Raw genomic sequence first — 72,089 nt, 5'->3', positions numbered from 1 at the left:
CTGCACTCCTGAGTCACGTCCTCTGCTGACAGTGATCTCTGAGACATTTGCCTACTCTTTGGGAGAAGGTGGCTTCTGTAGTTGAGGTAAAAGAGCTCTTCATTGGTGCGTGGAGGGAGATGAGGAAGATACGGGATTTATGCCTGAGGTAGATCCGGTTGGAGGTAAGAGAATTCATGTGCTTAGAAATCATTAATATTGGCCAGGCGCTGTGGCTCACGCCTGTAATCCCAGCATTTTGGGAGGCCAAGGCAGGTGGATCACCTGAGGTCAGGAGTTCAAGACCTGCCTGGCCAACATGGTGAAACCCCATCTCTACTAAAAATACAAAAATTAGCCAGGCGTGGTGGTGGGCACCTGTAGTTCCAGCTACTTGGGAGGCTGAGGCAGGAGAATCTCTTGAACCCGGGAGTTGGAGATTGCAGAGAGCAGAGATTATGCCACTGCACTCCAGCCTGGGTGACAGAGTGAGACTCTGTCTCAAAAAAAAAAAGAAAGAAATTATTAATATTATCATCGGTAAGTGTAATGATCAGCAGGCAGTCATATCATCGCTGCTTCTCCAAGGAACAACTTAAATCTGGAACTAATACTCAAGCACTGCTATCCCTGATAAAGACAGGGTGACCACGCATCTCAGGATCCTTCCTAGGGGTGGAGTTGACCAAATCATGAGGTAGTCCTCTTTTAGTGTTCTTAAAGGACGCCGCAGGCTGGCAAGGGTCTTTAAGAAATCATTTTCTATCTATTTTGAGGATTTCCCACTTCTCATTTTTCATCATGAAGGCATCTGGAACTAAAGAAAACTCAAGTAGTTCATGTTGACAGGAAAAGTCAAAAGAGGCTCCAAGTGCTAGAAGATGCTGGCGACCTTGCTCTGTCCTGGTTCTACCACTGAGTCAACCTCAGACACACTGTTTGGTCTCTGTGCCTCAGTGTCCCACCTGTAGAGCAGAGGCATTGGACAAGGGGCTGCCAGACTCTTCTTCTAGACTCTCGATATTAAGTTAGATGCTTAACCTTGATGCCTTCGTATTTTTAAATAAACATTTGGTAGATGTACAACACACATATAGGAAATTATAAATATTTCCCTAGTGAATTTTCACAAAACTCTTACCACCTAGAAGCCCCATTCCCTGTACGCTTTCTGGAAATACTGACTTTTAGCTCTGTAAGTTAGTTGTGTTTAGCGTAGAGCTTTTTTTTTTTTTTTTTCCCGACAGAGTCTCGCTCTGTCGCCCAGGCTGGAGTGCAGTGGCGCAATCTCAGCTCACTGCAAGCTCTGCCTCCCGGGTTCACGCCATTCTCCTGCCTCAGCCTCCCGAGTAGCTGGGACTACAGGCACCCGCCACCATGCCCGGCTAATTTTTTGTATTTTTAGTAGGGACGGGGTTTCACCGTGTTAGCCAGGATGGTCTCGATCTCCTGACCTCGTGATCTGCCCGCCTCAGCCTCCCAAAATGCTGGGATTACAGGAGTGAGCCACTGCGCCCAGCCTGACGTTGAGCTTCTTATAAGTGGAAGCGCACCATGTGATTTTGCTGTGTGTCAGTCTTGTTTCACCCCACACGATATTTATGACACTCATCGGTGGTGTTGGCAGGTAGCAGAGTTTGCTCATTTTGATCCTTCAGGTATTCCATTGTGTGAATGTGCCGCCGTTTATTTACCATCTGTGGTTGGTTGGTATTTGGGCTGTTTTTTGTTTCTAGGTTTTATTAATAATTATGCTAGGAACATTCTTGTGCATAGTTTTTGCTTTGTTTTGTTTTTGGTGTATTTCTGGTTGCTATATATCTAGGAATGAAATTTCTCTGCCCTAGAGTGAGCATAGGTTCAAGATTAGTACATAGTTTTCTAAAGAGGTTATGTTACTTTATACTCCCACCAGTAGAATATTAGATTCCATGTGCTCCCTGTCCTCAGTAGTAGGTGGTGGTGTTAGCATTTTGTTATTAGGCATTCTGGCGGGTGTGTAATAGCACTTCATGACAGTTTCGATGTGCATTTTTCTGGTGACTGATGATGTTGAGCACAGCCTCTTTTGTAAAGTGTCTGTCCACACCTTTTGTCCATTCCCCTATGATGTTGTCTGGCTAATTTGTGGGAGTTCTTCCACTACTCTGGATCAATGACTGCCTTGTTACTCTTTTAATGGCATATTTGATAGCAACAAAAGTTGTTAATTTTAAGGCAGTCCAATTTATGAATCTTTCTTCTTATGATTAGTGCTTCTTGTGTCCTAAGTAAGGAATATTTGCTTACCTCCCAAAACATGGTAATTTCCCATTAGATCTTGTAGAAATTCTACTGTTTGCCTTTTATGTTTAGCTCCACAATCCAGCTAGTGTTATTATTTTTATGTATAGTAGGAGTCAAGATAGCATTTTTTTGGTATGGATATTCAGTTGACTTTTTATTTAAAAGACTATCTCTTCTCTTTCTGGTCTAGAACAGACTATTCTATTCTATTGACATATTTTGCTATCCTCAAACCAACACTCCCTGTTTTAATAACTGCAGTTTTAGGATGTGTCCAGATATGCTGAGGTGTGAGCCTTCCAACTTTGTCCTTCATTCTCAAGATTGTATTGACTATTTGCCTTTTTCATTTTCATAAATAAATATAATAAATAAATTTTGAATGTTTCTTATGAATTGCTATAAACCTACCTGCTATGATTTTGATTAGAATTGCATTGAATCTACAAATAAATTTGAGAAGAATCATACTCATGGGCATTTATTTAGGCTTTCTTTAAGTTCTCTGAAGATTGATTTGTAGGAGTTCTGTGGAGAGGCCATGCATATTTTTCACTAGATTTATTCCTAATAATTTGAAGTTCTTTGAGGCTATTGTAAATGGTATCCTTTAAAAGGTTTTTTTTTCTAATTTATTATTGCTGACGTAAACAAAGGTAATTGATTTTTTTGTATGTGTTGGCCCTCTGTCTATAAACTAACTTTGCTAAATTTAATTAATAATTCCCACAATATATCTGAATGAACTCTTGTACTTTCCACAGAAGTATGTCATAATAAATAATGGCATTTTAAATTTCTTTTTTTCCAATCTATTCTCTTATCCCATTTCTCAAATTATTGCACTGGTCAGGACTAGACATTTCTATATCATGCCCAAATTCATATTGAAAGCTTTCAACATTTCATATTGAAATATGATGTTGGCTGTGAACTGTTGTGTATTTAACAGGTAAGAAACTTCTTTCTGGGGAGGATTTTACAGGAGGTGGGAACTTGTCTCTGTTTTCTGTGACTACACTTGAGGCCATTATATCTTTGCTTCAACCAGATTTATTTGTAAACATACTAATGGGATTTGCTAATTGGAAGATAACCAGGGACATTTAGGGGTTGTTATGTAATAAGTCCTTTTATAAGAATGCTTTTAGCAGGATAGACCTGGTTTTTATCTTTCTAGCCCCACGAGACTACTGAAAACTCCATGTAGCTTCCTGGCTTCTCAGCTACTCCATTCTGCTCTGTGTCCTGCCTTTCAGATGCCACCTTAGAGTCCACAAATAAACTGAGGAAAAAGTGTCAGGAAGCCCTAGGTGCCTCCCCCTACTCTTGAAATTTGGAATCCTTGAATTCTGGTCATCTGTTTGTTCTCAACAAAAATATTTTGTCCAACTTTTATATTGCTCTCTGGGGAGAGTCCATCAGGAATAACTTAATCTGCTATTGCAAGAAACAGGAGTAAATTCTTCTGAAAATGCAAATTTTAGCATATGTAATACACAATTTCAAAATAATGATTTTAATATTTTATGAATATAACGTGTACACCTATAGTTATTTTTATTATTTTATTTTTAATTAGCAGATCTAATTTTATATTTATCATGTACAGTATGATGCTACAAACTATATGTACATTGTGGATTGACTAAATCTCACTAATTACCATATGTATTACCTTACATAGTTATCATTTCTGTGGTGAGAACACCCAATATCCATTCTTTTTACCAGTGAGTGAGTTTTATACTTTCAGATGTTTTATTGTTACTCATTAGCATCCTTTTCTTTCAGCTTAAATAACTCCCTTGAGCATTTCTTGAAAGATAGGTCTGGTATTGAACTCCCTCAGCTTTTGTCTGGGAAAGTATCTCACCTTACCTCTATTTCCGAAAGACAGTTTTGCTGTGTACAAGATTCTTGGTTGGCAGGTTTTTTGTTTTGTTTTTGTTTTCATTTTTTTTGTTGTTTGTTTTTTTCCTTCAGTACTTTTAATATAGCATCTCACTGTCTTGGCCTGTAAGATTTCTGCTGAGAAATCTGCTGCTAGCCATATTGAAGGGGTGGCCTGCCCCTCCACACCTGTGGGTGCTTCTCGTTAGGTGGGACGAAAGACTTGAGAAAAGGAATAAGACACAGAGACAAAGTGTAGAGAAAGAAAAGCGGGGCCCAGGGGACCGGTGCTGTGCTTACAGAGGACCCACACCGGCACCGGCCTCTGAGTTCCCTTAGTATTTATTGATAATTATCTTTACCATCAAAAAGATAAGGGAGTGACTGGGCAATAGGCCTTGCAACATCAATAAGTTCAAAAGAAAATGCTGTGCCTTTGAGATGCATATGCGAACATCTCCATAAACCTGGCAGTATTGCTCCATCCATCGCCCAGGGATGGGCAGGAGACGAATGTTCTTCTTTTTCTCTAGATTTAAGAGAATGGTGATGACCTTTAACCATAAGCAGCCTTTAGGCACTTGTTTAACAAAGCACATCTGCACCGCCCAAAGTCCTTTTAACCTTAAGTCACCACAGCACATGTCTCTTGCAAGGACAAGGTTGGGGGTAGGGTCACAGATTAACAGCATCTCAAATACAGAACTAAATGGAGTCTCTTATGTCTACTTCCTTCTATATAGACACAGTAACAGGCTGATCTCTCCTTCTTTTCCCCACACCATATTATAACTCCTTTATGTTTTATTTGCTTTTTTACTCTTGCTACTTTCCAGATCTTCTCTTTGTCTTTGGTTTTTGACAGTTTGATTATAATATGTCCTGGGTTTGTCTTGTTTTGATGGAATCTAATTGGAGATCTTTGACCTTCCTGTACCTAGTTATTTATATCTTTCTCCAGGTTTGAAAAGTTTTCTGCTATTATTTCTTTAAATATCCTTTCTACCTTTTTCTCTTTCTCCTTTTTAACTCCTATAACACAAACATTTGCTCTTTTGATGTTGTCCTATAAATTTTGTAAGCTTTCTTCATGCCTTTTCATTCTTCCTATTTTTTCCCCTCTGACTATATATTTTCAAATGACTTGTCTTCCAGTTTGAAGATTCTTTCTTCTGTTTGGTCAATTCCAGTGTTGTTTGGAATTGCATTTTTTGTGTTATTCATTGTATTTTTCACCTCTAGGATTTCTGCTTGATTTTTTAAATTATTTCAATCTGACTGTTAAATTTCTCATTCTGGCCACTTATTATTATCTTCATTTCACTGATTTTTTTCCCCTGTATTTTCTTGAAGTTCACAAAGCTTCCTTAGTAGTTAATTTTAATTCTTTGTTAGGTAGTTCATATATCTTCATTTTTTTAGGCTCAGTCATCGGCACTTTATTTTGTCCCTTTGATGATGTCATGTTTCCCTGATTGCTCTTCATCCTTGTGGTCATGTGTTGATGTTTGTGCATTTCAAGAAGTAGGAGCTTATTTCAGTCTTTGCAGACTTGCTTTCTCTGGAAAAGCCGTTCAACAGTCAAGCTGTTTAGAGATTTTGAGCTGGTTGTCTGGCATGGTTCTGAAGCCTGGGGCAGCTAGGGCCAATGTGGTGTGGGGGTGGATCTGACTTTTGGTGCCACTGTGGCCAGTGTGGTGCCAGGAGACACTGGAAGCCTAAGGCTGCAATGGCTGTCATGGTGCTGGGGCATGCCCCAAATGCAGGCCTATTATAACCAGCATAATGCTAGGGTGAGCTGGAGGTCGAGCCTGCCTCACAGCCCTGAAGCCCTGCACCTGGACAGGTCTGGAAGCTTAGTTTGCTGGTACTAACCTGGAGTCTGGGTTCATGGGGATCTGTCTGGTGCTGAGTTTTAACTATGACAGGCCCAGTGTTGGGGCCTAAGGCAAAGTCCTGTGCTCACTTTCCTCTCGTTCCCCCAAGAAGACATTATCTCACTCCATGCTGCGCTGATTGAGGTTGGGAAAGGCATGGTGTGGATAATGTAAAACTGCCCTTCCTACCCTTTTCAATGCATTCTTTCTTATGACTGTGCTACAACCAGGTATCATGATCTCTCAATTTTTTTTTTTTTTTGCTCTTGAAAAGGTATTTTTGTGCATGGATAGTTGTTCAAATTGATGTTTCTGCAATCACTGGAGAGTGATTGTACTATTCTGCCATTCTGCCATTTGGCTCCACTTCTTTCATATAATTTTTTTTTTTTTTTGATACAGAGCCTCACTCCATCTGGAGTGCAGTGGTGTAATCTTGGCCCACTGCAACCTCTGCCTGCCAGGCTCAGGCAAGTCTCCTGCATCAGCCTCCTGAGTAGCTGAGATTACAGGCGTGTGCCACTATGCCCAGCTAATTTTTGTATTTTTAGTAGAGACGGGGTTTCACCATGTTGGCCAGGCTAGTCTTGAACTCCTGACCTCATGGTACTCCCACCGTGGCCTCTCAAAGTGCTGGGATTACAGGTGTGAGCCACCGTACTGGGCTTCTCATATAATTTTAATAATATACTTTAATATGTACTATTTTAAATGATATTTTAATAAGTTAATACTTTGAGTGAAGTTAAATGTACATAAAATGTGATGATTTAAAATGGAGACATTCAATTTTATGGCTGTTCCTATAAAAAATTATCAATAAATGTTTCGTGAACTCCTACTGCATATCTCGCAGCTTTAGATGCTCAGGACACATCAATGAGCAATACAAAGATCTCTGCTTGTATTTTCAGGTGCAGACACAGAGAATCACACACTAACCCTGTCAGTTTATGGGAAATGCTGGGAGGGCCTGGAGTGGTTCTGATGGGCACAGCCAACTAAGATGGAGAACAGTCCTGTTAGGAAGGGTGGGCAACTTGAGGCCATGAGGCCATGAGGCCATGAGCCAGTTTGCCTGAGGGAAGAGCATGCTGGGCTGTGGGTGGCTGACAGACTGACAGCCTGATGTTCAGGATGTACCAGTGTGGGCAGGCTGGAGACAGGGGAGTGACAGACCTGGGGCAGAGGCAGACAAGCCTGAAGACCACAGGGGCGGTGAAATGTGGGCAGTCTGCTGGTTTCTATTACGGGAAGGATGGGACCTTACTTACATTTTCAAAGGAAAAAAATATTCTATCTGAAAGAAGATATGAACTTTAAAAAATCCGAACATCTGAATGTAACCATATCTCATGTCTTTTGAAAGTCTAGATGAACCAAACAAAATTGAGGCATTTTGATGATGTTTCAACCAAATTGGATCAGTTCAAAAGAATGTAGGCATTCGTGATCAGCCTTTCATGAGAGATGAGTGCTAATGGATTTGGGGGTCATAGGTTTCTGCCTCTGAGAGTGCTTTTTCTTTCTTGTTTTTGCTTTTCGTTACAAAGTTGTAATTATCCTTTGCCCCAATTTTCTGTAATGGACAGATGAAGAAGGATGTAAATGGTCAGAGTGAGAATATAAATGGCAATCAAATTGAGTTCTTCCTGTTGGGCAAAACCAAAGCAATAAATGACTATTTCCTTATACCCTATTTTTGTAAGTTATTATCTCCAAAAAGCATGAATGGGCTTTTAGTTTACTAAAACATCTGAGGGAGGAGAAATGCCTGTTTACATGGTGTGTGCAGGAGGGGCCCACAGAAGACTTGTGCTAGTGAGCAGAGTGCTATCCTATCACAGGGCACCTTGGAGATGTCTGCTGGGAACCAGTGTCACTAGGGAGAACCCAGCCTGCACAGCAATACAGCAGCAAGGACAGACTCCCTGAGGGGCTTGCACCCCTAAACATGCCCTCTCTCCACCCTCCACACTCTGCTGCCATTCCCTTGAATGCAGGGGATTCTAGTCTCTCTTCTTAGTTTTCAGCTGTGGAGTCTTCTGCTGGCAGCCCCTACCTCCTAGTTACCTACCTGGGTCTTTCATCGTGGCTTTGCAAGGACTGGGCCTGCTGTGGTGGGCTGGACCTCACGCGCCACCTTAGACGGTGCCTTCTCAAAGAGTGGCTCTCTTCCATGTCTCTGGGCCCTCCAGGTCTGGTGCACGACAGGTGCTGAAGATAGAAACCAACCATAAACCATTAGTGTGTTTCTATTTCTTCTTCCTCCACTTTGAGAAGGGAAGATCCCCAGTCCTGGCTATTTTCACAATTTTCATGCATGATGGAATTCATTGTTCTCAAATTCACGTTCATATTCATTGTTTTCAAGTATAAATTTTGGAGGAAGCTCTTTCACTCTGAAATTAAAAGTGAATACTGTGTATGGCTGATTGCCACTTGAAATAATACCATCTCTTGCCAGCAAGACTGTGTCTCATTAGCAGACCTACTCACTCTACTTCAAGGGCAGCTGTCAAGAGATCCTGTCAGACCCTGGGCTGTGGATATGATACTCCAGGGGTCTCGCCTGAAAGCTGAGCCAAAAGTGATTAAGCCTCTTGGCAGTACTGGAATGGGTTCCACATTTTTGCTTATTGATGACTTAAATATATGAATGAATATAAGAACCCACACTGGGGATGCTGGTATGTTAAATAGTGTTAACATATGCATCATATTTAAATATGCCCTCAGAATTCTCTGCATCTATTTAAAGGAGATTCCTTTTTTCTCTCCTGTGAACACATGGCACCTGACGCCTAAACCCTGCTTCATTCCCAGAACTGACTGAAGTCCATTCAGCTGAGGTAATTTAAGTACACCCCCAGGGTCACTGATGGAGCAGGTACAAGAGAGTGAAGAATGAAAGTATAATATTTCTGTAACTCTTCATACCTCATTAAATCAAAGAAAGATGTAATTCAGCATTTCTATCTATAAATAGCTTAACATTAACATCACAATGTATTCATTTCCTTTGAATTCTTTTTCTCCTTTTACATCCAGGCTCAGGCCAAATCCCACATATGAGAAATCTCTACACCTGCCACAAAACAAAATACCATCAACAGCTCCTTCTCCAAAAGAGATATGTAATTTGAAATATATATATATATATGTCACAGCTAAAATGGCTGTTCTTGCTTAATAATATTTTTATACAGATAATTTTCTCACTGAGAACTAATAGGTACTATAAATTCAGAGATCCATTATAATTTTATGACAAAGTATATGAGTCTTACGAGATAACTTTTGAAGACTTTGCATGCAAAGCCACCATTGCTTTTTGAATTTTAAGAGAATGTTATAATCAAGTGCAAAATCAAATGTAAGTGAATATGCTTGTGCAAGGTGTTTGAAGGTACCTTACAGCCAGTGTAGTAACAGCCTGTGACACAGGGTTAAGTCATAGGAACTGAGAATGCCATTCTCCTTAATATGTGGCTACATTTAGGATGACTTTGGCTGCAGGTAATAGTAAACTTAACTTTGATGGATTTCAGAAATAAAAAAAATTTATTAACTCACTTAGGGAAAATGCTAAGAAAACACAGGCTTTAGAATTAGTTGATCCATGCATAGCTGGAAAACAGTCTAAAACTCACTCTATTGCTCATCCTGTGTGTCAGTATTCTGCTGTGTTTAGGCTTGGATTGTTTTTCGTGTTGCCCGTCAGTTCAGTTCTCAAAGCTCCTGTGATATAATTAAAAAAAAAAAAAAAAAAATATATATATATATATATATATATATATATATATATTTGGTCTTTGTCCCTGGTTCCTGGCATATAGCTCCTAAAACCCTTATAATCTGGAGAGTGATTACAGTGTTTTTTTGCATGCTAATGAGGCAAATGGTGACTGAGACCCTAGATAGCTGTAGGATGGAGGCTGGCTGCCAGCAACACCAAGGCGTGATTAGAGGGTTGGAGCTTTCAGCCCAGCCCCCAAACCTTGGGAATGGGGAGGGGCGGGAGATTGAGCCAATTACCAATAGCCAGTGATTTAATCAATTATGCCTACCCCGTGAAACCTCCATAAAACCCTTAAACAATGGGATTTGCAGACCTTCTAGTTGGTATGCACATTGGCACACCTGCCAAGGCCAGGGAAGTTCTGTGTACCTTCCTTTCCCAGTGTCTTGAACTATGCATCTCTTCCAACCTGCAGAGGCCAGGGAAGCTCTGTGCACCCCTTCTTCCCCCAGGACCTTACACTATGCATCCCTTCCATTTGGCTGTTCCTGACTTGTATCCTCTATAATTAACTGGCAATGACATATAAAGTGTTTTCCTGATTCTGTGAGTCAGTCTAGCAAATTATCAAACCAGAGGAGGAGCTGTGTGAGCCCCCAGTTTTTAGTAGATTGATTAGAGTCATAGGAGGACCAGGACTTGAGACGGTATCTGAAGTGGGGGTGGTCTTGAGGGACTGAGCCCTTAACCTGTGAGGTCCGCACTAACTCCAGGTAGTTAGTGTTGGAATTGATTGAATTGTTGGACACCTAGTTGTTGTCAGAGAGTTAAATAATTTGTTGGTGTTGGAAAAAGAAACAACCATTTTTGGTGCCAGGAATGTTGTGAGTACACTAGAGTAGAAACACAATAGAGCCCCAATGTCATCTATTTTTTAAGATGTCCTTTAATAGAAGTGTAAATTATAAAACACTAAATGGCTACACTCCAGTTTATAGCTCAGTGAAGTTTTACATATGTCCATTGCGGTAGGCAGAATAATGCCCCAACAAAGAGGTCCACAATTTAATAACAACCACATGAGTCCTTAAAGGCAGGGAACCTAGAGGATTTTTTTCTCTCGCTGTAGGCAGAGAAAGATGGCAGCATGAGAAGGCTGTGATGCTCCAGTTGCTGGTTCTGAGAGGTAGGGAGACCCTGTTGTTGAGTTCTGCCAACAATTCAAACAGGAAGGAAAGCCATCCTCCTTAGGCCCTCCAGAAAGAAATACAGCCTCTTAACACCTTGATTTGAGCCTGGTAGTGTAATGAATTGTGGCAATTCACTATAGTAACAATAGAAGGCTAATACATATTTTTGGAACCAGGAAGTGAGATGTTGCTGTAATAAACATCTCAAAATATGCAAGTGGCTTTGAAATTGGAAATAGGGAGAGATTGGAAGAATTTTGAGATGACAAAAAGTCTCAATTGCCTTGAGCAGACTATTAGTCAAAAAAAAAAAAAAAAAAAAGAGATGATAATGACATTGCCCGTGAGGAAACAGAAGAAAGCGAGGGATACAATAGACAAACCTAGGTCCGGCTTAGAGAATATTTAAATTGCCGTGAACAGATTGTTGGTAGAAATAATAGACATTAAAAACACTGCTGGTGAGGACGCAGAAGAAATTAGGGAATGTGGTATTGGATGTGGAGGAAAAGGGGGCCAATGGCAGAAAGCTTGCAGGTCTTGCAGGCGTGGAAAGCAGAACCTGTAAGTGATTTCCAAGCCAAGTGTTGAAAGTACAGTCTGACTTCTTCTTGCAGAGTGGAAGAGAGAAAAGTTACATTGAGGGAAGAACCATTAAATAAAAAGAAACCAGGACTTGATGGTTTGGAAAACTCTCAGTCCCTCCAGGTTGTAAACGACACTAAAATTCAGAGATTTATTGTCAGAAAAGCATGTTCTAGAGAAAAGGCTGACGGTATGGCTCTACACTTTCTGGAAATATCTTAGGAAGACCAAAAGGGCAGAGTGTTCGGTCACACAAAAGGCTCTTTGACGAGGTAAAGAAAGGGACTCACAAATGTCCCGGAACCAGAGAGCTTCTTCTTCTTTCTAACAATGCCCTTAGGAAGCTCAAGGCATTGTTCCTCAGCCATCTCGGCACAGGAAAAGTAGAGATGGGATTACCTGGAAAGATCTGTGGGCAAGCCTCTTGTCCAATGAGTGAATCCCCATGATGCACATGTGTGATCCACGAGGTTCCTGAGAATTTCGTATCAGCGGGAACAGTGCCAGCTTGTGCTGAAAGGGATGGAAAGAGCAAAAATGAAAGAAGGCTGGTGGACCCCCAAAATTCTACTGGCAGTAAACAGGCTGATAAAATGACTCAGCTCTGCATCTCATTAAAAAAAAAAGAGGGGCGGGTAAGATGATTTAGAGGGTAGAGCTGAGAGCTACAGAGGATTTTTTTCTTGCCTCAAAACCTAATGGAGTTTTCCCTTCTTGATTTCAAAACTGCTTGAGACCAGTCTTTCCTTCTGTTTCTGAATGCAAATGTCTACAACTATCCCACCATTGTATTTTGGAAACAAAACACTTGTTTCTGTAGATTCACAGCCTCACAGATGAAGGGGAATTTTGCTCCAGGATGGATTATTGTCAGAGCCCCACCCTTGCCTGATTTAGATGATATTTTGGGCTTTTAAACTGGTGAGATTTAATGAGATAATGGACTTGGAGTTGCTATGATGAATTGAGATTTTTGGAGACCTTGAGAAGAGGTGAATGCCTTTTGCGTGTGTGAGAGACATACGCCTTTGGAAGGCAGACTGCAGCCTGGCATAGCTTCGTCCCCAAAGATGTCCATGTCCTCGTGCCAGGGCCTGTGAATACATTGTCTTTAACAGCAAAGGAGACTTTGCAGATGTGATTAAAGTAAGGATAATGAATTGGGGAGGACACTCTCCGTTTGGGTGTGGGTCTCATCGGTGTCATCTGGTTCTACTCCTACTGGAGCCCCACTACCTCTCCCCTGTGGTGGTGCCTGCAGGACACTGCCCTAGTGTGGCCTTCATGGCAGGCCGTGATCATTTAGAATACTCATTTCACTGTCTGCAGATAAATTCATTTCTTGGTGTTGTCTCTTAGTCAAGCTGTTAGCCTGAGTGCTGGATGATTTTATGCACCTTCATTGTCCTGAGTATTTTTGGGAAGATGTAAGGATATATTCTAACTTAATGAGCTGAGCCGATGTTACCTTGTAGGACTTGCATCTGGGTGCTGTTTTTAAGCCTAAAATCTCCGTGCTTTATACTCCTGCCCCTGCACCTTCAGTGTCCTCTTCTCACTCCATGGCAATCCCTTTGATGAGAGGGTAACATCTGTAATCACATCTCTGAAGTTGGCCTCAGTCTCACTGGTTGGAATCACAGTTTTTTTCCAGGTTAAAGTTACCACTTCTGTAACAGCTTTAGTGTGAGTCACAAAAGCAGTAACTGTTGCTGCTCTGTGAGGCCCTAAATTCCTGGACTCTCAGTCAACGTAGAGGCAGCTGTAGGGAGGCTCTCATCCTCAAGGAGACTGTACCACTCCCTGCTCTGCTCCAGCCTGAGCTCAATTCTCTCTTCAGACTTTGCAGAGCAGAGAGGTGTATCTGAGACACCACCACATGCCTCATTTTCCCATCCTTGTCCCTAGAGTTAGAAGCTTTGTTGCACATGGTGGGCCTTCTAACATCTCATGCCTGTGAGCTTTGCCCTAATGATTTGCCACAACATTTGCCACAGCTTGCAAATGCCTGTGTCTTTGCTACTTGCCTTTAGACTGCCGAGCTGATGCTGCAGGGTTTAGCTTCTGCCATGTGCAGCCCTCTGCTTTCAGGAGGCACATTCTTTACTGTTTAAGATTCAGGTTCCCCTGCATGTAATGGAGATCCATCTCAACAGTGGCTGAGAGAGAGGAAGAACATTTCTTCTTCAAGCAATTTTCTGGAAGCAGACAGCCAAGTGCTGGATTCACCTTCTTCTTTTTATTTTATTTTATTTTATTTTATTATACTTTAAGTTCTAGGGTACATGTGCACAACGTGCAGGTTTGTTACATATGCCCTGTCTCATTCCTCTGGCTTTCGTTCTGGTCTCTCCACTTCAGGATGTCCCTAGCAGGACAGAAGTAGCACACATCACTTCCCTTCCACTCCGCTGTCCGAACCCCAACACACGCCCACGTTTGGCCACAGGAGAGCTAGAGAAGATTCTATTTCTGGGCCCATGTGCTGAGCTAAGCATTGTGGTTCCATTACACTACAACCGGAGTCAGGAAACTGCAGCCTAATCCCGCTGCTGCCTCTTTCTTTGTATTGAGAAGGCTGTTTTCATGCAGTTTTAAACAATTTTTTTTTAACAAGAGGAAGATGTGACACAGACAGCACTGGGCCCATAAAGTCTAAACTATTTATTTATATTTCTTTATTTTTTGAGACAGAGTCTGGCTTTGTCGCCTAGGCTGGAGTGCAGTGGCGCGATCTTGGCTCACTGCAACCGCTGCCTCTCAGGTTCAAGTGATTCTCCTGCCTCAGCCTCCCGAGTAGCTGGAACTACAGGCGTGTGCCACCACGCCCAGCTATTTTTTTGTATTTTTGGTATAGACAGGGTTTCACCATGTTGGCCAGGCTGGTCTCGATCTCCTGCCCTCAGGTGATCCACCCGCCTCGGGCTCTCAAAGTGCTGGGATTACAGGCATAAGCCACTGCGCCCAGCAAACTATTTATTATCTGGTAGTGATGATCTAGTATCTTATTACAGCAAGAGTTTGCAGACGCCAGCTCTAGAGAGGGCACAGCTGACAGATGCTGGCAGCCTCTGCCAATGCGTGCATTCCACGCACCCAGCTTAACCAGAAGGCCGCATGAACTTTTTTTGAGAACTCAACCCACTCTTTTCAAGAAAGCAAGGAAAAAAGCTGACCTTCTTCAAATAAAAGGCAAACAATGCTCACCCTCTCCTGGCCCCAAAACCTAAGAGAAGGAAGACCCTGCAGGCAGAAGCTCCAGACACCCTGGAGGGAGACCTCCATTGTTCTCTCTTCCCAAGTGAAAAGTAAGGGCCTTTAAAGAAGCTTCAGAACCTCCCTGATCTGTCCTATTTGTACTTTGCTCCCTTGTTGAGAAACGTAGGTTTTTTTGTTTGGTGGTTTTGTTTGTTTGTTTTTGCTTTTCACGGAGTCTCGCTCTTGTTGCCCAGGCTGGAGTGCAGTGGCGCGACCTTGGCCCACTACAACCTCCACCTCCTGGGTTCAAGCTATTCTCCCACCTCAGCCTCCTGGGTAGCTGGGATTACAGGCACCTGCCATCATGCCCAGCTAATTTTTGTAGAGAAGGGGTTTCACCATGTTGGCCAGGCTGATCTTGAACTCCCGATCTCAGGTGATCCACCCACCTTGGCCTCCCAAAGTGCTGGGATTACAGGCATAAGCCACCATGCATGGTCAAGGAAGGTAGGTCTTGGCCTGCAGTCTATGTCCTGCAGTGATGCCAAATGCCCATGTTGGCATGTGGTCCAGTAAGCAATGGACAGGCACTAGTAAAAGTTCCGCTGTTGGTTCCTATATGTGTGGCCCTTCGAGGAATCACCAGCAGTGCTCCTCTGTCTCCCACTGCCTGCTCTGCGGTTGAGCACTTACCTCGGGTGCCTGGCGTTTGAACTGTTCTCCCTTCCCTAATCCCTGATCTTGAGGCTTCAACTCTGCTCTGAATTGGCTGAAAGCAAGAGCATAAGTCACAGCTACTTGCCTCAAACAAGAGAACATATGACTTTTTCACAGAACTCTAGGCAGAGACATCCTGGATTTGAGGGCCACTTCTTTCACTAGTAACTCCTGGATAACACTGAGTTCCCGACTGACTTTATCTGAGCGGCAGTTTTCTGATATGTAAATTGGGGTAAAATTTTAAAAAAAGCGTCTCTCACAGAATTGTGCTTTTTCTTGGGAGGTGGGAGAGAATCAGATATGTATGACTAGGGCCCTAAGGCAGTCAGGGTTCCGGACTCTGATGGAGGTTTCTAGAAGCACAGGGCAGCTGGGAGGGGACTGTGCAGTAATATGGCCAGCACCACTCACATGAAGCCCCTGGGGTCAGGGGCCTGCTGAGGATGAGCTGTGTCCCTTCAAAAAAGAAATGTTGAAGTCCTAACCCCCAGGACCTCACAAAGGGACAGTATTTGGAGATAGGGTCTTAAAAGGGGCGATCTGGTTAAAATGAAGTCATTAGAGTGGCCCTGCATCCAACAGGACTGAGTCCTTATACCAAGGGGAAGTTTGAACACAGAGACCGATGTGAGAAGAGGGGTGATGATTAAGGACACCGGGAGTGCCTCACCTACAAGCCAGGGGCAAAAGGGAGAGGCCCGGGGCCGACTCTCCCTCACATCCTGGGTAGGAACCACCTCTGCCGACACCCTGATCTCAGCCTTCCAGCCTCCAGAATTGTGAGACAATAAAAGTCAGCTGTGTGAATCCCCCAGTCTGCAGTATCTTGTTACAGCAGCCCTGGCAGACAGACACCTGCACATTTAAAACACGACCCATGCTGAGGCAGACAGAGCCTCTAGAAAGCTTCTGGCTACCTCTGCCTGTGATTCCAGCTGCAACATCCCCAGAGATCATCCAAGTCGTGTGGTTCATGATGCTTAGTTACGGCAGCCCCAGGAAATGAACACAGGGTCCCACTGGGACATAGGAGCTGACGGCAGGCCTGCTGGGAAGAGGCAAGCGTTGAAGAGGAGGCATTGGGAGGAGGAGGTTGTGCACACAGAAGGGAGCCGTGTGAGGCTGTGTCCTGGCTTTGGTTATAAACATGCAATTTCCCATATTCTGCACCTGAGATGTCCCTTCTAGACCAAGGCTTTCAGAATTTACTGCGAACAAGAACCTCAAGATTCTATTGCATCCAAAATGTTGACAAGACAGGACTAAGGTGTAGTCACTGTGACAGGATTTCTGGACTAATGAAGGAGGGGACTATCTACTCACCAAGGATGGTGAGAAAAATGTGAACGAGAGGTTGAAGCCGCCCAGGAAGTTGGCTGCGCCCCTCTTGCTCCTCCCTGGGTGCCTATCTCTGACCTGTCCCCAGGTACGTTCTTCACACTGGTTCCCTCTTCTCTGCCTTCTTGGGGGGGTGCCCTTCTATCTCTTGGTCAGATCAGAGCGATGTGGCCTCTCCTGCACTCCTGGGCAGGTTTAGAGTCTGTGAGGATGTGGTTTGTGGGGCATTGATTATGATTTATAAGAGGACGAAAGGAGACCTTGGACTCACACATCGGTGCTCATAACACATGTGTTGTGCATGCACACGTCATTTGTTAGCTATTTATTAAATAAATATTAATTGCACTCCTACTATGCTCCAGGCATTATTCTAGGGAAGGTGGAAACAATAGGGAGAAAAAAGTTCCTGCTTTTTGAAGTGGGGGGCAGAGGTGGATAGACCATTACAAAAACACATGTAGGCATAATATTTTAGGTGCTCATAAGGGCTAAGAAATATAAAACAGGGACCAGGCACGGTGGCTCACGCTTGTTAATCCCAACACTTTGGGAGGCTGAGGCGGGCGGATCACCTGAGGTCAGGAGTTCGAGACCAGCCTGGCCAACATGGTGAAACCCCCTCTCTACTAGAAATACAAAAAATTCGCCAGGCATGGCGGTGCATGCCTGTAGTCCCAGCTACTCGGGATGCCGAGGCAGGAGAATCGCTTGAGCCAGGGAAGTGGAGGTTGCAGTGAGCCAAGATCACGCCACTGCACTCCAGACTGGGCAAGAGAGAGACTCAGTCTAAAAAAAAATGAAAGAAAGAAGGAAGGAAGGAAGGAAGGAAGGGAAGGAAGAGGAAAGAAGAAAGAAAGAAAGAAAGAATGGATGAAAAAACAGGTTAAGGAGATAAAAGGTGATAGAGAGGGAGTGGGGACATCACCGTTAGGATCCTGTGGGTTTCCCATAAATACTAAAAGAAATGTAAACAAGTATTAGATGGCCACTGCTACAACTGAACCAGATTGCCCATACCTGCCTTGCCTTGGGTGCAGGAAAGAGGCACACAGACACAAGGCCGCCAGGTGTGCAGAAGGAAAAGGCCATCTGGCATTTTGGTAACCTCTACTCAGTCATGGAAACCTTGTCACGTGATCTCTGACTGAGCAATTCAAATCCAAGAACCAATACTGAGAAAATGCCCCTGGATATTTGCAAAGACTGATGTGCTAGGGTATTCACAGTCTCTTTATTTACCACAGAAAAATAGAATACACGACCCAGTCTAAGCTTAGAGGCCAGTATGGCAGATACAGCAGATGCTTTCACTGAACAGCACACATTCTTGCATCCCTACTGAGTTTCAGTAACTACTTGATTCATGGAATTAAATACTCCACAATTATGCTGAATAAGTTCATTTAATGACATGGGCAAATGTCCACACAGCATTAAGTTGAAAGGGCTGGTGAAATTATTGTAGTACAGATCTTGCAATAGATACAAATGTGTCTCCATCAATTTTAGAAGAAATAGATCAGTTGCACAGACACAGAGGTCATCTCTTGGATTTTTAAAAAGTGGGTGTGTAGGGAGGCGAAGGTGGGCAGATCATGAGGTCAGGAGATCGAGACCATCCCAGCTAACATGGTGAAACCCTGTCTCTACTAAAAAAACAAAAAAAATTAGCCGGGCATGGTGGCGGGCGCCTGTAGTCCCAGCTACTCGGGAGGCTGAGGCAGGAGAATGGCATGAATGGCATGAACCCAGGAGGCAGAGCTTGCAGTTAGCCAAGATAGTGCCACTGCACTCCAGCCTGGGTGACAGAGCAAGACTCTGTCTCAAAAAAAAAAAATACTGGGTGTGTAGATAGAAGGAGATTTTCTTCTTGTCACTTCCCCCCCCACCATATTTTCTCTAAAGAACACATTACCTTTTTGATGAAAAAAAAATAAAAAATAAAAAAAGATTCTGTGGGTTTAAAGCAGGAGAGTAAGCATTTTATAAATAAATAAAATTTTTGTCATTTCCACTTACAGATCTGTGTAAATTACAAAAGAATACCACACAAATGTAAATCATGTTTGTTTGGGACTAATGCAACTTGAATTTATAGTTGAGGAATGTGATAATTGTCCTTTGAAAATACTGATTATGCTTCAATTTCTATCCAGTTTTCACAAATCATTTTATTACGTGAAGGTAGTAAAGAAGTAGTATTTAACTTTCATTACAGTGAAGTGCAGCTGTTGCTGATTAAAAAACAAAATTTTCTCCTATGATATAATTCTATTTTTAATGTTACTCATTAAAATAATATTGTTCACTTTTCCTCCTGAGTTTTCTGTAGTGTCACGTATAATGTGATGTATTAAAAGTGCAAATTCCATAATTTTCTTGTGGAGGGGTGCAGGATCTCACTCTGTCACCCAGGTTGAAATGCAGTGGCATAATCATGGCTCACTGCAACCTCTGCCTCCTGGGCTCAAGCGATCCTCTTACCTCAGCCTCCCAAAGTGCTGGGATTACAGGCCTCAGCCACCGCACCTGGCTGCAAATTACATATTTCTTAATAAACGGATTTGAATCAGAAAATTCTTTAAAGAAGCGAAATTTAAAACAAAATAAAAACTCTCTGAAGTTCCCAGAATCAACTAACAAAAAGCACACACAAGTATTTAAAGTATTAAAGCCAGTCAGTAACCAGAAATTTAGCTGCACAGTGCCAAGTGTACTAGAATGCATGCTGACTGCTGAGGACAGCAGGTGAAATGCGGCTTCCAGCTCACCCTGCTCATCATGTTCGTGAACTCACACAGGAGCTTCCCAGAGGCTTTAGAGGGACTCAGGCTCAGGATTCGCAGGCTCCTTTCTTTGGGAAGTAAACATGGTATGTACAGGTTGCTTGTCAGAGGTGATATGGTGAATAAGAGTGTACTTTTTTTACAATTTTATTGAAGTACTATTGCTGTATAATAAACTCATGTATGCAAAGTATACCGTTTGGTCAATTGTGACATGTGTATACACCTGTGAATTGTCACCATCGTCAAGACAGCAAACATGTCTGTCAGCCCCCAAAGCTTCCTTGTGTGCTCAGGCAACCAACCACTGGTCTAATTTTGTCACTAGAATTTTATATTAATAAAATGATAAGGTATGCATTCATTTTTTGCTCAGCCTAGTGGTTTTGAGATCTATGTTTATATATATGTATTATATATAAACATATGTCAATGAATCTATATATTTATACAGCTTCATAGATGAAGCTATACATAAACATATAAAAATGCATATATATAAACATAGATGAATCTCAAAATTACTAGGCTGAGCAAAAAATAAATGCATATATATAAATTATATATAAACATATATATAATATATATATATATTTATGTGAAACTTGTTTGTTCTGCCTTCCTTCTCCCCCGATTGCTAAGTCCCTCCCTGCCTCCCACCCCTGTTCTTTCTCTCTCCTCTAAGTAGTATTCTAGTGAATGGATAGATCACAATTTGCTTATTCATTCACTCTTAATGGACATTTGGATTTTTATCTTGTTTCAGACTATTACAAAGAAGGATGCGATGGAATGCATATTTGTGTGCACTATGGTTTGAATGTTTGTCCCCCCCATCAAGTCATGTTAAAACCTAATCTTCATTGTGGCAATGCTTAATACTTTAATTACTTACCTGTGCTTTTTGTTGGTTGATTCTGGCATCCTCAGAGAGTTTAAATTTTGTTAAAATGAAATGCAGAGGGTGAGAAATCTATGCCAGTATGTGAGAGGGGAAGGTGTGGGAGAGAATCAGATTAGATGGGGCCATGAAGGTGGGGCATTAGCAGCTTTATACGAGGAGAAAGAGGGACATGAGTGACATCCTCAGTCCTCTTGTCCTGTGATGCCTCTTGCCACATCATGATGCAGCACAGGGCCCCTCACCAGAAGCTGAGCAGATGGGACCACCCAATCTTGCACTTCCTGTCCTCCAGAACTGTGAGCCAAAATAAACCTCTTACCCTAATAAATTACTCACTTTGTGGTATTCAGTTATAGCAATGCAAAATGGACTAAGACAATGTGGATATGTTTCTGTTTCTCTTGAGTAATACCAAGCAATAGAATGATCAGGCTATGGAAACAGATATAGTATATGTCTAACTTTTTAAGATATTGCTAAACTGTTTTCAAACTATTGTACATTCCCTGCAGCATATATGTGTGTATGAGTGTGCCTACATGTACATGCATGTAAGTGTAGATATATGTGTTATGCACTGAATTGTGGTCCCCCCAAGTTCATATGTTGAAACCCTAGACCCCAGCAGGAAAGCATTTAGGTATTTGGAGCTAGAGCCTTTAAAAAGGTAACTGAGGTTAAATGAGGGTTAAGTGTAGAGTCCTAATTCAATATGACTGGTGTCCTTATAGGAAGAGAGAGAGAGACCAGGGATGTACTCGCACAGAGAAAAGCCCTATGAGGACGCGGCAAGAAGGACTGCAAGGCAATGAAGGAAGACCTAGGAGAAACCAACCCTGAAGACATCTTCGTCCTGGACTTCCAGTATGTTCAAGATCTCAGACTTGAACTCAGTGTTCTCAAGGACATCCTAGCAGGTGTCTATTGCTCGTCTGCTTGAGCAGTAGTATAGGAATTAGCCCTTTAGTTAAATCCCAATATGCTGTGAGCCCTTGCTCATGTCAGAAGTTGGGGCTGGGCCAATACAATGTGAATGCAGTACAATGCAATACAATGTGAATGACACACACTCTTTGGTGAGGGGGATAACCCCATACTCATGCATTTATAATGTGATTGGAAGGAGGAGAATTTCTCCCTTTTGGTCATGTTATTTCCTATAAGGACTGTTAGAAAATACCTATTATGAGGCATTTTCTGTCTAGTGGTCCAGGCATCTTCTGGGATCTTTGCCACCTGCCTATAAGAAGGTGCCCTTCCCACCACCTCTAGTTAGTATCACCTGACCCATGACTGGAGCAGTGAGGAGTGAGTCTGCAGCTAGAATGATTTTCTTCCAGGAGAGGGAGGAGGATGAGAAGTAACCAAGAATTCCAGTTGCTGTGAGAGGGCTCATGTCTGTTTAGTCTAAGGAATATGTTATCCTGTTTGGCTCATGAGGTAATAATACGTCATTGATCATTGATCAGTTTAAATCCTCTCTCTAGAAGAAAGGTGCACCTTGGCTTCTCAGTTGTCATTTTGCACTATGGAGCCAGTACATTCACACAAGTGTTGGCCAGATGAGGCCTCTTCCTAGCAGGCCTGGAGCCATGGCGAGGCTGCAGGGATGACCAGGGTAAACCTGCACAGAGCAATGCAGTGATTCCACTGCAAACCTGAACGATGCACATCACTGTACCTCCTGCTGTCAGGAATTTAACTGCTGTCGGTGACGGATCACTAACTTTTGACCTTTGCTTGCCATGTTCTTGGGGTCATCCCATACCAATCTATATTTCCCAATTGTTTCCATCCTAGTTTTGGTTGGCCTCACAGGCTCAGCTAACTATGGATTAATTGCCACATGTAATAACTCAATACCCCTTCACTCAACATTGACTAAGCATTTTCTATGTAATTGCTAGCCATTGTCCTGATTCCCAGAAAATATCTAGTCTTTACCCTCAAAGTTGAGTGGAAAAAGACAAGATATCCTCTAGCCCCATCCTTATCAGCAAAGCTGATAATATCTACCCCAATGAAGGTCATCTGTCACAGTTAGTGATTGATGTGGGGTAGAATGTCAATGTCTACCCTGATGAAGGTCATCCATCACAGTTACTGATTGATGTGGCACCATCCTTTATTTTGGTGACATCCTTCTTCCAGGCCTAGCTGTCTGGGAATGAGGCATGAGCCTACCATAACATCAGATAGTCTTTGTTCACAGATGAGGAAATAATCCGCATAAGGTCAGAGCACATGTTCAAAAATGGAAAGCTTTTTAAATGTCCAGGAGCAACTTGTTAATACTATATGGCTTTTTGCTTGTTTTAAAGATGATATTTTAACCAAGTGAAAGTAAAAATGCCATGTACTAAAGTATGTGGGATGAGCTAAAGCAGTGCTGAGGGGGACATATATAGCACTAAAAGGCTACATTAGAAAACAGAAAAGATCAATGGTCCAGATTCCAACTTTGAGAAATTAGAAAAAGAAGAGCAAAAAAATTCAAAGCAAGCAAAAGTAAATAAATAATAGATATCAGAGCAAATATCAATAAAATAAAAAATAGATGGTATAAAAATAGAAAGATGGTAAAGGAAATCAATAAAACAAAAATGAAATCTAGTCTCCAAAACAGATCAATAACATTGATAAACCTTTAGCGAGATTGACAAAGATAAAAAGACAGAAGACACAGATCACAAGTATCAGGAATTAATGCAGAGTTAGCTCTACAGATCCTGCAGCAATCCAGATGATAATACAGGAATACCATGAACAACCTTCATTCATAAATTCAACAACTTTAAGGAAGGGAATCAGTTCTTTGAAAGGCAAAAACTACCCAAAACTCAAACAGCATGAAATAGAAATTTGAAAAACCTATAAACTTGTAATTAAAAGGCTCTTAAAAAGGAAATCACCAGGCCCAGACGATTTCACTGGCAAATTCTGTCAAATATTTAATGAATACTGAACACGAGTTGTCCACAGTCTTTTCAAGAAAGTAGGAGAGGAGGGAATACTTTCCAACCACATTACAAGGCCAGTATTTGCATGATACCAGAACTAGATAAAAACAGTACAAGAAAACTACAGACTGATATTTCTATAAATTTAAACACAAAAACACTCAAAAAAGATTAGCAAATAGAATGTAGCAATATAAAGAATTATACTCCATCGTCAAATGGAACTTATTACAGGGATGAAAAGTGAGTTAGTTCAATATTTAAAATTAATCAGTGTAGTCTTCTATACCAATAGCCTAAAGAAGAAAAGTAATATCAATTAATATTGAAATAAAATCAATTGATGCAGAAAAATGCAACACCCAGTCATGATAAAAATCTCTCAGCAAAGTAGTAATGGAAGAGAATGGCCTCAACTTCATAAAGAGACTCTACAAAAAGTCTACACTCAATGTGACAAGACTGAATGGTTTCCTCCTAAGATTAAAAACAAAGCAAGGTGTCTGCTATCATCACTCCTATTCAACATAGTACTGAACGCTCTGGGCAGTGAAATAAGTCAAGAAAAAAACACATCATGCAGATTGGAAAGGAAAAAATTAAACTGTCCCTATTTGCAAATAACATGAGGCTCTGTAGAAAAATCCCAACAATCTACAAAAACAAATGCATAAACAAACGATGAACCTCTTTAAACTAATAAGTAAGCTTAACAAGGTTGTAGGATTTAAGAGCAAAGAAGAGCTTAATTGCATTTTTATATGCTAATATATAGAAACTGAGATTAATATTACCATTTAAAGTTGCTCCAAAGAAAATTATGTACTCAGGTATAAATCTAACAAACTCGTGCAGAATCTGTATGTTGAAACTTGAAAATTGATGGTGAACGAAATCAAACATCACTTAAATGAATGGAGAGACATGTTACCATGGAGATGGAGAAGGGTGGAGGATGGAAGGGAGAGTATGGCTACAAAGGATGAGCACGAGGAAACCCTGTAGGCAAGGCCTAGCTCTGTGACATGACCATTGTGATGGTTACACAACTCTACCCAAGGGATTAAATTCACATAGAGTGAGTTATACACACACGAGTACATACAAGGCTAGTGAAATACAAATAAGAGCTGTGGATTGTATTACTGTCAATGTCTTGGTTTCAATATTGCACTGTAGTTATATGAGATTTGCCCTGGGGAAATGGGGTAAAGGATCCCCAGGCATTTCTGTATTATTTTTGCAACTTCCTCTTAATCTATAATTTCAAAATAAAACGTTAAAAAATATTAACCCTGTGTGTATCAATACAGAGAGGGAAACACAGACAAAATAAATACAATGGAAAGTTCGGAAGCAGGCCTACGGGGTAATGCCAACCAGCAACAGAGCAGTGCTGCCATTGTATGTTGACATTCAAAAAACGACGCTGGAACAGTCGACTCCTCGCTGGGACTCTAAAAGGAAACGGCATCCTGACCTCAAGCCTTGGAGAAAAATTAATCTCACATAGACCCAGTGGATAAAACCAAAATGTTACTTTGATAATCCTTTTTAATCTCTCTTTTCATTAAATACCAGAGTAAAAGTTGTTTGCTTTTCCTCGCTATTCATGTAAACAAGGCAAGAAACACAAACCAAGTTCGAACTTGGTCCTGTGTATCGTCAGGCTTCTTTTACATTGCCTTTCTATTGTGTAGCTAAAATAAATTGGATTAGGCTATATATAGCAGAGCCCCACAATTTCACAAGTTAGACAAGACAGCAGTTTTGTGTTTCATGCATTGGTGCACAGATGCGTCACCCTGGGCTGCTGTGGTGTCTGTCCACTCTTACATGGTTCCATCTAGCTTCCTTATATGCCAGCTTTAATGTGGCTTTCTGCAATGCCCATATTCCAACCACCAGGTAGGACAGAAATGAGCAATATGGGCTCGCCTTCCTTTACTGTATGGATATGACTTATCCCATTGGTTGGAATTTAGTCATGAACTCACCAAACTGCAACGGATTTTGGGAAAGTCAATGCAGTGCTTGGTGGTTTGCACCACTAAAAATACAGAATCCTAATGCTGTGACTGAAGAATTTGGGCAGGGCTAACTGGCAGTCTGTGCCACCCAGCAACAGGAATGCACGGCGCACCCCACTGGTCAGGTTTGCTGAGCTTGTTCCATGTTCAGTAATGGGAAAGGTGCCTGCTGGCAGTAACCACCATGTCAACTTGGAGTGGCAACTCACATCCTTCTGCATTCAGTTGCTTTTGATTAGAAAAGTGGGATTCAAGATTAACGTTAGTTCCCACTTACAGCAGTACCGGCATTTAACCATCCTTAAAAATATAAATATTTAGCATCTCTTCTTTCCCTACCCCCACAATGCGGAATAAAGTCTAGCCGTGTGCCTGGAACTGGTTCCTTCCAGTGGGTTCTTCGTCTCGCGGACTTTAAAGATAAAGCCGCGAACCGTGGCATTGAGTGTTACAGTTCTTAAACATGGTATGTCAAGAGTTTTTTCCTTCAGCTGTTCAGATAGGTCCGGAGTTTCTTTCTTCTGGTGTGTTCGCGGTCTTGCTGATGTCAGAATTGAAGCCACACACCTTCGCCGTTGTTACAGCAGCCCTTAAGGATGGCATGTCCGGAGTTGTTCCTTCTTCCCAGTGAGTTCATTGTCTCACTGATGTCAGGAAAGAAGCCACAGACCTTCGCGGTGAGCGTTACAGCTCTTCAAAGTGGCGAATTCCGAGTTCGTTCCTCTCACTGGATTCCCGGTCTTTCTGACTTCAGGAGTAAAACTACATACCCTCACAGTGTTACAGCTCTTAACAGTAGTGCGCACCCAAAGGGCAAGAAGCAGCAAGACCTACTGCCAAGGGCAAAAAAACAAAGACCCCACCTTCTCAAGGAGTGAGGCAAGCCGGTTGTGCTGCTGCGCGGGTGGCCTGCTTTTATTCCCTTATTTGGTCCCACCCACATCCTGCTGATTGGTCCATTTTACAGAGTGCCAATTGGTCCATTTTTGCAGAGTGTTGATTGGTGCGTTTACAAACTTTTAGCTAGACACAGAGCGCTGATTGGTGTGTTTGCAATCCTTTAGCTAGACATAAAAGTTCTCCAAGTCCCCACCTGACTCAGAAGCCCAGGCGGCTACACCTGTAAGTTGGGGGGGCTGCTAGAGTTTCTCCAAACCCTCCAGGTGATTCTAATTTATGCTAAAATTTGAGATCCACTATAATTACAAAGGAATCATGAAGGGAAGTGTTAGGGGAAAAACAGATTTAGGTTTGTAGGAATTATGTAGTGGAATTCTTAAAAAGTATAGAAATTTAAATGTGATTCTAAAAGAAATAAACAAGATTTTTTGAAGAGACTGGATGTGAGCAATTGAAAAAAATGTTTATCACTGCTTACTGGGTTACCTGTCTTCTCGTGAACCTGTGACATCCAGAGGTGGCAAAGCCATGTCCATACTGTTGTTTTCAGTCTCCATAGCACACAGCACATTGCCTGGCATGCAGTAGTCACACAATAATGTGCTAGATGAGTGGATGAAAGAGGAGAACAGAAAGTACATTTTCGTGTCTTTATCAGTGAGACAATCATCAATGTGTGGCCATGAATTTTAAGCATTAGTAAGTCTAAGAAGGAAAAATATCTGTGCTTAAGCTTTTATTTTATAGCAATGGTGACAGGTTTTATATTTAAACACATATAGTACAAGTAGTTGCCCAAAAGTTTGATTGCTTGTCCTACTGAAAATATATGCATTAATTTTTTTTAATTGCTGCCTGAACTTTAGTGGCTTACACAATGCAAATTTGTTTTCTTAAAGTTATGTGGATTAGAAGTCCAACACTGGCTGCTCCAGGCTAAAACCAAGATGTTGACAGAGCTGCCTTCCCTTCGGGAGATCTAGGGAAGAATCCATTTCCTTGCTCATTCAGGTTGCTAGCAAAATTCAGATTCCTGTGGTTGTAGGGTTTAGATTAAAGTTTGCATGTTGACAGAGCTGGGGCCATTGCCAGCTTTAAAGGTTCCCTGCTTTCCTTGGCTGGTGGCCCCTCCTCATCTTTATAGCCAGCACCAACAGGCTGCCTCCTCTTCCCCGTTACATCTTACTTTGACCACTGCTGAGAAAGACTCTCTCCTAAGGACACACGTGATTAATTGGGCCCACAAAACAATCCAGGATAATATCCCCTCCTCAAATCTTTAATCACATCTGAAAATCCTTTTTGCCGCATAAGGTAACATATTCACAAAGCCCAAAGAGGAAGACATGGACTCCTCTGAAGGACTATTGTGACTACTGCAGTCTGTCCTCTAGCCTCCAAATATTCACACCTGTCCCAGTTGCAAATATACATCCACCCAGTCCCAAGGTTTTCTTAAGTCTTATCCAATTAAAAAATCAACTCAAAATCTAAAAATGTTGTTTGACTATCATCAGCTCAAAAGTCTCAGGTATCATTATCTAAATTGTCTAAATTAAGTATGGGTAAGGATCTGGTATGATCCATCTTAGGAAAAAATTTCTTTTTATCTGTGAACCTGTTAAACTACAGAAATAAGTTATCTGCTCCCCAGATACAGTAGGATAAGGGTTATAGACATTCTCATTTAGAGAGGGAGGAAATGGAAGAAATAAAGAAGTCATTGGTTTCAAATCCAGCCAAGGAAAACTCCATTATGTGTCAAGGCTTGGAAACAACCCCGTGTTCCTCAAGCTCCACCTTTTGAGCCTGTGACTCCACCCTCTAGACTCTGAGATCTCCCCTTTGAGTTAATCTTTCTTAATGAAAAGTAACTTACATGCTCAGCTGAGTAATTTTATCATCCAGTTTCCTGCCTGTGGCATCTGGAGAGTCCAAGTTGTTCTCTCATGTTCAACAGCTTTCTTTTCTTTTCTTTTTTTTTTTTTTTTTTTGAGACGGAGTCTCGCTCTGTCACCCAGGCTGGAGTGCAGTGGCGCGATCTCGGCTCACTGCAAGCTCCATCTCCCGGGTTCACGCCATTCTCCTGCCTCAGCCTCTCCGAGTAGCTGGGACTACAGGCGCCAGCCCCGCGCCCGGCTAATTTTTTTGTATTTTTAGTAGAGACGGGGTTTCACCGTGGTCTCGATCTCCTGACCTCATGATCCGCCCGCCTTGGCCTCCCAAAGTGCTGGGATTACAAGCGTGAGCCACCGCACCCGGCCTCTTTTTTTTCTTTTGTGCTCTCCCCAACCCTTTCAGTCCAAGCTGGCACTGTTTCTGCTGATATAAAATTCTCAGGAACCTTGTGTGTATCCTGTGTATATCATGGTGATTCACTCTATTAGACAAGAAGCGTGTCCACCAATCTTTTCTAGATAATTCCATCTCAATTTTTGGTTTTTGTCGAGATGGCCAAGGGACAATGTTGTTACATTTCCTAGATGCTCTGTAGCTTGATTTAGAGGATCTGTGAGTCTTACCCTTAATGTTTTCAAAGATCCTTTGTGTAACTGAAAACTGACTTTTTGATCTTTCAAAGGTGTTTACCTTAAGCCATTTCTCTAGAGTATGCTTTCGTGCTAGTAAATCTTTTAAATTTAATGCATCTCACTGTCCAGACATGCTGAGAATTTCCTACACCATCAAGTTCTAGTTCCTTTTTGTTTAATAGTTCTTCCTTCAATTTATCTATTTCATCTTGCCTTTTACTATAAGCAGCTAGAAAAAAAACAGAACACATCTTTAACATTTTGCCTGAAAATCTCTCTTCTAAATATTTAATTTTATTGTTTACAGGTTCTTCTTGTCACAAAACTGTGACATAATTCAGCTAGGCTTTTTTCCACTGTGTAAGAAGTATTATCTCTCCTCCAATTTCCAATATATATTCTTTACTTCCTTCTGAGCTCTTAACACCAGCACCTTTAATGTCCATTTTTTCTATCAATGGTCTGTTCATGCAGATTTAGGTATTCTCTAAAGTGATTTAGTTTTTCTCTATAATGCTCCTGACTTTCTTCTTAGCCTTCATTGGCAGTATTTAACATTCATGAATAGTCTGTTTAAGACAACTGAGGCTTTTTCTATTATGCTCCTCAAAATTCTTCTCACCCTGAACAGTATCCAATTTTAAATCCACTTCTGTATAGTTAGGTGTTTGTTATAGATGCATTCCATTTCCAGGTACGATTTCCAGGTACTAATAGCCTGTATGAATCTTCTATTGCTGCCTTGAAAAATAACCACAAACCAAATGGCTTAAAATAATAGAAATTCATTATCTCTCAATTCTGTGGTCAAAAGTCCAATACTTGTCATATCAAGCTAAAATCAGTGTGTTGGCAGGGTTGCATTCCTTTCTGGAGGCTCAAAAGAAAGACGTAATTTTTTATTTTTATTTTTTTCTTGGCAGAATTTAGTTGCCTGAAGTTGTAGGACTGAGATATCTCTTTTCTTGTTAGCTGTGAGTTGATGGTCATTCCCAGTTTCTAAAGGCTTCATGTGATTAGATTAGGCCCATCCAGGACAATCCAGAAAAATTTCCTTCGTATAAAGGCCTATAATCTTAGTCACAAGAGCAAATCCCTTTGCCAGGTAACATATTCACAGGTTCTGGGTATTGGGGCATGGACATCTTTAAGCAGCCATTATTCTGCCAAACACAATGCAGTAGGTAAACAGTAGGCATCACTTCTGGGGTCATGTTAGCAAAAATGGCAGAGTGGGTAGCTCTAAGGCTAGCTAGACCCTTCACAGAAACACCGAAATAATGAGAAAATCTGTGAGGATCTACTTTATCCGAATTCTAGAAACTGGTCAAAGACTTACACCAGCCAAGTTTGTTTTATTTTCTTTTTTTGAGGCAATATAAAAAGAGTAGGAGAGATTTGTGGCATTTTTATTTTCCCTTGTTTTACCTCCCTCCCTAGCTGGTCATTGCTCTTGAAGATGGAAGCCCGTGTTTCGACTGTGGGACTCTAGTCATTGGTTTCAGAGGAAACAGAGAAGAACTTTTCTCAATGAATTATCTTTGTTTTGATCTGTCTTGGTGTTACCTGAAGGAATGATGCAATGTGCTTGTCTTTGTTTCGCTTAACTTGGAACTCTCTAAGAGCAGAAAAGTGGCTATGCTGAGAGCATTCCTCAGGAACATTGAAAGGCAAATGAGCCACCTTCTAGCGACTGGGGGAAATACTACATTTCAGGCAAACAAAAGACATACCAAAATCCTGGGATGAAAAGCTTAAAAGAGAGATTTTTTGGCAGATTACAGCATTGAAAAGCACCTATGTATTCCAGGGTATTTAGAAAGACACAGGCATGCCCAGGGAAGGAAATAAGCTCAGAAAAGACTCAAGAAGACCCTAAACCTCTACTTCTGGCTGACCTTTAAGGCTGGTGTCAGCAGGTAGTGAAGGCTAACACAGAATTGTAAATGGCTGGGCTCAGCACTGAAAGAGTGTCCAATAAAGAGCCATTCTGCTAACACACAATTGTAAATGGCTGGGCTCAGCACTGAAAGAGTGTCCAATAAAGAGCCATTCTGCAAACACTGTGAGAGGTTTCTTGTTTTTGCATTTTGTTTTCTGGCTTTAGGCATTCAAAGAATCTCTGTCAAAAACACTAGCTGACTGCAAGCTAGAGGAACAGAGACATCAGAGACTACAAATGGCAAAGAATACAGTCTTTATGTATTAGTCCATTTTCCCACTGCTATAAAGAACTACCTGAGACTGGGTAATTTATAATGAAAAAGGTTTAATTGACTCAAAGTTCCACATGGCTGAGGAGGCCTCAAGAAACTTACAATCATGGCAGAAGGTGAAGGAGAAGCAAGGCACATCTTATGTGGTGGCAGGAGAGAGACAGAGAGTGAGAGGAGAACACTTTTAAACCAACAGATCTCATGAGAACTCATTCACTATCATGAGAACAACATGGGGGAAATATGCCCCCATGATCAAATCACCTCCCACCAGGTCTGTCCCTCAACATAGGGAGATTATAATTCGAGATGAGATTTGGGTGGGGACACAGAGCCAAATCATATCACTTTATAAAAATAGTTTAGAAAAGTTATCAAACAATTATAACCCAAAACAGGCAATAAAAACAAACCCTGAGGAGGGGGAAGAAACTTATTTCCTGAGTTACCGTATTATAATATTTAAAAAGTCCAGTTTTCAACAAAAAGTATGAAGCATACAAGGAAACAAGAAAGCATGCCCTATTTAGAGGAAACATTAAAAGAAATTGTTGTGAGGAAGCACAGACATTGGACTTACTAGAAATAAACTTTAAATCAACTGTCTTAAATATGCTGAAAGAGCTAAGAAAATCATGGACAAATAGTAAAGGAAATAAGGAGACTAATGTCTCAACAGATAGATAGAAACTATCAATAAAGACAAGTGGTAAAAAAGGAACCAGTCAGAAATTTTGGAGCTCAAAAGCCCAATAACTGAAATGAAAATTCACTACATACATGTAATGGGAGTATCAGAAGAAGAAAGAAAATTGGAAGAAATAATGCTCAAAATTTCCAAATTTGATAAAAGACATGAATTTAAACATCCAAGAAGCTCAACAAACTCCAAGAATGATAAAGAGATCCATAACTGGGTATTTTATAGTTCTGTCAAAAGCAAAAGACAAAGATAATCTTGAATGTCACATGAGAGAAATGACCAGCTACATACAAGGGATCCTCAATAAGATTAACAGAAAAAAACATGGAGGCCAGATGGCAGTGGGGTGGTATTATTTAAAGCATTGAGAGGAAAAATAATGTATCAACTAAGAATGTTCTATCTAGCAAAAGTATACTTCAAAAGTGAACAAGAACTTAATACTATCCCAGAAAATCAAAACCTGAGGGAACTTGTTGCTAGTGGACCTGCCTTATAAGAAATGCTACAAGGAGTACTTGAGGTGTAAATGAAAGGCTGCTAGTTATTAGATGCTTGAGTTACTACACAATAACTCAAATCTGTACAAAGAAATAAGTCTGGTAAAGGTCATTACATAGATAAATATAAAAGCCAACATTATTCTGGATTGTAGCTCCTCTTTGTTTCCTGTATGATTTAAAGGACACATTTATAAAACAATAATTATGAATCTTTGCTAATGGGCACACAATGTATAAAGATGTAATCTGTGACAATGACAACATAAAGGGAGAGGCTGAAGCTGTGTAGGAGCAGATGGGCTGACAGATGCGGAAGGCTTATATTTAATGAGATTTAGTACAAAATTCTGAATCTTTCCAGACTCACGGGGTGATATTTTGATGAAGTAACAGGAGAGAGAGGGTGTTGGCATCTCCTTTAGAAGTTATAGCTTATGACACTGTCAAGGCAAGAATTGCACCTGACAAAGTTATAAAGGCAAGAACTAATGTATTCAGACTATTGCAGTGGGAATTGTTCAACCCCACTGAAACAACAGACAGGAGGGTTTGTAAGTGGAGGACACTACTAGGGGAAGGTTGATCAGTGGGATGAAGCCTGCATACTGAGGGCTGTCTTGGGTAATATGTAATATCTTAATCTCATTCAGAAATGTCTTGGGCAGAGTCCTGTAACAATGAAAGTAGTGGAGTCTGGTCCACTCTGGCCATGGGTCAGGCTGGCAAAGGCTAAGAAGTGGTTGTGGGTGCCACCTGGGGCAGGAGGTGGGGTGGAGAGTGCCCCAGATTCCCATGCTGGGCTGGTGGCCATGCTGAGGAGCCAGGGCTGGCCTGGGCAGAGAATGACTGGGACCTCCTTAGTCTTGAGCTGCCCCTCTGCCACTTTGAAGAACTTTGCAGTGTTTCTCCTTAGAGTCTGCATTTCCATAAGTTTAAGGACTGCCCAGAAAGTCTCCCTGCACCCAGCAATAAGCTGGCAGAGCTGTTCAAGCAGAGAATCAGGCAGGGGAGCAAAAGCGGCTTCTCTGCTCTTTGGAAGCACTGGCAGCACAGCTCTGCCCTGCAGAAGAAGATGAAGAATCTCAGACACATAAACCTTCATTGCCGTGGCAGAGGATGAGTCTGAAAGAGGAAGGTGGAGTGCGGTCACATTTACTCTGGCTGGCCCTAACCCTCCCTCCCTGGAAGCCAGCCATGTAGCTAGGCAATCATCCAGACCCACTCAGATGGGGCTTCCAGCAGTCCCTGGTATCGCCTTGGCCATCCTCTAATGCCAGCTAATGAGGGGCAGCCAGTGGAGCACATGGACTGACCCTCTGAATTAACTCACCACTGGGGGACAGCATCTCTGGATAACCTCATCAAGCATTTGAGAACAGTGGCATGATCGAGATGCTGTGAAAATGGTTTATCATTTATTCAATTAAAAATGGGCTTCCATGCTTCAAACATTTATATTTAGATATAAAATTTAGCTTCCAGAAATACCCTAGTAAAAATGTTATTTCAATGCAAACTTTTTTTTTTTTTTTTGGTAATGCAAGAAACCAAGAAAGATAAAATCAGGTCACAGCTGTCTAGGGCACTAAGGAAACTAATCCAAATAAAATCTACCCTGAGCTTTCATAAAAAACCAAGGGAGGAGGAGGTTTAACTATTACCTACCAATATTACAAACAGCAGTGCATGCATATATTCTCCAAAGACAGGTAGAATGTTCAAATCAGATTGTACATAGTAGCCCAGCTAGAAATTGCCAACTGTCCATCAACAGCAGAATAGATAAATACCCCATGAAACATTCACGCAATGGAATAGTGCTGAGTGGTGAAAATAAATGACTCGCAACAAAGACACACACCAATATGGATGAACCTCCAGGCGCAAGTAGCACCTACGGTGCAATTCTATTTACAGAAAGTAAGAAAACAGGCACAGCTGGCCCTGGATGTTCAAGTCGGTAGAGAGACAGGCAGGCTGGTGTGCGCCTGTGACCTGGAGGGGGAATGGTGCCAGGTGGGCTGTTTGTGAAGCTGTACAAGATGACCTGTGGTTTGTGCACGTCCTGCCTCACTAGGAAGGTATAGACAGCCACCTGGCAGGTAGTACAGTGACAGTTTCTGTGATCTGGGCGCGACAGCCACAAGTTCTGACCTCCTGTCTCTTGTGGTCTCCATTGGTCACACTGAGATGCATGACAGTCCGCTTAGATTTGATTGGAAATAGAAAATAAGGCACAAGCAATGCCGCATGGGGGCAACATTGCAGGATGGTTTTGGCTGTTCTTCCTACATTTAATGCTACACAAATGAAAATGTTCCATGTGGAATAACAACAACCAGCATCGTGTCCAACTGACAGTAATTAGATGGGAGAATGTCTGCCAGGTTCAGAGCAGACAAGTCTTGGTTTCCAAACCTAGAAGTCAAATGAAAAACTTCCAGGCCTCAGTGTGTTGAACTCTAAGAAGAAATATGTTTTCTTTTCTTTTAAAAAAATTGTGGTAAAATACAGAAACATACAATTTACCAGTGTAGCCATTTTTCAGTTCCATGGCATTGAGTACATTCACGATGCTGCACAACCATCACCCCACCTGTTTCCAGAACTTCTCCATCTCCCCCAGCGGAAACCCCGAAGAAAGGCATTTCTATAGCCATGCCTCCTTATTCCCTCTCCCGACACTCTCAGCAGCCTGCCTGAAGGAACTTTAAAGGCAAGTCTTTCTCGAGTGCAGTGGAAAGCATTCATTCATTCATAAGTGCATTCATTCTCCTACTCGGCTGGAGAGGGCATTTATAATAGGTCACTATTTATACAGCTTAGAGGCAACTTCAAGGAAGTGTTGAATAATTGAAGAAAATTCATTCAGCTATTAAATAGCTTTTATGTGTGTTTTAACTTAAGAATTATTTTGCATCCACGATCAAAGCTGATATCTGTGGATGGGAATTTCCAGATAGTTACTCGTGCTTCCATTAAACCTCTGCAGTAGTTTTTAGGAAGGAAAATAATGTTGACAAATTGCAGTAATACAAGTCATACCTTTTATTTTATTTTTAAATCTCAGTCACAAGAAGTAAATAATTAAAAAAAAAGAATAAGAGTTTTCATAAGAAGGGTGCCGTGAAAACCATTCCAGGTAGCTCATGAACTTCTGCAGGTGGCTGGGGCACAGGTAGTGGGTGGGCCATCCTCACAGATTAGCTGTCAAGATGCGATTAAAACATAACCCACTCTTTCAGAATTGTTCATGCTGGCTGGTAGATTTCCCAGTTCTTTAAACCTGGTGAAGGGAGCGCACCCTGAGGCTGGCTGAAAGCTGGGTTGCCAAGGCGACAGGCAGCCTCCATGGCCCTGCTCCTCCATGGAGCCCCTCCCTAAGCCAGCTTAATACAGTGGAATACTCGGTTTCCTGGTGCCAGCATGGGCATCTCTGTCCTCCTGACCAGCTGCATGGAACTGGTGTTTCTCACAGAGCATTTGGCCAGGAAAATGCAGACCATGGTGACAAGGAGTTAGAGTTAGTTTGACAGGAAGTTAGTTCATGTTCTGGCCTTAACGACTCTCTAAAGGGATGTGTCAGCTTTCATATCAGACAGAAGGTAGCTTAGAAGAGCTTGTAGGAGGTTGCTATTTAAGCATTAGGAATGGCCAGCCCGTGGGATTCCTGGAGGTTTGTGTATCTCCCTTGCCTGCACAAAAGGCTGTTGGGTCCACCAGGGGCTGTCTAGTCCTGGCCTGTACTGGAGGAGACAGTGAAAGGGCACCCAGAGGGGAGCAAACAGGTGACACCTGTGCAGAGCTGCCCCAGCTTCTTCTCGGGCTTCTGGAGGTGGTACGGGGTACCTATTTCAGGAAACATGGGCTTTGGGCCTGACATAGAGGGTTCCATCCTCCTACTGTGTGTGATTAGTCCATTCTCATGCTGCTACAAAAAAATACCCAAGACTGGGTAATTTATCAAGGAAAGAGGTTTAATTGACTCATGGTTCCACATGGCTGGGGATGCCTCGGGACACGTACAATCATGGCGGAAGGGGAAGCAAACACGTCTTACGGGGCAGCAGGCGAGAGAGTGAAGGGGGAAGAGCCCCTTATAAAACCATCAGATCTTGTGAGAATTCACTCACTAACATGAGAACAGCATGGGGGAAACTGCCCCCATAATCCAGTCACTTCCCTACCTTGACATGTGTGGATTACAATTCAAGCTGAGATTTGGGTGTGGACACAGAACCAAACCATAGCAGTGGTTAACTGCTTAGAATACAAAAACAAAAGCAAAAACAAACAAACAAAAAACATTGAGCACCCACTTGTCGCTGCAGGCTTTCTGTCTGCATCTTCTCCCTCCAAAATCCCTCAAACCCAGGGAGGTAGGCGCTGTTACTACCTCTACACATGAAGAAACGGAGTCTCAGAGAGATGAGACACTCTCAAGCAGCAAGCCAGCAGCTGCATTCAAGGCTTCCGCTCCGAATCTGCCTTCAGCACCTCTCGCCCCCTTTCTGGCCCTACGATCTACTGGAAGAAGAAATACCCCTTCCCCTCCTTGCTCAGCCCTCTCCTCCCAGTACCCTGGCCTGGATCTGGAGGGAGGAAGTACCAAGGGGCTGATCCTTGGTGCTGAGCTGTCTCTCCTCTCGTTTGGAGAAGTCCCTCCCAGAACATTCTCTGAGGGCTCTGGAGTCCGTTGTCACTCACCTTCCTTCCACCCTCATCTACCTGTTCCACTACAACATTCATTGTGTGTGCTTGCAATGAATGAGGCTTTTAATGAGATAATGTTTCTCCCATAACCCAAGGCTTAGGTGGAGTAAAGTCTTGGCTCCAAGACAAGACAGAAGAGTCTTAAGGGGAAGGGTCATGTCTTATGTTTATCTTGCATCCCCAATTCTCAATGAGTTCATTGGCTTGGACAGGCCTTGAGGAAAAAGTCTGTTTTTCACTCAGCCCCTAAATGTAGCTTAAACCCCTGTGGCCATGACCAGAAGCAGAGGAGGGCACTGAGGACTCTCCTCCCCAGGCTTCCAGGTAGGTGGATCTGGCAGACCTGCGCTGAGGGATGCACGCACAGTCCTCAGCCCCTCCTCAAGAAGGCTGTGGTGAAGATCAAATGTGCAAAGTGCACGAAGTGGAAAATCCTTAATACACGTATAAATAGCTAATAATTAGGTGGAAAATGTTCTTAAGTCTACTCCAAATAGAAAAGAGGGAAGTTTTCTCTTATCTGCAGGGCACAGTGCCTGGTACCCACTAAACACTCAATAAATGTCAGCTTCATTCTTCTTTCTCCCAACCGAAATGTGTGGCAATTATCTAAGGGAGGGGGAACATGATGGGAGGAGGGGTGGGGCCAGGGAAGCAGTGGAAGAGGAGAAAAAGATTCAAGAAGATGAGACGATTGCCTTTTAGAGTCAGGGGAAGCCTTGGGTGACTCATCAATGTTAAAAGGGCCAAAATCCAAATGGGAGGACGTCACCTTGGGATTGTCCGAAGCTCAAGGCACAGTGGATGGAACAAGGCTTGGTGGGTTTCAGCTCTAGAGCAGCGTAACATTCACCAAATTAAGTCACTCAACCTCTGGGGGCTTTTTGTTTTTCTTCATTCTGAAAATAACAGTATCTGCCCTGTGTGCATCATGGAGCTACTCCGAGATGCCTTTTTAACATTTTATGAAATTGGAAGAGATGATAAAAAATTATGATATGATCTGTTGTTGGGAGAGTAAACAGCCGATGGTTTCCACACAACAATTTGGCAAAATACATTAAGGCATTGAAATATGCATCTCCTTTAACCCAGCTAACCACTTCTGAGAACTTCTCCCAGGAAACGATCAGAGGGAGCTAAAGGAATTCTGAGCAAAGATGCTCACAGCCGTATGTCAGTAATAGGGAAAATCTGGAAATAACACATGTCCAACAGAAATCTTACGGTGCTTTAGCCAGTAAGCAACTTTTAAAATGATAAGTGCTTAGTGAAAGAAAAGGACATTCTTCACATAGGGAGTTAAAAAAGCTTTTAGAATCATAGAGTATAATTTAATATTTTCCAAGCATAATCTGAAAGAGGGGCTTCACGATGGCTGACTGGAGCATCTGGCACTTACCTCCTCCACAAAGAAGAACCAAAATAGCGAGTGGAGAACCACACTCTGAATGGATAATCTAAGCGAGAACTCTGGAATTCAACTGAGAAGTAACAGGCAACACAGGAGGCAAGAGAGGAGAGGGAGATGGTGCAGCCTGTTGGCCAGGATAGGCGGGGAACCTGGAGGGACTCCCCAGTGTGGGGAAAGAGTAAGTCAGAGACCCTCAGGGGTCTGCATCCCACCCCAGACCCCTGCAGTCCTAACCAGGGCAGACCCCCTGGGCTCTCGCCGGCCGTGGCACTAATGCAGGGAGCTGCCTGGAGACCACACCATGGTTTGGATCCAGAGAGGGAGCTCACACTGCCTCCCACACACTCTGAGTCCTAAGCAGCTTCCTCACAGCGCCATTTTGAGCAGACAGCCTGGACCACACTGCAGCCAGCCCAGCAGCCCCTCATCTCCACAATGGCAGCCACATTGACATCCCCAGCCTGTAGCCACCACCATTGCTGCCTACTGCAACTGAGAACAAAGCACGTGCCACTTGCAGCCACCCTGCCGCCCCAGTAGTGGGGCTGCTGAACATTTACAAGCGCATTGAGGACAGGCTATCCTGCCCACAGCTGCTGAAGAGCATGCTCCCCAGCTGCCTGCCCACAGCTGCTGCTCCCAAAAGCACCCCATTCCTCCCCCCAGCAACAGGGCTGCAGGGCAGCTGCTTCCACCTCCACCAGAGCACTGCCCTGGAGGCCTGGGGATCACCCAGCCCCCACCTAGCACAGCCAGCCCTGCAAGCACCACCGTGGGGACCTGAGGACGGGCTTGCCCTGAACACCCCCGCCGAGGAAACCAGACCCCTATCTCCCACCACATAGAGAAATCAACTCAAGATGGATTAAGGCCTTTAACATAGGACCTATTAGAACAAAACAGAGGAAACATTTCAGGATCTTGGTCTCGGCCAAGGTTTTATGTCTAAGACCTCAAAAGTACAGTAACAGAAACAAAAATAGACAAATGGGACTCTATGAAACTGAAAAGCTTTTGCACAACAAAGGAAACAACAGAATAAAGAGAAGCCCTGTTGAATGGGAGAAAATATTTGCAAACTATTCATCTGACAAAAAACGAATATCCAGAATATACAGAAAACTCAAACACTCAAACAACTCAATGTAATAAAAACCCAAATAATCCAATTAAAAAGTTAGCATAGGACATGAATAAACATTTCTCAAAAGAAGATGTACAAATGACCAACAGGTATATGAAAAAATGCTCAATGCCAGTAATCATCAGGGAAATGCAAATGAAACCACCATGAGATGAGATGTCATAGTACAGCAGTCAGAATGGCTAGTATTAAAAAGAAAAAAGTTACAAGATACCAGCACAGGTTTGAAGAAAAACTCTTATCCAATGTTTGTGGGAGGATAAATTAGTACAGCTACTATGGAAAACAGTAGGAAGATTTCTCAAAAAACTAAAAATAGATCTACCCTACGATCCAGCAACCCCACTACTGGGTGTTTATCCAAAGGAAAGGACATCAGTATAACATAAAGGATCATTGCATCTCCATGACTATCACAGCACTATTCACAACAGCAAATATATAGGATCCACCGAAGTGTCCAACAATGGGTGAATGAGTAAAAACATGTGGAATACTATTCAGCCATAAAAAGTAATGAAATGCTGTCATTTGCAGGAACATGAATGGAACTGGAAGTCATTATGTTAAGTGATATAGGCCAGGCACAGACAGGCAAATACCACATGTTCTCACTCACGTGTAGGAGCTAAAAAAGTTGATCTCCTGGAGGTAGAAAGTAAAACGACAGATACCAGAAGCTGAGAAGAGTGTGTGAGTGATAAGGATGAGGGCGAGATACAGAGAGGTTGGTTAATGGGTACAAACATAACAGTAAGGTAGAATGAATAAGTTCAAATGTTCAGTAGCCGAGTAGGGCGACTGTAGGTAACAACAGTGGAGTATACGTTTCAAAATAGCTAGAAGGGAGCTCTTAAAGTGTTCCCAACACATGGAAACGATAAATACTTGAGGTGATGGACATCCTGAGCACCCTGACTGGATCATTACACATCCTAGGCATGCAGTCAAATATCACAGGTCCCCAATAAATATGTACGAATATTATGTATCAATAGAAAATAAAAAATACACAAATAAGAATTTGAAGGATATACCTGAAAATATTATAATAGTATTCCCCTAGTTGGAATGTGTGATCATACATATCTTATATTTTTTTTGCAATGAGTTTATGTCTTTATTTGGGTAGAAACATATACAGAAATATGTCTACAATATTGCTGTTAAAGTAGACAGCCCCACCCAGTAAGGAATTCCCTTTCTGCTATTCCAGATGGACAAGTGTGTAGGTACCTTTTAAAATCACCTTCTATGTCAGGGAGCTCCCTTCCTCCCAGGGCAGCACCCTGTTCCCGGAAGCTTCTATCCTGTCACCTGCATTTGTAATCTCCCTGTGTTGCCGCACTTCCATCTCCCTGACATACTGGTGCTGCTCCACTGTGGCTCTGCCTTTCCCCCGGCTTCTGGCAGGCAGGCGGGGGTGGCTCGCCCAGCGTCACACTGCAAGCTGACCTCTCTGACCCTCCCAGTCTGTCTCTGTCAAGCTGAGCTTGGACATTGCTTTGAGCACCTGAAATCCCTTGACTCATTTTATCCTCAGACCTCATCTGTGCAGTTACATTGTCACCAGTGGCTGTCCAGCCACAGACAGCTTAGCCACTTTGACTGCAGTTTTGGGGGGAGTCAGAGGCACATCTAGTCCTTCCCAAAGTCTCTGCACAAAGTAGACATCCTCTGGTGGGCCTGTCCCCCTGGGTCCCCATCCTTATTGGGTGTGCACCCCATTAGCCATCCCTCTTCCACCTTCTATATCTAGTCTTCCTTCATCCCTCCTCTTTTCTGCCAGATGTATGTTCTTCCCAGGCATCCATAATCGAGTCACCACCCTCCATGGCTAATAATCTCTTTTTCCTCTTACCAGCAATTAGATTAAAAGACCAGCTGTCCACACCTGGTCACTCTGATCCGCTGTAATCTGGTTTCAGTCTCCAGTGTCCTACTGAAGCCAGTTAGGTCCTTAGTAAAGGCATATTTCAATAGATATTCCTAGAGAGAACAGGGATGCTTGGTCAACGGTGTGCAAGTCCTGTGTGAGATGTGTCGCTGTTTTAGGCTGTTCCTGCATTGCTGTAAGGAAACACCTGAGACTGGGTAATACAGAAAGGTTTAATTACCCCATGGTTCTGCAGGCTGTACAAGCATGGCGCCGGCGTCTGCTCAGCTTCTGGGGTGGCCTCAGGGAGGTTGGCAGAAGGCGAAGTGGGAGCAGGCACATCACATGGTGAGAGCAGGAGCTACAGAGAGAGTGTGGGCAGGCTTCACACACTTTTAAACAACCAGATCGCCTGTGAACTCTCATCACCAAGCCGATGTGGTGCTAAGCCATTCCTGAGGGCTCCACTCTCATGACCCAATACCTCCCCCACCAACCCCAGGCCCCACCTCTAAGAATAGGAATCACATTTCAACATAAGATTTGGTGGGGACACAGATCCAAGCCCTCTCTCCTTGGAGATCTCCAGTGACATGGCATACTGAGAGTATTAGGACGTCCTGTCAAAAGGAAACCTGCTAAGCTCTGCTTGACTGTTTCTCAGCTGACCTTGCCTACAGAGCACTTTCAGCCCTTGGGACATGCATTGCCGTCATGCAGATGGGACCACCCCTCAGAACCCAGCCTGAAGACGGAGCTTTGACTGCACCAGCCCCACCATGGACCTCTCCTGCTTGAAGTTTTCTTCCTCCTGGGGTTGTCCAGTGAGGTCTCCTTCCTCTCTCAAGACTCAGCTCACATGTCTCACTCTCTGGGAGGCTGAGCAGGTGCCTTCCCTGGGACGTGCACCCTTTCTTCGTGGAGCCCTTTGCTTGAGCTCCTGTGACCACGGATGGAGTTCTCCTTGGCAATGACCCGTGCTTTTGCCCTGACCCTGGCTGCCAGGTAGGGATACACAGAGAACCACCGAGCATCCTGTGCCCCACCAATAATGAATGCAGGTGAAAAGGTAGAATGAAATGGCAGATGACCTTAGACAGTGTGAGGAAGAAAGCCAATGGAGCGAAAGGCGGTGGGGGATTCTACTCCTCTCCATGAGGACCTTCCCAGAGGCTTGTCCCCTTTACCTTCTGTCCCAACGCACGTATCTGGACACATTCCTCTGTGACCGACTTTAGGTGCCTGCCCTGGTCTTGCAGGTGTGACATCAAATACTGGTGTGCCTGGGGACATCTGAGGTAACGGGCAGGGAGCTGCCCATTGTGCCTGGGTTTTCCAAGTCATTGAAACACGGGGTCTTATTGTGTGTGTGTAGTATGACTTCTTGAATTACAAACCCAACTGCGTGTGGAAGGGAGGTCTTAATTCTAATGGGGGTGGGAATATCTTAATGGCTGGGTCTGAGGCTTTTGAACAGATTAGCAAATACAGCTGGGCTCTCAGCCTGCAGACCTTTGAAGCACCAGGAAAAATCACACACCCATCACAATATCAAAGGTGCGGAGGAATCACAGCAAGTCTTGGTATTGCTTTTGAAACTCAAGTTTCCTGCAGTCCTCTGGCAGATGCTGTGGCTGCTCTGCCCAAAAGAGATGTCAGCTCCCTGGAGTGCTGGGTGGCCTGGGTGTCACCTGGGCAACCAGTACTTTCTCAACGGCCTGTGTGAGGAGAGCCCGGAGCCTGTGCTGGTGGTGGGGAAGTGGAGTGGGGGAAGGCTGGAAGCTCAGCCTCCGCAGAGCCTGCATTTTTCATGTGGGCGTTTTCTCTTATAATGCCCTCTTCTTTTTCTCAATGAATATTTATTAAGCATTGACTGGATGCCAAGTACAGTTCTCGGTGCTGGGTACACGGCTGTGAAGAAGAAAAGATGCTGTCCTCATTGGGCTTCTGTTCTGCCACGGGAAAACATGATCCGTAACCAACAAGTGGAGATCGTGTGGGCTATTTATGAGAAACAACATATTTCTAACAAAATGTGTTTATATATATATGTATCACAGGGACGGGGCGAAGGAGACAAAAGTGGCTACATTTCCGGGTGATTTATAATTTGCAAAGACATTTCACTTTGCAGTGTCTCCTGACACTGCGTTTATTTCTCTGATCTGGAAACTGCCGTCCCAGGTGCAGGCATCACCCTTCCTCAGGCATATATGGTGAGCTCTGAGCACCCTGGGGCCTCTGTGGGAGCCTGTCCAGGTCTGTGTTGTTGGGTGCTACAGGGCTCACAGCATTTCAAGGGCAGGACAGGTGCACCTTTCATTCACTGGGACATGAAGTGGGAGGCCCCTTCGTGCTTGGGGAGGCACATGATCAAGTGCTACTGGTCCAGGCACGGGCACACAGAGGACATGGAGGTGGCACGGGGTGTGGAGGAGGCCACTGACCCCAGCTTTTTTGGGGTGCTGCCCAGGTTAGTCAGCGGGAGCTTTGGGGAAGACAAGATACCTAAACTGGCAGCTCATCTTGCTTTAGACCAAAGTGAGTCTGTAGCTGGATGGCCCCGGATAGGTAAACAGGAACAGGGCAGCCCTCACAAGTGCACTCTGCTAGACAGCCCAGCCATCTCTGTGGCACCAGCGTGTGGCCTCTTGCCTACCCGCCTAAAGCCTGCCATCACCTCTCTCTCTCTGTACCACCTCTGTGCACTGTGCACTTCTCCAAAGCCACAAGAAGAGCCTCTTAATGCTGAGAGGAAATAGCCAGGGCCTTTGGAAAATGATTCAGTGCATGCTCTCCACCCACATGGCTCCTGGCGGATCCCCTCCTGCCCTGGCTCCTTGCTGTGCCTCTCTCCACGCCTGTGTGGGAAAAGCACTTAGCACCATTTTATCTTATTGAGTGTGTTTGTGTGTGTGTGCGCCATGCCGTGTGGCCTGTGTGTGTAGTGTATGTAAGTGTGTGTGCAGGGTGTGTGCCTGCAGTGCATGTGCATGTGGGGTATGTGTGTGTGGGGTATGTGTGTGGGGGGTGTTTATATGTGTTCTATAGTGTGAATCTGTGTGTGTGGTGTTGGTATGTGGTATGGTGTGTGTGTGTAGTGTGAGTGTTTGTATGGTGTGTGGTACAGGTGTGGAGTATAGACTATCTTTGGGCTGTGATATGGTGTCTGTGTGTATGTGTGTGTGTGGTGTGGGATGGGGTGTGGGGCATACGTGTGTGTGGTGTGGTATGAGTATGCATTTATGTGTGGTATATGTGGTGTATGCGTGTGTGGTGTATGTGGTGTGTGGTGTGGTGAGTGTGCATTTATGTGTGGTATGTGTGGTGTATGTGTGTGGTGTGTGGTGTGAGTGTGCATTTGTGTGGTATGTGTGGTGTGGTACATGTGTGCATATGTATGTACTGTGCATGTGTTTGTGATGTGTGGTGTGTTGGGGGATGTATGTGTGTTTGGGATGTGCGTCATGGTGTTTCTGGTTGCTGGGATCAGGGAAGCCAAGCGAGAGACATTCTGACATTTCCAAATGGCAGCAGTGACTGGCTTACTAGACTTCTTCCAACATTCAGAAAGATGAAAAGAGAAAAACTACACTCTGAAGGCCATTGTTGGTCAGAAACAATCCCATTCAAACAAATTGGTTTTGAAGCATTTTGCTTTTCTCTCCTATAAAATCCTCTAATTATTTTAAGTGAACATCTATTACTTTGTTTGTATTTCAGTTGGATTGGAAGGCAGAATAAGAATATTCTTTTCAAATGACTGTTTCATAGCCAAGCAAACATGTAGACAGCCTCAAAGCAAGAAAAGGTGAATAAACATAAAATATGAAGCTTAAATGGCTAAAAGAGATTGGGATTAACCAAAGTAGCATGTCAAACAATGGGGAAGTCACAGTCGTCTGAAATCCTCAACCACAGCCCCAGGTCCATGGTGTTTCTCCCCCATGCTCCCCTGCACATGCTGATTTCTGTGGCTTGGGACTCCCTGCGCTCTGTTCCTCTCAGCAGGCCCCACTCTGCCTCCTCCCTGCAGCCTTCAGCTCTATACCCTCCGTGACACTGATGATCCTTGGCCCCATTAAGCGTCTGGTGGACCTGTGAAGGTGGCTTGTCATAATTCCATTATGTTTATGAGAACTATGGTTTAGTGTCAAATATTTCTTATTTTCCTTTATCTCTAAAATTTGAAACAACCAGCAAGGAACAGTGTCTGCAAACAAACACGGCCGGGCAGTCACGGGGAAGCTTCTTGTTGGGAATAACGCTCAAAATCTTAAGGGAATTGAACACTTAAACAAAGGATTCTTAGCAAAGCAATTTTACTTCTGGGCAGAGGAGTGCTTCTCTTTGGCCAGTTGCCATGAGAGCACCCCTGAACAAAGGGGCATGAGAGCCGTTGTTCTTGATGCAAGTCCTGCCTCTGTACTTTTTCCTCATTGGCTGGGGTTGGGCTGTACAATCTAAACTAATCTTGGTTGGCTAAATATTTGAACTTTTCTTCAGATAAGGTTGGCATATAAGGGAGAGAGGGGAGAGGGGAAGGGATGTCTGCAATGAGCTAGAGAGCTAGTCTTCTTTCCAAATAAGGAAAGGAATGTGAGCCGGTACTGATAAGCCTGGTACGGTGGCGTGTCCTGGCATGTAACAAAGGCAGAAAAAAGAACAAGGAAAAGGGGCGGGGTGGTACTATGAATTAAAGAATAAAGGATTGATCAGGCTATTTGAAGAGAAACCTCATCATATCCCACATTCTTAAAGGGGTTGTGGGCTGGCAAGCAGCATGTTTCTTGACCAGCTATGGACAGAAGCAAAAACTCAATTGTCTTAGTTTGTTTTCTTTTGCTATATTAGGCCGCTCTTGCATTGCTATAAAGAAATACTTGAGACTGGGTAATTTCTAAAGAAAAGAGGTTGAATTGGCTCACAGTTCTGTAGGATTACAGGAAGCATGGTGCTGGCATCTGCTTGGCTTCTGATGAGACCCCAGGAAGCTTAGAATCATGGCAGAAGGCAAAGGGAAAGCCGGCGTGTCACATGGCAGGAGCAGGAACAAGTGAGAGAGGGTGGGAGATGCCACACACACTTTTTTTTTTTTGAGACAGGTTTTTTTTCACTCTTGTTGCCCAGGCTGGAGTGCAATGGCGTGATCTTGGCTCACTGCAACCTCTGCCTCCCAAGTTCAAGCGATTCTCCTGCCTCAGCCTCCCGAGTAGCTGGGATTACAGGCATGTGCCACCACGTCCAGATACCACACACTTTTAAACACCTAGATCTCATTAGAACTCACTCACTATCACAAGAACAGCACCAAGAGGATTGTGCTAAACCATTCATGAGAAATCCATGCTCCAACCCAATCACCTCCCCCCAGTCCCCACCTCCAACACTGGGGATTGCAATTCATCTTGAGATTTGGGTGGGGATACTTATCTGAAATATATCAGTTGCTTATAACAATACCTGAGACTGGGTAATTTATAAGAAAATAAATTTATTTCTTACAGTTCTGGAGGCTGGGAGTTCCATGGTTGAGGGGTTGCCTTTGGTAAGGGCTCCTTGCTGTGGGGACTCTGTGCAGTCTTGAGGGGGTGCAGGGTGTCATACGGCACAGGGCTAAGTGTGCTAGGTAGGGTCTTTCTTCCCCTTCTTATAAAGCCCCACTTTCATGATAACCCATCAATCCACTAACCCATTAATCTGTTAATCCATCAATGGATTAATCCATTTGCAAGAGCAGAGCCCTCCTGATCCGGTCACCTCTCAATACTGCCACAATGGGGATTAAATTTTAACATGCGTTTTGGAGGGGCCAAACTTGCAAACCATAGCATTGATCTTCAGGAGACAATTTGAGGCAGGAATTGGCACTCGCTCTATGAAGGGCCAGAAAGCAAATATTTTAGGCTCTGCAGACCACACATGTCTCCATGGTGACCATTGATTCTGCTGCCACAGTGAGAAAGCATCATAGATGTAAATGAATGGGTGTGGACGTGTTCCTATAAAACTTTATTTGACACTGAAGTTTGAAGTTCATGTAATTTTTATGTGTCATGAAGTATTCTTCTTTTGATGGTTTTTCAACCACTTGAAAATGTGAAAACCATTGTTAGCTCGAAACTGCATGCCAACAGAGAGGGGCTGGCTTTGGCCCTGAGGAGACGTTTGCTGTGCACACTAGAGAAGCTGGGAATGCCTTGCCTGCAGCCCTCCCCAGGTGGCCCTAGCCCCTCCCTGGGTGGGGCGCTTTCTTCTCACGTCCCAGACATACAGAGGGCCTCAGTACATGTTCAGAGAACACATGCGTGCTGAACCCTGAGCCTCTCCTGCCTTACCTCTCTCCAGCCAGGAGCGATGCACCAACTTTCCCTCAAGCAGCCTTCCCTTGCTCTTATTTTGGCCAGCCCCTTCCCGGCGGGCACACATGCAGGCTTTCAGGCTGTCCTGTGGGATCACTGCAGGCTCAGTGGGCTACTCACCTACTGTGCGTATTAGCCTAGTGGAAAACTTTAATTCAATTACATTTTTGCTTGTCTTAACCCAACTGTAGAAACCAAAGTTACACCTGCTCCAGGAAACATTTGCATTTTAGCAAATGTCTTTCAGACCTTCAAACTGGAGCTAGTGGCCAGGCTAATTAAGGGGTACTTTTTGATAGCTTTATCCACCCTTACAGAAATAAGCTGCTGAAGGTAGCTCCTGAGGCATCTAGAAAGGTAAGCTCTTTTAGCCATTACACTTGGTTCAATGCTCTTCTACCAACTGGCTAGCAGCAAAGTGAAAATCCAGGTGCTAATTATAGACCATTTCTATTTCTGCTGCCAAGAAATGGCTCATCTTTTCACGCTTCATGATGGGAGTGACGGACAACAAAATATTCGTCTCTAAAATGCTGGTGATGGTTGAGCTAAAAAAAAAAAAGGGGGGGTTGAGGTGCAAGGCACATTCTGCCTTCTGCCGTGCTTTCTGCCTTTCTCACCTAAAGTCAGGCCCCTTTGCAACGCTTGCTCACCAGCTCAGAAAGAAAGCTCAGAGATGGTGGCACCAGAGGTTCTAGAAGCAGACTTCACTTTCCCCACAAATCTAACCTCTTGCATCTTCCTGCCTTTTGAAAACCTGGAGCAACTTTTGTCTTTGTCTTGTTGCTATATAGGAGTTATGGCTCTTTGTTCCAATACTATTTAAGCAAAGCTCCCCAGCCTTTGCTTGAGGGGGTAAAACATGCCTTAAGAGATAAATACTTTTTGAACTCTCCAGCATGATGGGTGCAGCGTCTGTTAGTAAGCTTCTGTTGGTTTTTCATTTGTTATTCCAACTTTCGTTTTCAGGATAGTGTCTCAACTAAGAACGTAAAAAAGGAAGGAAAAGAAATTATATTTTCTCCTCTACAAGAGCATGGGCTTTTCTATAGATATTTGGCTAAGAAAATCCCCAGATAATTCCAGCTGGTGTCCAGGGTCTTTGAAGCATCAGTGACCAAACCTGTGGCAGGTGCATCTAGTGCCGTGCTCAACTGTTTCTAATGACCACCCTGTAAGTGTCCTGTGTAAAGGTAGAGAGGCATTGTCTGCATGTGACCAGAGCTCTCACATGAACGACCCAGTGTATTTACATGATTCTTATTTATTTCTAAACACCATTATGATCCTCCTAGAGAAAACTGAACGGAGAGCATAGGCAGCATCTACCCAATGCCACTACTCTCTCATCCACTCATGTGGTTGAGATTGTGTCTGTGTGTGTGTGTGCTAGGATAGCGCCAGCTCTCTGCCTTTTAACCCAGGGGCCAAAAGTGTTTCATTCATCAGGTGAGAAAGTGCCAAACCCTTGAAGCAAGGTATGGCCATGGCCAATTTCCAGGCATTTGTTTAATGGGTTGCTCTCTGTTCCTTTCCACATCAGGTTATTGTTCATGAGTTGTTTGTGTTTCCAGTGTTTGTCAAAGATTTTACTTATATGTAGTCCAATTCCTATTAGAAAGGGGAAGGAATTTGCTCAGGAAAACACCATGGTGATGCTTGGGGTGCAGATGAGCTACAATGGCACAGTCAGCCACAGAGGAGGTCAGCCACAGAGGGGGTCAGCCATAGAAGAGGTCAGCACAGAGGAGGTCAGCCACAGAGGAGGTCAGCCATGGAACAGGTCAGCACAGAGGAGGTCAGCCACAGAGGAGGTCAGCCACAAAGGAGGTCACCACAGAGGAGGTCAGCCACAGAGGAGGTCAGCCATGGAAGAGGTCAGCACAGGGGAGGTCAGCCACAGAGGAAGTCAGCCACATAGGAAGTCAGCCACAGAGGAGGTCAGCCCAGAGGAGGTCAGCACAGAGGAGGTCAGCCACATAGGAGGTCAGCGACACAGGAGGTCAGCCACAGAGGAGGTCAGCACAGAGGAGGTCAGACACACAGGAGGTCAGCGACAGAGGAGGTCAGCCACAGAGGAGGCAAATATATTTCTAGGGGAGGAGGGGATTGCAGAATTAATTTATTCTGTAATAAATCAGAAATTGGAGACAGTGGAAGAAAGGGAGAAAGAGATGATTAAGAGAGTTGAAATGGCATTTAGAAGAAGTGTGACCAGTGTGTGATTTAATAGGTATCCCCAGCTCCCAGATCTGTATAAAAATTGACTACACATATCAAGGATTTAGGTGATTTTTCTTGTGATGGTGAAGGGGAAATTAAATAAAATCAAAGGAAAGGACAGCATTCCACACCTGGTGAGACAGAGTACAGAAGAGGCAGTGTGTGATCGAGAACTTGGAGGGAGTTAGTGGGAGGGGAAACTGCAAGCTGGGTGTGTGCCTGGCATCTAAAAGCAGAGGGAAAGAAGCCCAGAGTCCAGGTGCTCGCTGAGGGTCACAGCAGAGCTGGCATTAGCAATCCACAGGTGTGTTGGGAAGAGAGGTGACATCTTTCCCCTGCAGCAGGAGTGGGCCAAGGAACCCGTTGTATCTCTTCCACTCCCAGGTGGAGGCTGGGCATTTGCTGGGCTGTGCTTTAAGAGCCCCTCTCTGCCATGAGCTTCCTGACATCATTGCATGAGAAATGTCATCCGTCTCTTCAGGAGGAGTCAGGCTTGGCTGTCTGAAACCATCCTCCCCGACATGAGGCAGCATTACTATTGGGATGGGTGGGAGCTGGGCTTGTTTCTTTCCTGCCTCCTCAGCTTCCTTGCTATCAGGCCCCATTCTCCAGGCTGCTGTCTTGCAGCTGGTCCAGGCCAGGGTATTGCCCAAGGTTGGCAGGGGATCCCCTGGTTCTTGGGGATCCTAGGCACAGCTGTGTAGCCAGCACACCTCTAGCCATATCCCCATCAAAGGCCTGCTCACCTGGGACAGATCTGTCCTTCCCCAAGATTAAGGAATCTCCTAAACAAGAAAAATTCATCTTGGATAGAGGAAGAGGAGTCTGCACACTTGAGCAAGCATTCTAACTATCTGAGGGGGTAAAACGTGGATGAAATTACCAACTGCTATTCCAAATCCACAGAAGAGATAGGGCAAATGAGCCCAAAGGCCTAAAAGAACAAGCCCCAGGGCAGAACGTGTTGACCAGAAAAGTAATTTTGTACTAAGGGAAGGTCTAGAGATCCTTTAGAACAATGAGGAAGAACACTTGCCGTAATATGTTCTAAGAAGAAGACGTGAACATCTTGAGTATTGGACGGCACTTTGCAAGGGCAGGGTCGTCAGTTTCCGTGGGGTCCTCATGGCGGGAGATGGCCAGAGGAGAAGACTCACAGAACACAGAGCAAGCCCCATGCCAGCACGGAGACTGCACACACTGCAGCCCTCCACGGAGGATGGCTCGCTCGCTTCCCAGCTGGGACATGATTCCTTCAGACTGGAAATATTTTCAAGAAACTTAAGCAGTAATGTATGAATGTTGAAAAGCCTGCATCTTTGAATAGCTCCAGGTGACATGTGCAGTTGCAACTTACATTTTCTGGTAAATTACAGGAACCCAGATTGTATCATGCCTCCATATTCTGTCTGTATTGTTTTAGGTTTAGTCCAGCCCGAGGCCATCATGAGGCGGATTCCTGGGATTCACATGGTTGTTTATTTTATTCACTGGCACTGAATCCTATTAAAATGCATAAAATCATCTTGAAACCTGACTCTCCTTTCCTCAAGCACTCCAGTGAACTTTTCTACTTAAAATTCATGAAGTAAGAATGAAAATGGTGCATTGCATATTGAGAGTGCTCACTGAAGTCTGAGTGGATACTTGTGGTCAAGCCAGAGAAAAACTGGGAAGCTGGAAGAAAACGCTGTGACCATAGTGGATGGGAAGCCAACCTATCAGTCAATGTAAGATTGGCAATGCGGCAACAAGAAGCAACCCAAACCCAATGGCTCCATGGGGGAAACAAAAGGCATTTCTCACCCAAACAAAAGTTGTGTTGGGTTTGTGTGACTCTCTAAGATGCTGTTATCTCTGCAGGGATTCAGTGACCCTGTCATGACATTATCTGGAGCATATGCCTTCCTCAGTCAATATGGTGGGGAAGAGATGGCATGGTGAACTATGCAGAAATGATGCACAGTACTTCGTCTCACACCTTATCTGTCAAAGTCAATCATATGACACAACAGAGTCTAAAAGAGGGAAAGAAGAAGAGCCCTGGCATGTGCCTGGTGAGCATTACCTGATGCTGGTGAGCATTAGTGATGCCTACTGCACCTTGATAATACAGAGTCATGCTTGGGTGTAAAATGCCATGCAATCCTGATACCACTGTGTGAACTTAGGTCACTTCAGTACCTAGCATACTGAGCAGTATATTGAAGTGGTCAAGTCCTAAACTCGGATTGAAGTAGACGAAGGAACAGTGATGGCTCCATCATCTATATTAACTGAGAGACTTCAGGCAAGTTACTTAACTTCTCTAGGCTTCCATTTCTAAAATATATAATAAGGATGATAAAAATAGCATTTGCCCCTGAGGGTTCTCATGAGGCTTAAATGAGATGGTGTGTAATGCCAGCCCCACTACCTTCACCCGTCTAGCCCCGGCTCTCTGTGTAGAGTGATGCAGCTGGTTAAGCTCTAGCCCAGTGATTTGTATTTCACATCTGTTACTTGAGAGACCCGAACTCTAGGAAGAACCAGAAATAAATTCTGAAAAAGGACGTTTATACTGGAAAATAGTAGGTGGCTTTTCTAGCTGGGAAATACATAGACAAATAGAACCACAATGGAAGATCACTGGGACAGTCTTGGAATCTTAGACTGTGAGCCTCTGGAGGACAAGCTTGTATCCTTAGTATCTAGAGGAGTGTCTGGAACTGGGAGGCCCATATCTGCCTCTGCACTCGAGTCCCTCTCTGGACCTACTCTGCCTTCTCATTCTCCTGTCGACCCAAGGGTTGACTGGGAAACTTAATTTAATACCACTAGATGCTGACCATAAAGACAGCTGGTTTCTGTTCTTCTAATGTGGAAGCTGAATTTTGCTCACCAACCAGTCATTGCTTATGGCAGCTGTAAATACTTAAAGCCTTTCACACACAGGCAAATTCACCCATTTCCCAGGTGTTTATATGGACACCACGACATGCCAGGCATGGGCTAGGGGCTCATGATGTGGAGCAAAATCAATGACCTCACCTCACGGAATTCACAGCCTGGAGGAGGAAGCAGGTGTTTAAATAGAGGATAATACACAAAGAGATTGAGAAATTTTAACTATGATTCTCCAGTCTCCAGAACTGTGAGCAACACATTTCCATTGCTTATAAGCTGCCCAGTTTACGGAATTTTGTCATAGGAGCCTGAATGGACGAAGACACATATAACACTAGATACAGTGTGATTCAATTCAGTAGCATCTAGATTCTTCTGATCAGGCATGCCTGATAATGCACCTGTACACCCTGTAAACTGTTTCTGACAATGAGCCTTTAATTCATGCATATGCACGTGTTTACAAATTATAAACATATGCTATTGTGACCAGATTTCTCACAAGCAGGAATCTCCCACTGAGTGGGTGGTCTTACCTCCCTAGGATCCAGCACCCCACTCTGGAGAACGCTCCCCTAATAGTGTCCTGCCCAAGTCCGTGTTATTAAACTAGATGGGAGGGGAGGGCATCTTCAGGGATTCTCTGGAAAAGAAGCAGAAGTTGGATTTGTCTCTGTGATTCCTGGGCTGGCCAGAAAAGGAAGGGCACATAGACTCAATGGTCAGTAATGGCCAAAGACCAAAGTGCAGGGATGTATGTGAGGTCCAAGACCATGCTTCTGGCCAGACGGGAATGTGGCAGAGGTCCACACTGGTCACGCTGTGTGCTGAGGGCCCTGGGATCTGTGGAGAGCAATGAGGTGGCCAGGCAGGGGGTGGCCAGCTCCCTGTACTCTTCCCATCAAAACTGTGTATCCATTTTACCTGTTGAACGTCTGCATTTGATGCCGTTCTCCCTGGCCAGACACAGTCTAAAGCCCCCGCCTCAGCTCTTGCAGCTGCCCCTGTCCACACCCCCTCCAGCCTCCCTAACTCCTCCAAGTCACGCCCACCTCCCGAACACTTTGAGGTATTTGACTGAATTGACTGAACCTGCACCTGTGCCGGGTAGGTCTATTGATCACTCCAGTTTTACTATTCTGAGCTCAATGCATCTGGCACACTGGACCAGGGTAGGAGGGTCAGAGGGAAGCCCAGGTGCTGGTGCTCTTCCTGGGAGAGCGGGGCTGGGTGGCAGGCCTGGCCTTACACCACCCTCCATGCTGGCAGGACCTGACCACACCCCGTGTACTAGAAATTCACTGTAAGGGCCAAAGGAAAACTTCTCCTTTGCCCTCTGAAGGTTTTCTGAAAATGAACTGACAAAAGACAGATTAGTAGAAGAAAAGATCTACAAAATTTTAACATGCACAGCATGGGGAATCTCAGGAGAATGATCCCCCAGTAACCCAGTGTGCTGCAGGAACCTATTTACCTTTTCTCATAGGGGAAGGGAAGCTGGGGGAATGAATAGGCGCAATACTCAGACAATGATTCATATGAACAAAGGTTGTTTTATGCAGATAAATTCCTTTAGGTAGACTCTAAGAGCTTCCCTTGGGAGAATAGATGGTTAAGTTTGTCTAGGAGCAGGGAGGAATCCCAGTCTCTTCTCCTCCTTTGATGGTTGATCTTTCTGGGTTATTTGATAAATCCCTAGGGAGGGGGTTTAAGACAGTTGCATTGTTTTGGAAAGAAGTTTTTTGGTCAAATAAAGAAATTGCAGAGGGAGGCCCTCCCTGTGCTTAGGGGTGGAGGACCAGACAAGGTTGGAGGGACTTTGGTTCTGAGGCAGCTTCTAAGGCCTCTCAGCGTCAAAGCACTGGTCCTCAGGGTATCACTTTCTCAGCCCAACACTGCCTTGGTGGATATCTTAGCTCTGCTTCTAAGTAACTTTCTAGCATCTCACAGTTTATGACCGGCTACGAGTGGCCTCTGAAAACACAGTGAAAGTTCATAGAGAAACCCCTCAAATCCACCTGCAGCGGACGCCCCACTGCGTGCCAGTCTTAGGTGTCGCTGCAGAAGAGCACAAGAACTTGAGAGCTCTGTACCCTGACGAGAGTGATTTTCCTCCTGGAATAAAGGATTTGTTACAGAGAGCTAGCAGGGCGATGTGAGAAAGCACTATCTGCCAGGTTTGACAGCTAGGTAATTACAAATTGGAATTTCAGATTTGGCCTTCACTTGTCTTTCCTTTGAAATTTTCATTGCATTTCCCAGACATTTATTGAGTCCACTTGTCAGCTTGGATGAAAAATACTGCCTACCCATCACTTTCTGATTTTTCCTTTCAGCCAAGACTGAATGCCACTAATGGGCCATTACCTGAAAGTACCGTGAAGGGCAAGCTTGTCCTTGGGAAATAAACCTCTGGTGTGAATTATTCCACCTGCATCTGACCAGCGTCAACACTGATGGCCTGTGGAGTGGGTAGTTTTGTATCCACTCAACAGTCTAATTACATTCCATAAATGTTGGTATCCTTTCCTTTGCTATCTCTGCAAATGTAAGTATCTGTAGTTCCTGTTTCTCTTTTCAGCCTGCAGAATATTATTATTTTTTCCCTTTTTTTTTTTTTACAAGCAAGAGCACAAATGAATTTACTAGAGCTGGCTCCAGTTCCTTTGGAACAAATGCTAAGCATAACAGGATTAGACATAAGCAAAAAAATTTTAAAGGATGTTTGATAGAAATGTTTTCAAAATTATGCTGTAAAAACCTAGGTGGAATTCACAGTTATGGATATAATTTTGTCTGTAGAGGACAGGATCAAGTTTTACAGATGTGTTGATGAAAAGATTAAAACTCTGTAAAATTGAAGAGATGTATTCTGAGCCAAATACGAGTGACCCATGGCCTGTGATACAGCCCTCAGGAGATGTTGAGAACACGTGCCTAAGGCGGTCAGATTACAGCTCGGTTTTATATGCTTTAAAGAGACATAAAGCATCAGTCAGTACATGTAAGGTGTATATCAATTTGGTCTGAAAAGGCAGGAAAACCGGAAGTGGAGGATTCCAGGTCATAGGTAGATTCAAAGATTTTCTGACTGGCAGTTGGTTGAAAGAGTTAAATTATTGTCTGAAGACTTAGAATCAATAGAAAGGAATGTCTGGGTCAAGATAAGGGTTGTGGAGACCAAGGGTTTATCACGCAGATGAAGCTTTCAGGTAGCTGACTTCAGAGAGAGTAGATTGTGAATGTTTCTTATCAGACTTAAAGAGTCCGTCCTATCAGTAGTTCAAAAAAGGAGGAGGGTATAATGAGGCATGTCTGGCTTCCCCTTATGACCTGAACTAGTTTTTCAGGTTAACTTTGGAATGCCCTTGGCTGAGAAGAGGGATCTGTTCCTGTTGGGGGGCTTAGATTTTATTTTTGGTTTACAGGTGGGACTTAGGCATATATAAAGAAAATTGGTCTAGCATATGACTGTTTACTCCAATGTCACCTTTATTTATTATGCCTCATGCAACAAGACCTTCTTTTGCAGAGCCTAAGCTCGATCCACAGCAGGCCATGCTGCATGATGCTTGGAAGCTGGGGGGTGTTGATTTCAAAGCTGCTTCCAGGAGAAAAACCACTTCTATGGGACAGAGTGTGAGTATTAGGGGAAAGATGGGTGGAAGTAGGCACAAAGAAGAACACAGGCAGGCATAGGAAGTGAGCAGATGCACGTCAACCAGGTGCAAAGCTGGTGAACTTTGTACAGCCATGCCAGCTGAGGCCAGGGAGTTACAGGGCATCTCAGCCCACATGTGGGGACACAGGTGTACACACAGGTTTATATTCTAAACCTGAGTTTCTTACAGGTAACAGTTTCTATGATTATGCTAGCACTTGGGAAAAACAGGAGGTCATAGTGGATTATATTTGTAACCAGAATTTCTTGCAAGTAATTTAGTTTCTGTGAATATGTGCATTAACCTTGAAACAAAAACTGGGGATACAGTTGAATATCATATACTAAGAAAACCTCAGCAATGAGAATTTTTATCTCTTTTCTTCCGTAGGTCCACCTGCTGTTCTTTCTCAGAACAGATGTCAAAGCATCAAAATGAACAATGTTGCGTTAGTTGGGGGTGGTTTGCACCTTCTAAAGTGCCTCGCTTCCGCCTTTCCACCACCTCTTTCTAAAGCCTCCCTCCCCTCACACAAATAGCTGCTTGGTAGTTGATAAGTAAAAAACTTGTAGTTACCTTGAAATTCATAAAGCAGAGGTGTCAGAGTTTACAAAAGACCATAAAACATATGGAAAATTCCTTTTATTCTTGGCACTTGCTACGCTCTATGAAGTTACCTGGAACACTGCATTGGCCAATACCAAACTATTGCTTCTTAGAGAAACACAGGGTCTGGTGCCTGCAAGTCTTTGGTCACAGAATTTTGTCAAGCAGTCAATACACAACCTTTTTTGAGTGTGTTTCTATGGAAAGACACTATATTTAACCTAGAGATACTGTTGATTCATTAAGATTGAGCTCACCGCCAACAGCACTATAACTTGTGCCTGCATGAAGCTTGTCTGACATTTGTATTTTTTCCATGAGGCACATATCAGGCTTGAGCTTAGGAGCGCTAGCCAGCACTTCATCCCTATGTTTGGGGCCATTTTAAACAGGAAAATCACTACCAAAAAGCACAAAAGTGCGAGAAACAGGGCACCACGCAGACCATGGAAAGGACATTTGTTTACAGCAGGAGACAAGAACACAGGCCTTGCGCTGCCTCAGCTGGGAACGTGCCCACTAGGCAATTCAAATTCTTTGCCACTTTGTGTGTGTCCTCAGAAGACTGTGAAAGTGCTGCCAGCATTGATTTTTGGGGCTACAAATACATCCTAGTGAGCAGGCCAATTTGCAAAGATGGAGTCTGAATATAGTGCATATGACTATATTTATTACTTGCTACCTTAGTCTGAGCTGCTATGACAAAATACTGCTATAACAAAATACCTGAGGCTGGGTAATTTGCAAGAACAGAAATGTATCTCTCACAGCTCTGGGGGCTGTAAAGTTCGAGAAGCAGGTGCCAGAAGGTTTGGTGTCTGGTGAGGGCTGCTTCATCCACGGTGTCCTCTCTCAGCTGCATCCTCACATGGTGGAAGGCGGAGGGGCAGAAAGCGCCTAAGCTGGTTCCCTCCAGCTCTTTCTAAAAAATAATGTGCTAATGCATGCAGGGCTTCAAATCTAGATGACAGATTGATAGGTACAGCAAACCACCATGGCACATGTATACCTATGTAACAAACCTGCACATTCTGCCCATGTACCTCAGAACTTAAAATAAAAAAAAAGAAAAAATAATAAGGTGCTAATCCATGTTTGATGGTAGAATCCTCAAGACTTAATCACTTCCCCAAAAGGCCCCACTTCTTAATACCACCATGACGGGAATTAAGTTTCAACCTGAATTTTGGAGGGGACACCATCACTGAAATCAAAGCACTTGCTACCAACTGATCTTCCTAAAGAGTTTCCAAGAATGTAAGTTCTCTCAAGTGACATAATCAACGCAAGGTAGTATTTTACTTTGGATGGGGTGGCCTATTTTCATCTCTTTATCAGATAAGCAAATTCTATTTTAGTTCTCATAATTTGAATGGGAGCTGATCCCTCCCAGGGTCTCAGTGATTCAGCCTCTTTGCCGCATACTCATATTTCTGGCCTGAAATTCTTTTGAGGTTGAAGCGGATAGACTAGGTTTCCTCTCTTTTGACTGAAGGATGGAAAGGCTGATGACACACACGCCAGGTGACAGCAGAGCAGCTCAGCACAAGGGCTGAGGCTGGCTGCAGCTCTGATGGGCATGTTCTGGACTTCAGCAAGCTATGGAACCTCCCTGTGCCTCAGTTTATCCACTAGTAAATGGATGGATAATAATGGCACTGTCAATCAGGAATCCAGACTTAGGTAAGGAGAGACTTTATCCAAAAGGACCAATGCCATTGAGGGAGGGGCTCTTGCTGTGGGGGATGCTTCAACCATCAGACCTGCAAGTGTGGCAAAGGCCAGAAAGAAAGGGATTTTCTTTAATAGGAAGGGGTAGGTATGGCTGGAAAGAACAGGATATGGTGAGAGGAGTGAGAGGGTGTTGTGACCCCACAGTTGAGCAGGAAATGTTCTCAGCGGGCATGAAGGAGGGTGGTTCTTCCTCTGTGCGTAGGAGAGAATCCTGACTACAGTTGGCCAAGTCAAATTATTGGACATTTTGTCCAGATTGGTAAGTGGGGACATAGTCCAGCTAATCATTTATGAGGGTCTTATCCCAGATAAACAAAGGGGCATTTGAGAGTCTTAGTGAAGTTACAGGGGGAAGGGTAGATCTTTGCAGTAAGCCAGTTCCTGGGAACAAAAGGATGAGGGAGAGGCCAGGGGACTTCTTAACCATGAGGTTTCTAGTAGCGCAGAGAAAATTCAAACTTGTCATTGCCTACCTTAAAGGGATGTTTAGAGGATTTAAAATGGATACATGCAAAATGTTCATATTTCTGGGATATATTAAATTGATATAAGTGCTAGCTCTTATTATTATTACTATAATACTAAGAAGGCACGGGTAGATGAGCAATTCCGACGGGAGCAGTGCAGTGGGAGGGAGGAGGGGACCCTCCCTGGGGGCTGTGGCTCAGACACGTGGGTGAGCAAATGCACAGCCCTGGGACATGCTGGGATGTCATAAGTACTCATTAATGGTCATCTGTAAAAAGGTGCTTTGTGAATAGACTCCACTAGACGAGCACTGCTCACTAGAATATTAGCAAATCCATTGCAACTCGCTCACTGCTGGGGTCCTGTCTCTGTTCTACCCACCCGGCAAAAACAGCCCCCACTGCCCTCTGGTGGCGAGCCTGTGTACGAGGTGTGGGGAGGGGAAGCCACAACAGGTAGCAGTTGGGTCAGGGCACCTACAAGCCATTTTTATTCTTAAAGCTCATTTAAAGCATTTACTGTGTTCATTAAAATATATTTTGATAGCCTGGGCAACACAGCGAGACTTCATCTCTAATAAAAATAAAAAAAAATTAACTGGATATGGTGGTGCACGCCTATAGTCCCAGCTGCTCAGGAGGCTAAGGCAGGAGGATCACTTGAGCCTGGGGATTTGAGGCTTCAGCGAACTATGATCAGGCCACTGCACTCCAGCCTGGGTAACAGAGCAAGATGCTCTCACTCCACCACCTCTCCACCTCTCTCTCTTTCTCTCTCTCTCTTTATATATATATATATATATAGGCTCAAATTGGAGAAGAAAGTGCTAGAAATCCACACCACTTTCTTCTAATGGCATTGCATTTTGAGAGAGAATAGACCAGATACCTAGACTTTAACAACATTCTCAAAGAACAAGCCATGGAAAGGCTGTGTGTGGTGGAGAAAGAACTTCTGTTTGGGTTATATTAGTCTATTAGAGGTCTGAGCCCTAAACTTATAAAAATTTGACTTTTGAACTGAAAGAAAAAGGAACTTTTATCCATTCACTTCCACAAAAGTATTGCATAGGGTAATCTATGCAATTCCTGCAGGATAAAGATTAGTCTGTAGGCCCAATTATCATAAATTCCTATTACTCCAACAGAAATGTATTGAGTGCCTGTTTTGCAGCCAAAACGTCTTCCCTTCTCTCCCTGGTGCTGTGTTCAGCACAGAACAACTGCATTTGGCAGCTTCACTCTGACAGAGGCCAGTGGCTCCTTAGAGAGCTGAGGCATTCTGGAGGCGTGTGCACCAAACTTCTGCTATTCACGCTCCTTGGTTCCTCGGAAAGAGAGTGTTCACTTAGAGGAATCAGTGTGCTTTTTGCTTATTGACAGCCTTTCTTCTCTTCTGAATCACTATTTGAACTGAAGGTCACTGGAAGACATACTTTTGGGAGGGATATTTGTTTGGAAAAACAGACATAGCTCAAACCCTGCAGGTTCTCTGAATCTTTCGGTCTTTGATGAGCGGGTGGCCTGCCAGGCAGCGGGTGCTCCAGCCGCTGTGTTTGTGCCATTTGTATTTGATCAGCTGCTGGGGCGCTTCTCCCTCTGACTGTGTGTGCATGGGGCAGCTTGATTGCTGTTTGGTGTGCCAGGCTTATGGTCTCTTGCCCTCTTGTCTTCTTTTTATAAGCAATTAGAGAATGAGAGAGGATAGATGGATAGATTCCTCCCCTGAAAAACTGGTTGTGTTCCCAGGCATCAGGTGAAAGGCTTGTCTTTGGCTGCCGACCCCCAACCCGCACCCCTTCCTGACTCTTCCCTTTGCTTCTCCCCAGCACACATGCATCTTCTCAGGAGGCCCTTCTCACCCAGGATGAACATAATCTAAATAAGAAAACCCACATCCCTTGACAGGCTCTGGTGCTATAGAATTCATACTTTTATCTTTGCCATCTGTCTTGCCTCTCAGGGTCTCAGTTTCATCATCCATAAAATAGGAATAATAGTAACAATAACCACTTCTTAGGGATGTTATGCTGATTTAATAAGATAGTGTATGGAAAGAGCTTAGAAAAGAGTAAGCCCCCACTAAATGCTGGCTGATCACATTATCAGTGAAAGCAGTGCACCCCAGGAAGGCTTTCAGTCTCAAAGTGAACTGCTGGAGTGGTGGGGTCTGGTGTCCACAGTGGCTGGAAGTAGCAGCTCAGGAACCTTCAGAAACCCTGGGAAGGGCAGCTGGCCACACAGAGCCAGCAGGTGTCCTTGGCATTTGCCTTACATTCTAGGAGAACAAAGGGCTGCGTCTTAATCCAGTGGGGAACTCAAGTGACAGGTTATCCCTGTCCAGCCTCTCTGTCCTAAGGAAGCATTTTCGGCATGAGCGACCCAAGACTCTGGGAACAGCTGGAATTCCATCCTCAGTCTCTGCTGGTCCTGGACCGAGGCCTGTCACCAGGTCACCAGGCCTCAGTGTCCAGGGTTGGGGCATCCCTGAGGAAGGTGACCCTGAGTCAGCAGGTGTGCCGCAGGGCCTTCCAGCACACTCAGCACTGAGAAGACGGATGGGCTCTGCGTGCACATCACCTGAAACTTGGCAAGGGAGCGCTCCAAGGGTTTGCGGTCAGCATGGATATTGCTATACTGCTTCACTTAGCATTTGATGAGCATATATAATCCCCAACCCTTAGTGCTGGAAGCGCCTTCAATAAATACAATTCCAGCGTGCTCCCTTTGTGCATGAGGCTGGGAGCAGGCACAGGACTCCGCCAGCTGCTGGAGGACCGCTCTGAGCGTGTGCTGCCAGACCGCCTACTCAGAACCATGCAGGCCTTGTTCTAAAAATGATGGTCCCAGAATGTTGTAGAGTAGTGATCTCAGGGACAGGGCTTTCCCTGTGTAAGTATGAGCAGCTTTTCTAAGTGTTTGGAGATCTGCTATTGCATCCTTACACAGCTCTATCGTGTATGGGGAGCAGGGGTATACAACTGATGAATTTTACAATTTAGCAAATTCAGAGGAAAATAACAATTATTGCTATTTACTAAGTGAGTGCTAGGTGTCTGGGACAGTTGTAGCACATTGTACTTTTTATTTATTTATTTTTATTTTTAGTTGAGATGTAATCATTATATGTGTCTCTGGGGTACAGGGTGATGTTTCTATGTGTGTATACAATATGTAGCGATCAGTGTGTAGTAATTAGCACATCCATCCCCTCAAACATTTTATCACTGATTTGTGTTGTGAACATTCAAAAATCCTCTCTTTTAGGTTTCAAAAATATATAATAAATTATAATTAACCACGTTCACCCTCCAGTGGCGCAGAGCAGCAGGACTCATGCCTTCCATCTGGCTGTGATTGGTATTTGTTAAGCAGCCTCTCCCACCCTCCCAGTTGTATTTATTATTTCTTATCCTCACATGGAAGCAGAACAGTGGGTACTATTTCCCTGGCTTGCACTGCCCTGCTTCACACATATCCATGAGAAGTCCAGGCCTCCAGCAGCCATGGAATACGACTGCTCCCATTCACATGGTGCTGGGAAGGAGGCATGAGGCACAGGCCAGGTTAGCCTCGAGGACCGGAACACGCAGCTCACATGTGGCTGAATCTGGAGCGAGCTCAGGTGTTCATGTCACCTCTCAAGGTGTCTGTGACTTGTCAAGTTAGTGACAAAAGACCTGGGGCCCAAGGCAACAAAAATACCCATTCTTGATGTAAATTCTACAGGGATCCCATGAGCCATGCAAACCCCTGACGCTTGCAAATGCCATTTAATAACAAACTCTCTGTTTGTCCTTTGTAAAAGATTCAGAAATGGAAAATGACCTTGCTTCTCTGCAAGTGAAGTCGTCAGTGTGCATGGTCCTCTATTTGCTGAATGGTAATAAAATACATCTTCATCCTAAGGGCCTAGCCGCTGCACAGTCTTTTCTGTGAATCCTGATGATTAAGCTTGGAGCCAAAACCCATTTGAGGACAGTCACACTTTGTCTTTGTTTTCCAAAGGGATAAAGCTTATTTGTGGAAACAGACCTTGATCCATTTATCCAGACTGCAGGCTACACAATTACTTTCCAGGTTGGAACACTGTCTGTAAAATGTTCTTAGAATTCTTCTCTATGTCGTGCTCTTGCGCATGTGCCTAGGAAGCGTGGTGGGAGACTGGCTGATGCAGTGCTGGAGAAGCTACCGTTGACAGTTCTCAGGGTATAATAGGCAGTGCCAGGAACAAGGGGCTCATATGGAAGGAAGATGGTGTGGACTCTGTCAGGTACTTGGTACCACAATAATGCTGTGAGCCTGCCACCACCAAACCTTGGGCAGTTAACAACGTTTACTTTTCCCCTGCGTCTGAGGCCAGTTGATTTGGGATCTGCAGGTTGGGCTGGGCAGACGCATGTTCAAGGCTTTGCCACATCCATCTGCAAACATCTCACGGCCCAAAGTCATGGCCTGGAGCGGGCTATGCTGTGCCCACAGAGGGGGAAGAGGAAAGGGAGGATGGGACAAAGGGTGTCTTAGACCATTCAACCTGCTATATCAGAACACTGTAGATGGGGCTTCTTATAAACACCTGACATTTATTTCTCACAGTTCTGGAGGCTGGGAAGCCCAGCATCAGGGTGCCAGCCAGCAGACCTGGTATCTGATGAGGGCCCACTTCCTAGTTCCTAGAACAGCTCCCTCCTCATGGCAGAAGGGCCAAGGCCGCGCTCCCGTGACCTCTTTTATAAGGGCACTAATCCCCATTCATGAGGACACTAATCCCACCCTCACGACCCATCACCTCCAAGCGGCCCCACTTCCTAACGCCATCAACTTGGGGGTTAAGATTTCCACATAGGAATTTTGCAGAGACACAAACATTCCATCCATGGCAAAGGGGAACCACAATCCACCATGGCAGCAGGTTAAGCCCAAGGCAGAGGCATCCTAGAAAGTGTGTGTGGAGTCAGCCGGCCACAAATGATCAGAGGGAATGGGCAGCTGGGCTAACACTGAGAACGGGCAACTGGCTGAGCAAGGGGCTCTGCCTCACTCACCCAAGCACCGAGGCAGCCATCAAGGCTGGTCTCTGATGAACTCGGTTTCTCTGCCAAGGGAAAGGGCATCAAGATAACTTCTCAGTTCAAAAATAAAAAGCTTGCACCTATATTTTAGGCCAGAGGTTAGCAACATTTGCTTAAGTGGCTGGACAGAAAATATTTTAGGCCTTGTGGGCCCCCTGGTTTCTGCTGCCAGTGCCTGTGCGCTGTCGTCCCTTGTAAGCACCCATGGATGGTGCAGACGCACATGCGTGTGGCTGTATGCTGGCAAATGGCATGTACAGAAACAGGCGTCAGTCCGTGAGCCTGGTCTTAGTGACCTCTGTTCAGACCCAAAGATTTCAGAAGCAGGTCAAGCATGATGGCTCACGCCTGTAGTTCCAGCACTTTGGGAGGCCGAAGTGGGAGGATAACTTGAGCTCAGGAGTTTGAGACCAACCTGACCAACATAGCGAGACCTTGTCTCTACAAAAAATTTTAAAAAGTAGCCGGACATCGTGGCACATGCCTGTAAGTCCCAGCTGCTTGCGAGGTTGAGATAAGAGGATTGCCTGGACCTGGGAGGTTGGGGCTGTAGGGAGCTGTGATGACACCACTGCACTCCAGCCTGGGTGACAGAGTGAGACCCTGTCTCAAAAGGAAAAAGAAGACTTCAGAAAAATGTACCTCTCCAAGTGGGGGCAGGGGTAGCTCAGTAAGATCCTCCAAGCAGAGAAAGTGGAGGAAGATTCAAAGCCCGGAGAGTTCGGACTCTTGGGGGGATGGGCTCCTCTCCTGCCCCCAGGAGAGAGTCAGGGGTGAATTAGTTATGCCTAGGGTCTGGAAGCAGCGTGGGCCTTCAGAGCTGAAGACCTGCAGAGAGTCCCTCAGGGGAAGTGGACACAGGTGATTAATGACAGCCACACATTTCCGAGAGAAGATATGTTGCAGCAAACAGGTGGGAGTCTCTTCTCCCCGGAGGCAGAGGCCTGGAAACACCCAGAAGGAAGGAAAGACAGACAATCTGGAATGTAAGTGGAAGCCTGAAAACACACCAGTGTCCATGTAGCCCTGGAGGCAGTTTGATTGTTCCTTGTCACTGTTACTATTTACCATTTGATGGATGAGAAGATTGAGATAGAAACGACCTTGAATTATAGGAATGCGACTCATCATTTTTTTTTTTTTTTTTTTGCAAACGGGTATAGCTCTGTAAGTCTCATGAACCACAATGCCACCCATTGATTGGAAAAGGGTGATAAAGGGAGAGGAGAGGCTAATTTTAAGCGGTATCTCCAGGCTTCCACAGAGAAATGTCACCTTTCCGTGTGGTGAGTAAGCCTATGACAAGGTTGGCACATTCTGCACTGGGTGGGAAGATGTGTCTTTTCCCTGCATGTGATGAGGAGGCCTCTGGGATGGGCAGATGGGCTGTCCGTGCAGTACAGGATCACCAGTGCATATGCGTGCATGTGCATGTGTGTGTGTGTGCATGTGCATGAGTGTGTGCATGTGTGTGCATGTGCATGTATGTGCATGCATGTGCATGTGTGTGCATGTATGGGCATGCATGTGCATATGTGTGTGTGCATATGTGTGCATGTGCGTGTGAGCACATGACCATGTGCTCTATTCAATTTAGTATCTGCTCTATGCTTATTCTCTGACTTCCAGGAGAGCCTTGTACTTCCTCCATATGCACCCCCACGTACTCTCCCTCACTCTCAGTCTCAAGAAAGGTGAGCGATACTGTTCTGTCATGAAGGTTACCCGGATGAGAAACCGAATATACAAAGTGACAAGGCTGGACTATGTATAACAGTCCAGCTCTACAACCTCTGCAGCAACCAGGCCAGAAAGCCAGACACAGCCTCTGCAGTCAGCAGCCAAGAACAGTCAGGCCTTGATTCACAACCGCCAGCTTCCCTGATTTTTGTACCCTACCCCCAACTCAGGACCAACTGGAGAAAGCCTGCCAATTGCACAGATGCCCGCTTCTAGAGGGCTGCCTCCAGCTTCCCCACACCAACAGCCCCCACTCGGGGTGCACCTGAAGCCTTCCTTCTCTTTTTACACAATTCGCCTTCCCACTCCTCTGCCTGCCTTTGAGTCTCTGCCAAATGCAGGTGCTGAAGGCTGCTTCCCTTGGTCTCAAAAGCGCTGAATAAATAGCCTCTACTTGTTCCATTTGGGTGGACTTCGTTTATTTCCACAAAAGGAATCACATGTTAGGGCTCTGGCCAGCAGCTGAAGGTGTGGGAGCCCAGGAAGGATGGGGCTGTCACTGTCCATCTCTTGCTGCTCTTTCTCTCATGCTTTTGGTTTGGGAAGTCATCCATCAGGGATTTGGTTACCAAAAATTTGTAGAAAACTCTTTAATAAATAAATAGTCCTAATCACTGGTGATGCAACTTGATAATTTAATGAACCATGGAGCACATTTTCTATCCGTATCTTTATTTTTTATCTATGTATCAAAATGTATTTTACTGTTTTCATTTCTGATCAATTTTAGCCAATCATGTATGATGATATTTGTAACACTGAGAAGATGAAACATCCTACTGCTATCAGCCAATGACTGGCTGGAACAACTGGAGGGCAGAGTTGAGATTCCTCATGTTTCTGGAATCAGAGACACCAAGCCCTGAGTCCTGGCCTGGCCGCTCACTGGGAGTGAGACCATGGGTGTGTTTCTTACCCTCTGCAATCCTGCATCCTCCTCGGTAAATGTGCTTATAAAGTGTACCTCCCTTGTGTGGTATTTGTAAGAATTAATTAAAAATAGAGTGGGTAATACATAAAAAACTCTTAATGTAGCAACAGAAAGTATTAGTTGCTGTTACTATTATTATTATCATTGCCCTTGTGTTTGCAAAGAGTTGACTTAGTCATGGATGACTTCCCTGTGCTACTATGAAATGTTGCTCTTTGTTTTTTTGTTTGTATTTTCTATGTGATTCAATTTTGGGATTTGTTTTTAGATGGTCTCAAGACCAATCATATCAAGAAGTTTTATGATTTGCAAAGCTGAAAATGGTTTTAGGCACATTTGGCAGTAATTGTTCCCCTCTGGAGTGTCTGGAGGTTACAGGGGGTAATGATGTCCCGCATGGACTTTGGGGCAGCTCTTCCAAGATCTTCGCCCCCCGCCAGGTTCTGATGTGCAGATTCATCCTGCTTAGGGGAAGAAGAGTGAGACGGCTCAGTCCAAGCTGCTGCCTGCTTTTTGTGAACACACAATGCTGGCATGTTGTGGGGTCACTTGTCTGTGTCCCGGGGAGCCACGTAAGTCTGGAAAACACTGGCATGCTCTGGGCAGGGACTGGCCTTCCTCACAGTCCATGTATACTGGCAGCGCATTTCCTTAGAAGGTCAATGGAAGAAAATGAACCAGAATCCCATAAAGCCTTATAGCTCCAAATAGCTCTTTTAGTTGAGAACACATGCTGGCTTGGAACGAGTCCCTGACACAGTCTGTTCTCTGGGCCTTTCCCGTGACCCCCCACTGTTGACTTTGCCATTAATTATCTGGCTGAAGTACTGATGATCTGTTTTCTCCACTATAAGGGTAATCTTACCCACTCCATTTCTGTACTGTAATCTTTGCAAGGGAGTCACTGTGTGTGGCCCACATTTAAGGGTGGGGAGTTAGGTTTCACGTGCTTGAGGGTGGAACAGCTACATAAGTTATTGGGAACTTTCCTGCACAAGAGATTTGTCTTTTCTCCACTGTTAATTAATCTGTGTAATCCTTCATACCACTATGGCTACTGGATATTTATTTTAAATATAATCCAACACCATTTTATTGCTCAAATTGTTCCAGCTTTGGCCATTAAGAGCTCTCTTCCAGTTAGCTACTGTGTAGCTTTGACATAACTTCATCTTTTTTTTGTTTTTAAGTCTTTTTAAACTTTCTAGGGCTGCAAGATGCTCCAGGCTCATTTGTACATTTCCTGCTCCAGGCCTATGGCCAGCCATTTTCCAAGGAGCCCTGGTTCCTTTTACTGGAGAACATGATTAGAAACCAAGGTCTGGGCACTAGTTATGCTCATTGCTACTTAGGTGTCATCAAATCTGAGCTTTCTCAGCTGACAGAACAAGGGAATGTGTGTGCGTGTACTAACCATGTGCACACACACATCTATACACACTTCTGTAGCCATTGGTATCTATATTGAAGTAAACATGAATTCATACTGATGTCGGTGACTCAAATCTGTTGCTACCCACATGGGTCATTCCAGCCTCCCCGCTGCTTATTGGTAACCTCCCCGCTCCATCCTCTGCCATCCTTTTACTCAATTGCTCAGTGCAGTAGGCGTGTGCAGTAGAACTGCCAGCCTTTCATGCCAGTGAGTCAGTCCACAGTCCATCGCTTGTTTCCATAACCACGTGCCCCAGTGCTCTGTTTCTGCCTGTGTCCAGGACCCCACACAGCCCACCAAATTTCAAAAGAGGGCAGATCATTATCAACACAACTGTCTTCCAGGTCAGAAATGTGCTGATGAAAACCTCGTGGTTCTTGGCAGTGGCAGTGGCCACTGCTTTCTATTTTGCTGAAAGTTTTACCAAAGTAGTGATGCCGGTTTTTGGTGGTGCCCAGCACAAATGAACCGCATCAGAGATTCATGTGGTGGAGACAGAATAGCTAATGAAGCAGCATTCTGAGACATACCAGAAACCACCCAGAACAAAGAAGATGGAGTGAGAATAAATGACCAGGGTGTGTAAGTGTCCTGGGTCCTCAGTACATGTTGAATTGACTGTAATAAGCCATCATTCAGAAAATTGCCACAGATAGATCTTCTTTCCCTTTGAACCACTGTCCTCTCCATGTTTCACTTTTCTTTCAAGAATTCTCTCATTAATTCACAATTAATAAGATGGAATTTTTTAAACAAAATTGTAAGCCCATTAAAATCCATTTTCCTGGTAAGACAGTGCCTCAGTGAAATTATCATTTTGGAGGCTGTCAACCAAGGTGAGCTTCGTATGCAATGTCTCATGTCTGTGCCCAAGTCAGAATGCACTGCCTTCATCAGAGGACAATGGGGGCCTGCTCGTGTAAATCCCATCGTTGGGGATCAAGGAAGGTTCCTCAGTGTCGAGAGCAGCTCCAGGGAAACCACATCCCACTTAAGTCAGAGGAGAGTTGGTGAGGGCTGCAGAGCAAATGATTCCAAGCACTTTTCACAGCCCCTGTCCAGAGCTATGGCTGGCTAGAATCATAACGCTGATTCAAGGAGGTTAATTAGATTTTCTCACTTACTTGATGGAGGACTGAGGTGAAGACTATGAATGGTCAGAATGCCACTTATTCAATAGTAAAGGGCACATTACTCTTTTTAGATCAGTTAGGCACCCATGGTAGCTTATTCTGTGAACATTTACCCTCCTCACTTAATTGAATTCTGCCCTTCCATGCACTGGGTCACTACTCTGTGGTCTCACTCTAGTAACGAAGGGGGGATGTAATGGAAACTGCCTTTTGGGCTCTGTCATGCATCTCATCTCCCTTGGGAAAATTCGACTTTCCTTGATTACACTGGGGCTGCCCACAGTGCCACACCCCACTTGGTCACACGGATCAAGGTGCTCCATTTCAATGGCCAACATGACCCAAGCCAGCCCAATCACAGTCTTGATAGTTTTCAAACTTAAGGGAGTGAAAATGGGCTTTGTCTTTAGGATCATCCTAAATTGGAGGCTGCTGGTGGCCACTGTGCCTGTGGAAGGAAAGAAAGCTAAGAAGGAATCCTAACAGAGAGAAGGAGAAATGAGAGCGAGCATCTTGGTAGGTTTGGGTCTCATTGGTTTGGGATGTTTGCTCCAGGAGAATCAGTGCTTGTTGCAAGTTCTCTACAAACTCTTCTCTTTAGCTTTGCTGATCTTGGCAATTAGGTCTTAAGCAAATAGGGTTTTATTGTGACATTGCTTAATTATACATTTATACGTATATGTGTGTATATATATACACACACATATACATCTATACACACACAATCTGGAAACCATTCTTATTCACAGTATTAAACAAACAATGGATGACTCCTGCAGTGTGCCAGGCACTGTGCGAGGCCCCAAGGATGCAGTGATAAGGGAAGTATACAGAGTTTCTCCCTCTACAGAACTTGTAAAGACCAGTGGGGGACACGTTTTTAATTATAAAATCAACCCAACTACATAGTTCAAATACAAATTGTTTTTAGTGCTTATGGTCTATTTACCTCAAAAGAATGTGTTCAGAGAAGTGTCTGTGAGTATGGATCTTATTTGGTGCTTCTGACCTGGAGTGAAAAGACATCTGCAATAACGACTTTGTGTTATGTTATCTTTATTTTCATGGTGTCCTTTAAAACTATCCATTGCTTGTTCTGAATACAAGCATGAATTAAATTCTAATGAATACTGACAACTATTTATTACGATTTTTCTATGGCTTAAATTATATAACTATTCAGGGAGAAGATGCTTAGTATAAAATATTGAGTCAGGCAAAATTCTAATCCATATGATCTAATGAAATGAACATAAGTTTGCTCTCCTCATTTTAATCAGTACATTCTCTCCTGATTTTTCACATAGAAACATTCATTACACTTACCACTTGTTTCTCATGGGTAGAATGCTGGGACAAAGATGTGACTTAGATCTCACAGTCATGTGAATCATAGCTATTATTTACTTGTTATTATCCTTTAGCCATAAGCTACAACTAGTTATTTTGTAAGCTCTTTTTGAATGTGAAAACCCAGTGTATACAGTGAATAGTCACGTAAGTTCAGTAATTCACCTGTACGATAATTTAATTTGTTTTAATACATGGCTACAGTCTACACTGTGTCAGACCTTGTGCTGGTTGCTGTTGTTACTCTCTGGAAACAGCCATGTCTCCAGTTTTGGAAGACCAGTGGGGAAGGCAGCCAGCAACCCCATCATGATGATGAGATGAGAAGTGTGACATCCCGCCGGAGCAGATTCCAGGTGGACAGAACTAGTGAAGGGAGCACACGAAGCCCTTGGAAAACGGAAGGCTGAAGCAAAAGCTTGGACTGAGAGTAGGAGGTAGGTAGCTAAGATTCAGGAAAAGACATTTTGTTAGAATAAACCTCTTTGTGGAGATCCAGGGCTAGAGTTAGGGCGAAAGACAGTTGGCATGGCTGCGGCAGACAAAAGGTGTGGAAGAGAGAAAGTCGAAGGGAGGCACTGGCTTTTGTGTCTGAGCTGAGTTAAAGATGTTAGATTCATCTTAAAAGCACATGCAGGGAGTTGATATCCTATATTCATTATCATATATGCATTCTAATTATATGATACATATAATTATATATAATTTTGAGTGTATATAATTTTTAGCTCCTCAGCTGTGATCTCTTGACCATAACAATGGCAACAAGCAGTGTCTGACTGTGTTGAGGGTGTGCGAGGCTGAGGCTGAAACTGGATGGTGCCCACAGGGGATGGAAAACAGGCTTGGTTTCAAGGGAAAGTTATGAAAGGGGACCCACAGGGCAAGGAATTGTAGGGAGAGTAAAGGGTGACACCCAACTTTCTGGTGTTGGATGTGAGTAGGTGTATATGTATATATACACACATATATGTGTACATGTGTACACATATGCAAA

The sequence above is a fragment of the Hylobates moloch genome, unplaced genomic scaffold (genome assembly GCF_009828535.3).
Source record: "Hylobates moloch isolate HMO894 unplaced genomic scaffold, HMol_V3 SCAFFOLD_14, whole genome shotgun sequence".
In the NCBI taxonomy this organism is placed as follows: Eukaryota; Metazoa; Chordata; class Mammalia; order Primates; family Hylobatidae; genus Hylobates; species Hylobates moloch.
This window is presented reverse-complemented; position numbering follows the sequence as displayed.